The sequence below is a fragment of the Lepeophtheirus salmonis genome, chromosome 6 (genome assembly GCF_016086655.4).
Source record: "Lepeophtheirus salmonis chromosome 6, UVic_Lsal_1.4, whole genome shotgun sequence".
Taxonomy (NCBI): Eukaryota; Metazoa; Arthropoda; class Copepoda; order Siphonostomatoida; family Caligidae; genus Lepeophtheirus; species Lepeophtheirus salmonis.
In genome coordinates, this window is record NC_052136.2 from 46,251,696 (window position 1) to 46,323,784 (window position 72,089).

Sequence of the window (72,089 nt, forward strand, 5' to 3'; positions counted from 1 at the left end):
ATACCATATATACAAAGAAGTAAATTATGTTTAAATTCCTCTGAGAGTCAAAACCACACTTGAGGGAATGTTATAAAAAGATAGAACATAGATGAAGACAAAGATCCCCATAGGTGAAAATAATATTATCCACCGGCATGTTAAAAAACCAGAAAATTAACGTGATTACCATGACAATTTGAAGAATACTTTCGAGGAGAACAGCTATACTGTCATGATATTTGATATTTCATGGAATTAGCTACAAGTATTTAGTATAAAATGGATATAAACACAAATCCCGCTCCGTATCTAGTACTGATTAAGGAGGGGATGGGTGTAAAGAAAAAAACAAAGGATAGGGATTAGAAAAGGAAGAACCGTTGCGCTCTGTTTTCTTTTTTTATAAACCATGTCTGTGATAATATCTCCCTCTAAAAAAAAGAATTCTCGCCCATCTTTGGTGTAAATTGATTTGGTGAATGCATTATTCAAATTATATGTATGAAATTAAATATAATCATAATATTTTCCATCTACTAATGCTATTTAAATGTAGAAGGTTCTCCTTTTTATCGCAGATATTGACATAGGTCTAAATTCAGGTGCACCATATGTCTCGCTCCCTCCTTCTCCTCACACTCTTACAAAAAAGCAACATATATCTAACAAAGATATAGGGTGGAAATTCTCCCTGGCCTTTACATTACCGTTCGGGAAGTGAAAATGTACAAATTTTTAAGCGTGTGAGTATACAAATGTACAATTTGGTTACAATTTACACATGTACAAGTACATTGTAAAGTTGTATTTTCAGACGCTTAAAAATGCGTTCATGTTTACTGATCTACTTTAAATATAGATCAAATGCTATAAACATTGTGCATTATTTCATTAAAACAATCTTTTGAATTTTTTTTTTTAGGATTCTCTTTCAAATTTTCCCGGGATTAAAAACCATTTTAAATGAAAATCCATAATATGTACATAGATAGAACAGTTTTGGTCTTCATTAGTTAATGAATGACATATACTATACATATATATAATATATTACTAAAAATACAATAGGAAAGGTCTTAAATCAATTAAAATTCCATCATGTCCCTTAGGAAGGTGAATTTTTGATGGTAAAGAGACTACTTGTGCGCTTAGCTATTTACATTAGTTCAATTTATTTTACTGGGTGTTATGTATACGGGAGATACGAACATGTATTGCATCTGACGCTCTCAGAGACGCTCAAAATTCTGTCCTTACGGGTATTGTATGTGTGCATTTACTTAAAATCCAAAGCCGTATATAATTCGGACCATTGAAGAAATTTGGTCTGGATCGGTCACAACAAAAAATTCAATCTTAATCAATCCCACAAACAAAAAATCGGCAACGAAAATGTAACATTTAGTTCTGGTCGGTATACCGGTGCTATAGTGCCACCAGAGTAATGGCGTATTTAAAACCCTAATTTACTAAATTGATATTGTTTTATGTTTTTCTAGCTACACTACGACACATAAAACTTGGCATGCCGATGAGAGAAAGAATAAAAATTATCTTTTATATACAAATCATCAAATCTCTTAGATCGCCGTCACTCCAAAAGAAAATTAAAAAAATGAATAAAAAAATACTGAAATAACAACACCTATTCATGTACAGGAACCGGTAAGAAAAGATTGATATTGTATCCAATGTGTATCCTTTTTTTAGAAAATTAGTACAAAGTGATTATTTATAAGGCTGCTACCTCGCTAAGACAAAAATAACAAATGTATTTCGTCGTCAGTTGTCGATGCCCTCGTCTCACTTGATATGTCATGTCTATTACATAATTAAATATTTTTGATAAATAAACAAAGTTATAAATTACAATATAATAATGCTCCTTTTCCAAAAGGACAAGAATAAAATTTAGTATTTGTGCCTCGTTGTATAGGTATATATATATATACAACATATAAGTAGAGCATGGATTAGGAAAAGTGGTTTTAGGCATCACACAGTGTAAGTATAAGAGGGAAGGGTTAGGGTAGATTATAGATCCAGGTCCGCTACATATATGTGTTTGGTATTTTATTATTTATATGAAGACGTTTTGGCTATCCTTTACAAATTCAAATGTATAGCTAGATTAATAACCAATATTGTTATAATAAGTATCGAATCAAATACTAGTAGAATTTTAATATGATGAAATATATACGTTGTCTACAATTTGTGATGTATGTTCAAGTTGTAACTTGTATAATCAATTGAGATTTCTTTGTCTTAAAATAACATTTTTAATTCTAACATTGATCTGCTTAATTCTGACCAAGGGTGAGCCCTTAGCGGTCTTGCAGTTCTAGCAGTTACCAGAACCAACAAAGTGAACCGAGACCACTGCATTCTTTGCTTATCCGTCTCGGTTCTTGTGTTTTTGTTCCTAAATAGAATATATAAAGAAAGGAAAATATATATTATAAAAAATAAATTAGCTTTAATCAATAAGTGAATTTTTGTACTTTTTTTTTATTGCCAGGGTAATAGAGTTGTATCTGAGTTCCAAATAGCTAAGGGCTTCTTATAGATCAGGAAAAGTGGTTTTAGGCACTACACAGTGAAAATATAAGGGGGAAGGGGTAGGGTAGATTATAGATCCAGGTCCGCTACTAAGCTTGTGGGGCCCTATAATATTATAATTTAATATTTCTTAAGCCAACTTCACTATGCCCAGCTCCACCCTACACTTATACATTTTAAACTAAGGCCCCCTTTATACTAGTTTTCGGGAACCCTGCTGGAACTTGGAGCACTACGCACTCTGTGGATAAGGTAGCTAAGGCCCTTTTTTTGTCTAATATCATTTCCTATGCCATAATTTTCCAGTCACGTCCCTTGTTTTATGTGCCTATTAACAAACGGAGCCTGTATAAAAAAGAACCGAGACCGATAAAGCTGAACCTAGACCGAACCCGTTGAAATGAAAAAACTGAGACCGGGACCGATCGAATCTTGTTTTGACTATTCATTGATGTATAAATACATTTGAGTAATATTCCCCTGAGCATTTGGACTTTATAATATGCAACAGAATACTTATATTTTTGTATTTTTATATGAAAGTAATCAAAAATTACACTATTAATAAATATATCCCTGGAATATTCACTTATTACATTATCGTCTCATCCCAAGTACTCTAAATCCTTCATTTAAAAATATTCATCTCAATTTTTGATTGCAATTTGTACAATTGTTTTGTAGAAGTAGTAACTTGTACAAAACCACAACTTGTACACAGAACATAAATACGAGAGTGGTCTGAAAAGTTTCCTACCTTAGAAAGATACAAGACATTTTTTCAGATTTTTTTAATTTTATTTTTCAACTCTACACACTTCTCTCAGTAATGATTCCATCTCTCTAGCCCGTCCAAATATTACTCAACGTTTTCCTCTGTAAAATAATTGTTCACAACACACATGGATAACTAAGACACCTTTAAAAAGGTTTGCTATTTTTTATATCTATTTAAAGGTTACACTTTAAAAAACAATACTTAATGACAGCACAAACCTCGATTTGGTCAATTTTCCCAACAACACTCACATCAATTCCCTCAAGCGACTGTTACATAATAACTATAAGTCCAAAATGGGTCAAATTTTGTGAGTAAATGACAAGAGATGCCAGACAGACGTGACGAGCTTTTATTTACAGGTGCTGCCATCTTCACGTATAACAAATTGGTTTTCTAAAAAAAAGGTCAAACTGAATTATTTCGGTACTAGAAAAATTATAGGATTTCCAGATCGAACACTAATACAACTTCTACTCGGTTCTAAAAAACCAAAATTGTATGAATAAAAGAGACCTCAAACTTATAAATATATATGTACACATATAATGTTTAATCAACTCGTTTTTTTTAGTCAAATGATTAATTATTTTTTATAAAGTTAGAGACAGAGCAAAAGAGTAATGAATAATAATTAAACATGTAAGGATTTCATATATGTGTGATATGTACAATACATGTTATAAAGTTGTGTGATGTAATTTAGGTACTAGTGTTGGGGAGCGTTCTCAAAGATTAATTTGGTCTAAATCGGTTCTAACGAAAAAATTCGACCTGGATTATTTCTGCAAAAATGAAATAAATATATTTCAAATTCCGTCTAGACCAATCCTATTAATAAATGACTGATGACGTCACGTGTATTTTAAAATTATGAGCATTGACCTACGATAACGCCATATGAAGCTAAATGTGTACTATAAATTGTATTTGTATAACACATATATCAGGCAGATTGTGACTCGCAAGATTTGAAGGCCATTAAAGTTTTGGTCTACGGTTTGGACCAAGAAATCACTTACATCCAAAAATTTTAAAAAATCAATGTTGGACCAAGTCTCCAGAATAGTAGGTACGTAAATTTGAAAGGAATGGAAAAAATTGAATCCATAGTCACCATTTGTAAAATTCACTTTATGGGTCAAGCTAATTTTTTATAGTTTATTATTATCTTGATGGTGAAAAAAACAAAAAAAAAACAGGGCTGGTCCTAGAATTATTTTTTTAGAGATGGTGGGGAGGCGATATTTTTTTTCAAACTGTTCAAATGATAACCCTTTTTTCCGCCTGTAATATGAGATGGTTTTTTGGGAGGAGGGAAATAGCATATGGACTTCTTTTATTTTTTCCAAATAGAATGAAAGGATTTTCTTGAAAAATAATTCGGTTCATATTTTATTGAATTACTTATATTATTATTATTAAGGAGTATTTTTTTTAGGTCAAGACTTTGTGTGGGCCTTTTCCTACACTGTGTCAACATTTGTCATCACTACATATCCCATTTTCAGATTGATGTTTTTCCCTTGAACAACAATAAAACTGACTTTACAAAAGTTTGAGGCCTCTCAAGTATTTTTACTCTTATTTAAGCCAACTTTCCAGGAAGAAAAAATCAGTAATCTATATAAAAATTGGTTGCTTAATTTTATGTTGTATGATTTAATTTCCAATAAAAAAAAAATTATTTCATTCCATAATTATATCTTTTGTTTGAAATTGATTCAAAATTTTGTTTCTATAAAGTAATATTTTGATTTTTTTCACATATTTTCTAGTCTCCCACATTTTTTTATCAAGTTTATCGTAAATTAATCATCCTACCAAATTCTTTGAACAAAACATTTATATATTATGCAATATAATTAAGATTTTTTCAGAATATATATCTTTTCATCAAAGTCTTTTTTACTATAACCAATATTATTGAGTATAGCTTTAAATAATAACAATTAAAGCCGCAAAAAGCGACGATCCAAAAATATTGACGCCTTAGTAAATTAAATATAACATTCTTCTTCATGGTTAAGTCAATAAAGTAATAATTAAAAAGGTTTGTTTATTTTTTTGCTGTTAAAAGCTGTTTAAAAAATGTCACAAAAGAAAGCAAAGTTTTAAAAGTATAATAGGACAATAAAGTTTTAACTGTATCAAGTTGACTACTTTTGATATGAAAATAGTTTCATGAAATTGAGCTTATATTAGCATTTAAAAAATAGAAATCATATCAAGGGTGTCAGTAGGGGGGAGGCTTTAGCCCTTACCCCAATCCAAGATTTTTTGTTTTTTTCTAGCATTTTTTGGTCAAGCCTCAAAACTATAATGGAACTATCTTGCCGGCCGAACACATTTGATGATTTATTTTGAGGAATCATTTACAACTAATTTAAATGGGATACGATTTAGGGATATCACAGGAACCAAAAAATGAGCTATCACTGGTTTTAACTATCTCAAAAGTTACCACAAGTAATATAAATCCTTGCATTAAAATGAATATTCCTGGGATCCCTGCTCAACCTCGCCTCTGTTTTTGTCTGGAAATGTATTTATATGAATTTTAAAATCAAAATTCTTTTGAAGTACATTTTTCTTTTTATCATAAATATAAAAGCTTAAAAAAGAAAATCAGCTGAGCGGAATATTCTCCTTTTCATAAGTGAATTTTATCTTTTTATTTACTATTTTCATACTAAATACAGGGCTAAGCATCGTTTATGGGGCTCTGGAAGTGACGGATTTAACTTTAGGAATGTATTACATAAAACACAAAGTCATTTTTTAAAAATAGATTAAGCTTTTTTTTATTACAAAAAAGTCTACATCATAAGAACTTTTTTTTACTTCATACAGAAACCTTAGCGGGCAAATTCATTTTAATTTACAATTGGCAATTTTTGAGATACCTAAAACCAAGATAGCTACTTTTTGGTTCCTGTAATACCCCTTAATACGTATATTGAAATAAAGCCAAAAAGGCGTCGTACTCCTTAATAGGAATTGAGAGAATAATGAAATTCATTCAAGATGTTGCTGAGCCGAGTGGGAAAGAAAAAAAAGATATTCTTTATAAATCATAAATTCATTCATGGATATCTTTAAAAAGGTGCATTTGGTTGACAGATAAAAACCAATTAAGGGAGATATTTAAATTAATTATGAAATGCGTTATACCTAAGATTAAGAGAGTGGATGATGGGAGCTACCTTCCGTGTAAGCTCTTATCTTTCAAGCTCTCAGCTGGAGTCACTCTCAAGATAATTGTCATTAAAAAACATCATAATAAGACATTATTTATACTTCTTTGTCTTGTTTATAACGATCTGCAGTAAAGATAACGCCTCAGAATATAGACTGTTTTCAAGGGATGTCAGCATAGTTGATGTTGGCTAGTATTGTCCCGGTCCTTATTTCTTCGGTCCATTCCAGTTCAGTCTAAGGAAGGGTCCAGAGGATCTGTCCTTGAAACTTTTCCTATAAATGTGAATGGTTTAATCAGCCAAATAAGATATATGAGATATTCAATATAAAGAGCATTGCCCATATGTTGCAAAAAAGTATTTATTCAAGATTATAATGCAATTGAATACAAACACTTAGTTATATTGTTTATTTTATTATATAGCAGAATAATAAATATGAAGAAAAATACCCTTCATGACGTCACGAGGGATCAATTTTATACCTTCTTGAAAGACCGACCAGTGGGACTGGACTGGATAGGATCAAACTGTACCATGGTAATAAATATACTAAGAACCGACAAACATTCATGTTGGCCATCTGGGTCATAAATAATTAAATTTTAAAGGTATAACATCGTGTTACAACAACAACGATTAAAAAATGAAAACTTTATTTTATTGTCATCTGTCAAAATGTATGTCTGCTTCTTTTCCTCTAATCAGTATTCTTAACGTTGATTGGTTGAATTATAATCAGCTCTTATTAAGCTATGAACCATCCATTCCTAACTAAAGTTGAAGAATAATTCTAAATTTGGAAGAATTAGCCAACTACCAACTGATGTTATGCCTTTTTTTACTTTTATTTTCGGAAAAAAGTAAAAGTAAAAAAAGGCTAATAATTATGAAGTTATAGTAATAACATTGGGTTATTTCATTGTAATAAGTAAAAATGTATCCTTAATCTGGATCCTATTTTATTTAGGTCTAAACTTCGGGTAAAATACTCATAAACTGCAAAACAAGTATCCGTCTAGTTTTGGTTTTGGACCTGGATCCGTCCTATCTTTCCCCACGGTATAATCTTATTTATAGAGAAAATAAATAATTATATTTACTTTTTTATTAAATCTATCTAGTGCAGGGCTCCCAGTCAAGAGCGGGGATTAGTCCACGTACCCCCCCCCCAAAAAAAAAAAAAAAAAAAAAAAAACTGGTCTGTAAATATTGCCTTAACATGGCTCGAAGACAAACTCAATGCCACCAGCCCATACTGAACTTTGTAGTTTGGGGCGTCTTAGAGAAGAATGTCTGTTGCATTTCCCATCCAAATTTAGATTCGCTCCAAGCTGTCATCATGACAGCGAGGTACGCCATGGACACGGCTTTTGCTGTCAAGAGTAATCAACCTGTTTCCCGACGTGTCAAGGCTGTTATTTATTGAGAAGGTGGATATATTGAATAAAAAACATAGTATTTAAGATATCCTCAATTGGATTTGAGTTGTATATTCTTGATTCCATAAAAATTATGCTTTTCATGATTTAGTCACTCTACCAGAATATTAAGATACAATAGACATTTCACATAATATTTAAAGATGCAAATTGAATTTGCACATTCAGCACGGCGTTACCTTGCTTACATAAAAATGTACACTGTAATTTGTGGTCAGTCGTCGATTTGCCTGCTTTCCCCCCCATAGTCAGTGCTCTAAATGTTGAGGGCTTGAGTTCGAATTAGCTTTTGTTAAACATTGAACAAGAATTTTCCTCTTTCACTCATTTACTTTCTTATTTATACATCCAAAATCGATTCTAATCCGTCTTAAAAAAGCTCGATCAAAAATTGACAAAACAATGAATACTTGTTCATAACTCATAGAACGTTCGCGAAAAAGCTAGGAACACTCTTGAATATATCTTCTTTGGTTACCCACTTTATATGTATACCATACACATAAAAACCTTAGAAGTTAGGAGTAGATTGTGTCTCTTAGCAAATAATGCCCCTCCCCCCATATGTATAGAATAAAAACAGCGGGGATTTTGAATAAATAATTTATTTTAGAAAAAAAAACGCAGTTACTCAATTCAGAATTTTCTATATATGTATAATAATATAGATGTATGTATATTAATATAACTATTAACATACAAGATGCTTTGATACAACTTTGTAGCTTGTACAGTTTATGTAAATGAAGCAAAGTCAATAGTAGTAGAAACGAAAATAATAAGATATTGATTATATATTATAATATATTTATATTTCATAGAGGAGTTTCAGTCTTATTCGTTTTATAATATTTATTATTATATTGTATTGTAAACATATTAATTAATTAAATTTTTTGTTTTAACTTATTTGCCAACATCCGATATACAAAAAGAACAAAAGTAAAATAGTTAAAAAAAAAGAGACAAGCAACAAATAAGCAGTGCATAAATCATTATCTATATGCAATAAATTCGCAAATATTGCGGCAAGGTAGTAGTTACCAGTGGCAGAGGGGTTCATGGGCTCCCAAGTGATGGATATTGTATAGGACAGTCAAGGAATAAGTAATGGCAAATTATGAAATTGCTTTTATATATTAAAAAAAATTGAAATGGTTTTTTTTTTTAAAGGTACTCTATATTTTATAGAGGGATCAAAGTTTAAGGGCTCTAAATTAAAATAATGTAAATTATTTTTATATACCTATATGGTATGTAAGAGTTGAAACTTGTACACGCTAATTGTACAAATTGCAACCAAAAAAATGAGATGCATAATTTTCAAATGAAAGATTTACAATACTAAGCGGAGGATAATGCAAATATTGACTATTCCGTGGATATATTAATGGTATATATTTTTGACTATTTGGATACTAATTACTCAAATATAAGTATTCTGTGGCACATTATAAAGATCAACTTCCCAAATTTATAGTACTTAAAAATATATAATAATCGTTTAATTCGAATAGATTAAAATGAAATGATTGTGTCAATTAATAGTTGGATATTAGGTTGATCAATGTTGTAATTAAAAATTGATTTTATAGACGAAAAAATTGCAAGTTGTACTTTTTGCTGATACAAGTTACAACTTGTACACAAGATGAATATAGAAAAAGACGTTTTTAATAAAAAAAGTGTCATTCAAGAACCAATAGAAATTTCTCTGTTTTCAAAAAAGGCTACAAAAAATATTAAGAAAAGATTGACGTTTTCTTAAAAAAAACCGTTTAGAAAGTTATAAAAAAAGGTCAGTGGTAATACAAGAAAGGCCCCCTATTTATATAAATAAGTGAAATTGTTTATTTAAATTTTTTTTTTTTTTCAAAATATGAAAATATACTTTTGTAAATCTGTAGCGTAGGGTCACTAAGATTGACGCATGCCCTCCCTTATGAAAATTGTGCCACTGGTATTTACTACTATCATTACATAAATATAAATAATTAATCATTGCCCATGAGAGAGACTTAGAAAAATATAATTTATATCATATTATAATAATTGTAAAATCACCAAAAAATTAATGAAAGGTTAAAGTGTAAGTATCAAATTCACCCAACTTTTCACACCGACAGGGCTCAAACATATTACTATTAGGTATATATCTATCTATATCTATAAAATGTCCACAAATAAGTCAATAATAATTAAAGGAGAAAAAAAAACAACAACTGATAAAACGAACCACTGATGGGCACAACTACTGCATTGATAACACGTCATATATGTAGATAATTCATAATAACATCTACTATTAAAAAATATAGATATAAATGAACATAGATAGCCCATTATGATGATGATGATTTTACACAGCTCAGAAAACGTTTTATAATATATGAACCAAATATGAAACTGGCAAAAAAAATAAGGGGAAAAAAATGGAATTCATATATTGGAAAAAAAGAGAATATAAATGGACATGCTTGTTGATAAAATGATTTATTCTTTGTCTAAAGAAAAGTGGGGAGTGGGGGATGGGCATATTAAGAAAAGCTCAATTGACCAAATGAGTATGATAATTACCCTGTACGTAAACGTAACTGAGAGAGGAGATAATATAATTAATTATACATATATATGTTGTGTACAAGTTACAACTCAAAAGATGTGATAATGAGTGACTTTAAATGACGAATCTACAGTATTTGATGGCTGATAAGTTAATGGTGTCATTATTGAAAATACATAATTAACTATAAGTATTCTGTGGCATATTTAGTGTACATATACTCACAATGAACATAATTAAGATGGTTCATCAATGGTGTAAATTGTGTACTTTTAGATTGCTAATAATTAGTATTCTATGGCATATTATAAAGTTCCAATGCCCAGAGTTATATTACTTGTAATAAATATGCAATTTCAATGGAGCAAAATTAAATGATAATATAAATGTATATGTAGTTGTTAATTACAATTATTGTATTTTGGATGTTAATGGCGTAATTTATTACGCATTAACTCATTAATAAAAGGTATTCCGTGACAGTTTATCAAGTTCAAATAGCCACATTTATCTATATTAATTATAAATACATAATAAATACGTACGTAATTTTAACTGAGAGCATCAATGCATAGCTGGTAATTAAAATGACTGATGCTCTAATAAATAAATAATACGTATAAATTGTAACTTTTACAATCTTCTTAAACAAGTAAGAACCTGTACAGACTATTTTGATAAATATTACTCATTGATTAGAAGTACGGAATTTGAACTTGACATTAATATCAATTTCAAATACCCACAGCTACATTACTTGTAACTATGTAATAAATAAGTAACTTTATGAGATCAAAATACACTAACAGCATTCATCCATATCATTATTAAAATGATGGATATTATAATAATTAAATAAGACGTAGAAAATTGTAACTTGTACACAACATATATATACATATAATACGACGAGTGATGGAAGGACACAGATCCAAGGGATCAGAAATTGTGAATTTAACTGTCATTCAGCTGAAGAATCACTTTCTCTCCACCATAAACACATCCTCTCCCTTATTATACTCTCTGCAACCTTTTGTTTTAATGGACTTTTGTTTTCATATATATAAATATATAGTGTTATTCTATAATAATAGTAATGATAATGACAAGCGAAAAAATATATAACATCATATTTATATAGTAATAATATATAAGAAATAGAGAAGAATAATAATATGATTATAAAAAGAAACCATCACGCGCTAACAATTATTAAAAAGAATTAAACAAAGTAAGTAATCAAATGAATTATGACGAAGAATGATAATAGATGATATAGATTAAAAGATGTGTAAGAAAAAACGAGTCTTACTTAAGTATATGTATGTGTATATGATACCCGCTTACATGTTGATACTACTTTAATTGACAATAGAAATATATACATATATATATGTAATATAATTATAAAAAAATATTATAGGTACAAAGACGTTTCTATGGCATGCTCTGATATATGTATACCATGACTATAACTTATTCTTGACAACCTTTTTGGTTATCAATATAACATATTTAGTTAGTACATATACTAACAATATGTCTTTTTAGGATTTTGCTGATGAATGAGGTAAGAAATGTGATGCGTCAACACCAAGCCAATCTTGAACAAAAATAAAGAAATGTCCAATATGTGATTTTTTTCATCATAACTATTATAGAACTATCAGCCAAATAATTTATTCAGTCAATTAGAGGCAAAGTATTCAAATTTATGGGATGAATTATCATATTCAAAGATATTAACTATAGTATACAGCCATTATTTGATTTGCCCCCATATGTCCCTTTTCAAATACATATAATGTATGTATAATATTGTTTTATTTTCACCATGTCATTTTTGCGAACTTTAAAATGTAATTTACTGTCCCTTTAAAGGTTGATAGAAATGAACAATAATTCATCGCAAATACTAATGTCAATTTTGAGACCAATTAATTATTGTTTGCTCTAGTGTTGACGGGCCACAAATACACATACACATACACATTACATTTTCTTATAAAGAGTAAAAATTATCATAATAATATGATATAAAGAGGGGGAGATTGGGGTGGAGGCTAGGGGGATGCACTTTTGTTTGTTTCTTTCTTTCTTTGAGTCACTTAAAAAGGATATTATAATAATATTAATAATAAAATAAGTATATATTTCTTATCAACAGACATATATAAGTTTTGATTGGCTGATTTTTTTACATCTTTTTTTTTTCGAAGCGGGAAGGAATTAGTTGTCTCTTAAGTCTTATAATAATATTATGTGTAGGTATAATATAATATAATAATATGTGTGTGTGTTTATATGTATGTATTTATGTATGTAACTTAAGCAACATTCTCATCAGTGCAAAACTGAGAGAAATCATTATCAAAATCTTTGAGCACCCTTACGGTCATTTCTAGATCATCTGGCATATTATTTTGACCAGAGGAGGACACTGGAAGTTCTTTTTTACCCAAGGGATCGTTCATCATTTTCTCTCCCTTCCCTCCTAAGAGATTAGGGGTTCGAGAATCTAATATGATATTTTCTCCAGTCACTGGAAGGATTTGTTGTGAGGGCTGCTGGCTATGAACTAGAGCACTAAGTCCTCCTAGTTCTCCTCCATAGGTGGGAACAGTGCCAGCAGATGCATGTCTTTGTCGTACACGAGGCTCTAGTCCTCCTAGTGGCCCCCCTCCTCCTTGAAGCATGAGATTACTCGTTGGAGAAATTGGAGCAGACTGTATGCTCTGTTCACTACCACCGGAGCTATGACGAGAGCGCATGACATCATTAGAATCAAAGTATTGTACTGAAGAGGATGAGGTGTAAGAGTCATCCATCAAATTCATAGGAGTTCCTGGCTGAGGAGAAAATGGATTGTTCAAATTATTGAGAGCAACAGGGGAAAAGTTGTTGACGTATTTGTAGTGCCCAACTCCGGATGAGTGTCTGGATCGACATAAACGTCCCTGGGCGGAGTTATGCCTTGATCTAGAAAAGTGTACGGGTGTAGCTTGTGGAGATATGAAAGGTGTACTGCATTCTGAAGTAGAACCAAAGGTAGCAGCTCGAGAGATATCTGACCCGTTTGACCCGTAAACAAAACGATTATTAGGTGTGGTGGGTAATAGGCTCAGAGACATATTATTCCCTGAACTATGACGGGATCGGACAGATGGCACAGGCGTCGATCTAGGGGAGATAAAAGGACTGGCGGCAGATGGCGGACTGGGTGGCTGTGAGGAACCCGTTTGTCGGGGGGAAATAGGCTGAAACCCATAATTCCTTTTACGACTATTATTAGAATTAACAGCAGCTATAGCTGGACTTTGTACAGGGTCATCAATCACCATTGGATTGAAACTCACTTTTCTTCTAGAGTTGAGAGAATTATTATTTGATGTCTCTTGAGGCAGTGGGTTGGACCAATCATGATGCTGTAAAACAGAGTTCCTTCCCTCCATCTCATTTTCATCTTCCTTTATAGATCGCGTGGGTTTAAAAGCAGAGGAATTGCCAACGGTTGGAGACTTTAAATTCTTCTCTAGAAGTTGTCTCAACTGAGATAGCTTGTCATCATTTTCAATTGAATTATCTGGGAAATAGGTACCTATTTCTTCATCTGGATCATTTTTTGATGAATCCCATAGGGGTTTTACCGTTTCGTGGGGTACTGAATTCACTATTGAAGTTGAAGAGCTCACAGGCAACCAAACCTCTTCGTTATTATTATTCAAAATGGGGACCAGTGTCGTCTGTGCGTTGTTGGAAGACGTTGTTGTACCAGGGGCAGTCCACATGCTTTCGTCTTTTTTCATGATAGTCATATCCACATCTGCTACTGTAACTTCTTCATAGACAGAGAGTATTGGAGCCTTTCCCCCTTCTTCAAGTTCTAAATAAAGACAAGAAAGAAAAAAAATAAGATTAATAAACGTGAATTAATCATAAAAAGAAGAAGAATAGTTAAACAATCTTATTTTTATATTCTAAAAAGAACAAATCTACATAACATATAGTACATGCTATCTAATCATGACATAATCTTCTGGTTCCCAAGTGTATCATCATTATTTTTATTTTTTCCTTAATTGGAGCAAAATAGGACTAGATATTATTAAGTATGTTTTTCTCCTTTCTTTTATTGTTGGGTATGTGTCTTTTACATTAATAGGATTTGTTCCTTGGAGACCCCACAACCTTTGAAATCAATGATCCCTCCCACTCCTCTTTAATCACTTTAAATCGTCTAGGTAGTGATAACAACTGTCCTCCTTTTTACAACCTTTACCGGGTAATTTTTTATAGTTGGGTTTCGGTCTGGAAATAGTTCGGTCTAACAAAAAAGCTCGGTATAGTTCGGTCCAAAGGAAAAGTGTATTTCAGTCCCAAAAAAGTCGGTCTTATTTAAAATTCGTTATAGATCGATTTATATATAAATTGTTCATGACGTGTTTTCAAATTGTGAGCACGGTACAATGACGTCATAAAAATTTTTAAACAGAGATAACTGAGAGGAATTTTCATCCTTTTGTCCCTCCTGGAATACGGGACTTCGAATTCTTAGGATGGATGATCAAGTTAAAAGTATATTCTTTTTATTCCTTTTATCTTTCTTGGTTCCAACTTTTGGAGAACAAAGAAGTCCACTTAATTCGGTCTTAATTAATTAAGAATTACCATAGCTCTAAGCTGAATTGACAAATTAAAAGCATATCTAAATTTCAAATTGTATTACATTTTACTTTTACAGTTATAATTTCATATTGTAATTTACATATGGATGGAGAAATTCTGAACTAATCTGAATATTATATCAGTATTTGTTTTTTAGAATTTATTTTGATCTTTTTAGATTTTCAAGGTTATTCAGATTTTGTAATTTATTTAAGAAATTTGTTTAATATAACATGGATGACTATTGATCTAGAAAAAAAAATCGGTCAATTAAGTGAGACCGAAAAATATTGGCCCACGTTCTGAGACCGTGGTTTGGACCCAAAAATCGGTTTAGAAAAAATAACTTAAGACCGAACCAAAAAAAAAAAAAAAAAAAAAAAAAAAACAGTGCTGGACCGAGTATCAACAATAGCAAATACTAGACACGGACAAGAGGGTGTTTTTTCTTTTGTTTTTGTTGTTGAATATAAGTCTAAATAATGAGTCTTTAAAAAACTGTAAATTTGATTACATTTGGCTTAATCAACCTCTATGAGAGAGAGGATTGTACATATATTCGGGAAGTCCCGCAAAATTATCATGATCCCATTTGTAATCACTGATCAATAATCAGGGTTAAATTTATTAATTTCAAAATCCCCCTAAAATTGACACTGATTGGACCAAGTGTTCTCTTTTTTGGATATTCAAATATGTTCTTTCATCCTACCACATTAATGTTTTTTTCTTTTTTCTAAATTTGACGCCTAGGAAGGTCAATAGACATACAAGGTTATACCATCATGTAATTGGGCTGGCTAGAACTTTCAATTTGATGTATCGTACCGACTGCTAAGCAAGACAGATATATTTTGACGTCAAAGATAATAACAGTGGACTCTAATAGTAACAGTCAAGGAGGGCGATATATAGCTGCTACTCTTAGATACAGTTATTCTCAATGACAGAACTATTGAAAAGCATGGTGGAAGTCAAACATCAGTCGGAAAAGCGTTATGGTTTAGCCTTGTATTTCTGTTAATCTTGGTACTACTGCCTCTAGGACACACTGGTTGAGAACTCATACCCTAGACCGGTCTGACACTATTGTAAATTTAACTTATTTGGTCCAATTTCGGTCTCGAAAATCTATAAACGTCATTTTATTAATTAGCAAAGTGAACAGGTAAAACCTAGAGGAGGTAAGATGGCAGCTGCTGCAAACCCAAAACCTATTGAAGGTGGTTGATATAAGGTCGGACACGGGTCACGTATTGAGTATAAACATAGATGAAAAAAATATAATAATATAAGAGGAGCGACTTTTTGAAGTTGTAACTTGAAAAGGTGCAATCCCAAGTGTCTGAACAGGTTATGTGTTTTTGACATTACAGCTGACAGTGGTATAACACATATGTACAACCCAGTTTATTATTTGCTATGTAAACATGTTAGGTTTATAAGCTTTACATCGGAAATTTATTGAGAATCACAAGTGTCTCTCAAGTTGCACAAGTTAGAGAATCCTTGGTCTATTATTTCCAGACCAAAACCAAACACAACTAAATACCATGTTTAATATTTATCTTAATATGTTAAAAAGTTGAAAATATATGCGGAAAAGGAAACAAATTTGTATTTGGTTATACCACTCGTCGTTTCGATTGATTTTTTTCCGGACCGAATTTCTTTTTTTTCTTGATCCACCGTCATTGATGTTTTCATTTTACTAAACAATGATCCTACTTAGATTATAAATATCTGGATAACTTTGGAAAATTAATAAGTACAAATTCAGTTATAAAACAAATACTGTATTAATATAACATTCAGAATAATTCAGAAACTATCCATTCATATGTAAATCATAATATGAAATTATAACCATAAAACTAAAATATATAACCATTTTAAATATAGATATGCTTTTAATATGACAATTGCTTAGGTCTACGATCATTCTAAATTCACCGGATTATATGGGCTTTTATATTTTTCAAGAGTTGGAATCAAAGGAAAATACTTTTAATTTGATCATCCATCTCAAAAGATGCTCGAATTCATAGTTTCGGAAGTTTTCGGAAGGATAAGAAGATGAAAGTTCCTACGAGCCATCCCTGTTAAAACTTCTTATGACGTTATTTGAAAACACTGATGAGTCTAGACAAAAAAATGGATATCCTGTAAAAGTTTGGCCGCACGTCATACTTTCTCTTTCTATCTCGAAATTAAGGTCTGCAATCGAGGATAGTTGAAATTCAATCCTCACAACCTTTTAATAATAAAGAAATGACTTCGTTACGTCAAGCGTAGGGACGCAAAGTGAAAGCGAAGAATATATATTGAATGAGGAAGAGGGGAAGGATACCGACTTTTTCAAATTATTCGGCTAATTAGCACTTCGAAGGGTCACGAAATTAGATTGAAGGTCTCATTGTGAGGAATAAGTTGTGAATTTGGCTCTTATGAAGTATTCGAATTGGCGAGTTCTCTCTGAGTCCATCCGTTTACTGAGGGAGATCATATCTAATCATGTAAGGCATTACGACTTTTTCTTATATCTACCATAAATCATGACAGTAGACAGGAATCTTTGTACGGTAGTCGTACGGTGCAAATTCGTACTGGCGTTTTTCTTCCTGTACATCGATGAAATCGCATAAGAGTGAATTCAAAGGCAAATTGAAGTATTTTTACCCTTAGTTTACAGTCTATAATCATGCTCCTTATTCAAACTTAATTATTTTTTATCAAATAGTAAGTCTTAATATTACATTAATTATCATTATCACTAATTAGCTTAGGATCAAAACATTTTTTTTTTTTTTGGAAGGTTAGTGAATTAAACGAATTGGAAATTGGGACTGCTTTAATTTAATGTTTTTAAGAATGCTTCTTTATTTTGTTTAATTATGCCTTCCACACAATGAGACCTTCCATCTATTTTCGTTACCTTTCGAAGTGCTAATTTTCCGAATAATTCGAAAAAGTTGACTTCCTTCACCTCTTCCTCAGTTAATATATTCTTCTCTTCACTTCGCGTTCATACGCTTGACGTACCGAAGTTATTTCCTTATTATGAACAGGTTGCGATAATTGAATTTCAACTATCCTCCATCACTGTCTCCAATTTCGAGATGGAAAGATATGGAGTATGGTGTGTGGCCAAACTTGTAAAGAATACCCAGAAAAATTGGGACCAAACTAAACAGAATTATTCGTTTGGACCGATCTAGACCGTATTTTACTATGAGACCTGTCTAGAGCAAACTTTTTTGTAGGATTGAATTAGTTTGGTCCAACAAAAATCATAACGGTCTGGGATTTCCAAACTGAAACTCAACACTATTTAAGACTACAACTTTTAACAAGATAGTCTTCGTAATAATGATGACAATAGTGAATACATACATAATGATACATGGGGAATTCAATCTCTCTCTGTCATTCAGCGCGTGTATTTATTATTCCCCTTGAATGTAAAAAGCCCTCTTCTTGCTGCTCCTCGTATCCCCCCCCCCTTTTGTTGACATCTTTCTTTGGTTTAAGGGGGAAATAAATATGTATATCGACAATCGACAGCACTAAGTACATAATAATACCTTTTTTTATTCGTTAATGGCATCTTAAAAAAGTATGATAATAAAATAAACCTCTGAAAAATATTGACCCAATCATTACGAGATCATAGCTTTTATAACCCCATGATATATACAGATTACTGCATGATAATTTACAAATGTAAATTCATATCAAGCAAGTTATTGCTCCAAAGAAATTCATAAAATTGAACACAATGCGTACTACTACTCGTCGACGAATTATTATTTATTCAAGTTCCATACAATAAAAAGAAAAAAAAACGCAACGTCCAAAAATAACCACGGAAAGAATGTTAGATGAGGTTGCGTGGCATAAAAAATCATTAAGTTCCGAAATTATAGATATGAGTTGCTTCAGTTGCAAGTGACAGAACATTGTATAACTATGAAGTACTTGAGGGGGAAAAAATAGTCAGATAAATACGTCCTTATGAAATAATCGATCAAAAATACATTACGCATACTATCATATCTTGGATTATATGAATTGAAATATTTTTTATTTGTTAATCAAAATAAGGTTGGCAACATTGAAAAATAATAATGGCTGCAATAACAATAGAGCCAATCAGAGGAGAGGGATCTATTTTAGTACAGCCATAACTCTTAATGGGCAGCAAATGTATTCTTCAATCCCAAGTGGAAAAGGGAAAATATTTCAATAATAATAAATGCGTCAAAATTACATAATTCTCTCCTTAGAAGTATACTTGATATAAAGTGCAATTGCTCGTTTAAATGATGAGTCTTATCTGCCATATCAAACGATAATCATATATATGACATGGTTTGAGATTCGACCCCGGTTTCACTGCAAAATTGGATAAATATCAAGTATCGAATTCTTTTAAGTAATACATGTTTTCAAAATCAAAATTTTATCTAGACTTCAAATCAGAAATATGAAATATGCAATGGTGTTTTAGATATACTCATTTATGTTAGGTATGTATAATCTGACGGGAATAAAAATATCTCTTCAGCATTTTCAAGTCCTACAAATGAATCAATTATTCAAATATCTGTAATTTTGAGAGCCGGTTGTTGTTCCGTGACAAATTGGACCTTGATTTAGTCAATATACAATAGGTAAAGGTCCTATGATTGCACAATATCACGAGTTCCGAAATATGGATAATTTGCTCAAAAATCTAATCTATATTGCTTCGTAAAAAAAAAAAATCCTGAAGTATTAAGTAGTTTGACTCAAATTGGGTATCATTTTGATAAAAAAGTATATGCGGGGCATAATAGATAAGTTTCCACGAATATTGTTCATTCCCTATTTTGGTTGAGGCCAAATGTAATACGAAATTTTCCATAAAATTTCAAATGCGTAAGTCGTAAAAAAAGAAAAATCGAAAATATTATAGTTGGTAGGAAAAAATAAACCCATCAGCCTAAAATATATTATTTCAGGTACAACCGATCAAATTTGCAAGTATCTAGCTCCAAACGTTTTTTATACCATCCATTACAATGACCGACGATATTTTTTCACACGTCAAGGAATTAGAATTTCCGATAAAATGATATGTATATCAAGCCTGCAGTCCTATCTTCTAAGTAGATATATAGCTACTTAAAGCCAGGAATTTATCTCAAGTGTGAGTTTTTGAATCCGTTTGTCACTCGAGGTATATTTCTTAAACGGTCATTACAGAGAAGTTATGGAAGAAACAACTAAAAAAAAGTTTTATTTTAAAGTTCTGGCTATTATCTATCATTTGAACATAAATAATGTTTTTAATGTACATTGTAGATTCTATAGGTCTACAAAATTGGGATTTCCAAAAAATGTCATTTTTTGGGAAAATTGATCACAAATACAAATTTCTTGGCTAAACTCAAAATACAGGATTAAAACTCAAAAACATCTTAATATACTGAGATTTTTACCCTAGAAAATACTTCTTAAACAGTTCTCAATGTTTATTTTCCACCCTAAATATTTTTTTCACACTTTTGGCAGTGAACCCGGGGTCAAATCTTCAACCATGTCATATACAAAATATGAGTTCACGAATAGTATTCTTGATTTCTATGGAGCGTTTTCATGTGATGCCAACATTGTTGATGACAGCACTCTTAAGGGGCTAAACAATCATACTTCATAAAAAAAACACCCTATTTTTCATTAAGATTAAGAAAAAGGGTAAACTACAGCCTTATATTTCGATGTCAAAATGGAAAAGACAAATAACATGACTTAAATCTTTCCTCTTTTTTTAAATATATATCTTCCTCACATCTAGGTTTATTGATATATATGTAATAACATCATTAGATACTCATGTTTACATTTGTACCATTACTTATTACATTTACAAGGATATTATACGTTTTCTCGTCCCTAATTTATAATAAACAGAATTAATAGCAAAAAATTCGCAATTTCATAGAAACTTTTCGTGCCCAGTACTTTCTCCTTAATATAAAAATAAATGAAGTTCTTACGTCGTTATTCTTTATTTTTGGTTAAAATGGATGTTCCCTTTGAATTTTTAAGCTAATTATGTAAGCTTTAATACTAATAAATTCATTAAATGGTTGTTTTCTGTTGTAATAATGATGGATTTATGATTTTGCCTCATATGATGCTTATTCTTCAATCCATGAGTATTTTCTAACATGAATAATCCATCATGTCTAATGATAATTAATAAAGAAAAAGTTAATAGCACTTCTCCGGTTCCAATCGTCTTTGTTAATTTTTGTTTTTCTTATTATACCAATTTTATTATCTATTTTGTCTCTGGTTCGAACTCATCACATAGTGAGATTTTGATAGTATGTAAACTTTGAAATTATAGGGCATAATTCTATCATTTTTCCGAAAGAAAACAACATTCTAATGTGTTTTATAGTAATATACATTACATATTTTGATTTAATAATTCAAAGAGAACATCAATTTTAACCAAAGATAAACAATAGCGACATAAAAACCCCATATATCAAGGTTAAATATCCTTGAGGATAAATTGCTTTAAGGCGAAATGGTCTGAAGAAAAATGTCCTGGGTTAAAATATTTTAAGGCGAAAGTACGTAGCTCCAGTAATTTTTAGCACCTAGATATTTGATAATATTTAAATATCACTATTGTTCTTTGGCATTCAAATGCATTATTTTTCATTTTGAAAACATTTGATAAAGTTTCTTCAACATCTTTATGGAAATTTCTCTATTTTATTGAATAAAGATATCAACAATTATAAGCCCCAAAGACAACTTCAATTATGATGCAATATAGAACGCTAGTAAATACGCTCTATTAATTAAATACTAAAATATATTTTTAGTAATAGAGAAAATAATTATATGTTTTAAAAATATTTCATTTCTTCGTTATACAATCTCATTTTCATATTGTAGACAATAAATCGTGGAGTAAGACTCTAACTGTCGTAACTTAAATATTGACTTTAAAGAATTAAGCATGGAAACTCAATTCTTTTATTATGAGTAATGGTTTTATCCAAATTTTTTAATAAAATGGATCTGATAAATTTATTTTAACAGTCTTAATTTCTCTATTTTTCAGTATTAAATATTATATTTCTAGGACGACATAATGGCATTATCACTAATATTTGTAATTTTAGAGTTACGAAAATTAAACCTTCAACCCTCAAAATTAACTATTTCAATCATCCTACTTTTTAGTCCCTAAAAGATAAAAAAAATAACAATCTAGCCATTTTATGGGAATTTTCAGCAGATATTACTTTGATTTAATTGAAATATCACTGTTTATCATTGAAATCAAGTAGTATTCAGTCTTTCTTTATTTCATTAATACAATTATATACCTAGGTTTATTTATGAAATATTACTTAACTACCTAAAATAGGTAAAGTATTATATTATCCTTAAAGCCATTTGATTAAGTTGCATACAAATTTATGGAAAATTTGTCCATTTCATGTAGTAAAAAATATCAGCCTCCAAGATGGCGCCAGCATCAATTATGATGCAATGTATGACGTCAATGAAAATGTTATTTACATAAATAATGTAAAATAATTACTTACTTATTTCCCCAGGTTGTGGAGGTGGTTGCGTTGATTTGTGAAGAATATCAGACTCATTTTCATCATTTTGATGATTCTCTTCTTTCCGAAGCTTAAGAACTTTTCGACTCTCTGGTTCTTCATAAAGCATACTACTATTTACTTCATACCTTTCTAAATCCTGTAATAATAATTCGAATATAGGTAAGTTTCTTCAATATAGTGCAATATTAGGGTGACTATATTTTGAAAAAAGAGGACATTTGTCTTAGGAAGATATATATTTTTAATATTTTGGAAGTAATAAATAACAATCTACTTTACTCGTAAAATAGGAAATTAATACAGGTAACCTTAACCTTTGGGGTTGAGCTATTTATTCTATATAATAAGAATAATAATTAATAAATAAAGTTATTTTAATTCCTTCACAAGTTAATTGTAGGATTTTTTAAATTCAATTCCATCTTTCATTGCACAACTATTGCACTACTAATAGAAAAAAAGAATAAAACACTTGTAGTTGGTCTAAAAAAAGGATTGCATGTTCTATGTGTTTAGCATATGTCTTGGTTAAGATATTTTTGTCTTTCCTTAATTTTATAATTGTATACCAACGTTTACTTATAAACTGTTACTACTTTCAAAGGTAAAGTTTTTTATTTTCTACTTAAGTCGACATTTAACACGCGCCATTTTTCTTTCATAAAACTGGACATTTCATAAATTAATAAATAAACAAAGAATCCCCGGACAGGATGTAAAAAGGTCGGTCACTTTAGCATATATTATTATTTAACGCACGTTAATTACCTGACTTTTACGCTTGATTTCCCTCTCTTTTACATGATTGAGTATGTGAAGAGTTTGTGAATTTCCGTGATCTACAATATCGTTTTGACTAGTACCTAGAAGAAAAAAAAAAGAGTTGATATAACATATATGTAATAATAATAGGAAAATTTCGGCTTATTCCAGATAATTAATTAAAGCATATAAATATAATGACGATTATCTTACATTTCAGGTTTTTCTTTCCAGACAAAAGAGCATACGCAGCGTATGATTTATTATCCACATACATTTTATCTAGCAAATAATAGGCTAATTCTTTTAAGCCTTCGAATTTTACGCCCAATAGTTTTTCGACCCATTCGCGAATTAGATAAGATGCCGAAACAAGGACACTATCCTCAGTATCGGATACAGTCTGAAAAAAGAAGGAAAACTCTATTGTAACAGTATTCATTCAAATAATATAACTATTAATGTATTTTGTGAACAATTTACAACCAAAAATGTAATGAATAATTTTAGTACATTTATAGCACTTAACAAAAATAGATACATGTTTATAAAACATTTAAGCTTATAATTAATCATGAGTGAATGTAACCAAAAAAAGGTGCTTACATTTAAATTGAACCCCTTAATTAATAACCAAAAAATGAGGGGAAAAAAATAATATCAAAACACTTTTAAATGATTCATATAAGACAATTTAAAAAAAAATCTCTAAACCTGTTCTTGCTTTCTAAAATTGAAATCCGGAGTAGCTGGTTCTTCCAATTTAGTTTTCTTTTTAAGACCTGCATAGCAATAACGAGAGTTTCCACGAGTTCCCAATCTTCTTGGACGGACTTGAGGATAGACTTGCTTCATAACCTTTCCAAAATCAGCAGTAGATAAAGGCTTTAATAAGTTGGTCGTACAATATTCTCTGAAAAAGACACGATATGTAAATAGAGTAAACCTTTCGTTTTTACATCAAAGTATATTTTATTAATGTATTAATTTTTTACAAATCAAAAATGTCAGAATAAATTCATAATGAACAATAATCGATAATGAAATGTGATAAATTTCTGTCTGTTTTCCTACAAATAATACTTTGCTCTAGTAAAGAGCTTTATTACAGTTAATTTAAGTAATGAACATCATACAACTTAATTAACAAGTTATTTTGTATAACTGATTTCCACTGACACACGATAAGGAAAACTTAATACAATATAAATTTTATAGAAAGTCTTAATATAAAATATTTGAAAACAAAATTGTCCTCAATTCAAATTGTATTATGTCAACATTGAAAAGAAAAATTCATAAAATGTAATAGAGATAAAATGCTTACATATACTCGTCATAAACTTCATGCTTTGGTAAAGACACTTGTTGATCTTCTTCTAAATGAGTTTTAATCCATGTGATTGTCAGCTGGATTTCAGATCGACTTCCCAAAGGATTCAAAGGCCTAAAATAAATAAATTTATTTATAAAAAAATATCACAAATAACATTAAATGGATTACCCTCTTAATGGATCAGTAGGTGCGTTGGACTGATTAGAAGGGAGCTCTAAATAAAACAATAGACGGTCAAATTTTGATAACTTTTCAACCTCCTGGATAATGGTTTCAACTTTTCTTTTGGAATCCGAACTGCAATAAAACAATCATACATTAATAATTTGCTAGAATAAATTAAATTTCATACAAAAATCTTAATGTATGAAAAAAATTTTATCATTATATCGTCATATCAATGAAGTTTTGAATTGATGATAATGTATTAAAAAAATTAAGAAACCGGTTATATGAACAAATAAAATACACTTCTATAAAAAAAAATGTCTTATTCAAAATGTCGATGATAAAAATAACATTAAATGTAGTTAAAAAAATTGAAAGCTGACTGCATTGAATAATAATCTTATGTAGAAAAAGAGAAGATCCGACTATAATCTTAGTTAGGTTATTAAAATAGAAGCATTATCATAATTGAGAGTCAATTTGTAATGTTAATTGACTTTTTCATTATAACACAGTTATTATGTGTAATATGACGTATCTTTGGTTAGTAAGGTCAACCAACAAACATTTTGAACTTATAATCTGTGATAGATAATTTTTGGAATAACATCAAGTAATAAAACCAATTTCATGACGAAGCATAAGAAAAAGGGGGTATTTTTTTTTCTTTTTAATTTCTAGCTGTTAATATAAAATATAACAAAAATCATTAGTTAGTACTTCTTTATGTTATAAAAAAACTTATCCACAATGTAGAAATAAAAACAAATAGATCATTTTTTAAAAATAAAAAAACAACAACATTCATACAGATTAGAAAAAAGGAATATGAAGAGTTAAACATGTTTTTAACTTTGAAGATAAAGAATATCAAATTTTAGCCGAATGAAAGAAATATATTTAAAGTGGAGTAGTACTAGCGCTTGAAAAGTATATTATCATATACTCCTTAAACAATCGTTTTAACATTCACTAATTGTGTGTGCAACTCATTTTGTGATGAGTATAAATTATCATATTCCATATGCATCAAAAAATTGAAAAACCATTTTATAAATTATATCAAAGTTAAGAGATACACCAATGAAACCCTCAACATACATATTAGGTGAAATTTGCCTCATTTTCAGCTCTCAACCAACAAAAATTCAATTTGTATAGAGCCGATGATCAAAATCAACATATTAAATGAGGGTATAACATTTGGGTTTCGTAATTTGGAACTTATTGAATGATAATGTAATGAGAAGTCGATACATTCGGCATGTTTTTGCAGTACAAAAATAATAGCAACACTGTTGAGAGTGAATTTAATGTATTAAAGACAACGGTGTATCTCTAATCTAAATGAGCACTTGACTGCAAAATAATTAATAGAGCGTTTTCACGTTACGGCCGCATTGTTGATGTCAGCCATTTTGGGGGCTTAAACAACCCAATTTTATAACAATGAAGCCCCCTTTTTTGTATGGCAAAATGGAACCAATATATAAAAGGGATTGAACCCTTACTGTCTATCAAAATTCTATTCCTCTATTGGATAGTTTTATTATATATCTGACCTTAAAATGTATTAAAAATATGTTAGTACATTGTTATATAATCTTATTTCCATAGTGTAGATAAAAAATTAACTAATACAATGGAAAGAATAAGATATTTGTCTCTAATTATCCGATTAATTAATGGATTTAAAAAAATTGACCTAAGATTTTACAAATCTTAGATTTTTAGTACATATTATTTTGATTATATTCAAATATCACTGTTTATCATTGGCATCAAGTAGAATTTAATGAAGGTCTTAAGTCTCTTTTTTATTTATTCATAAAACCATTGGATGGAGTTTTATTATGACTTAAAGGAATGTGTCCACTATTCCAACTTTGAGCCCCCAAAAATGTCGCCTCTTTCAATTCTGATGCAATTATTGAGGTGAGTAAAAACGCTCTATTGCATGGTTTTCCCAACTCTAAAGAGAGAAGAACAACATAACTTAAATTAGAGTACGCAATATGCGAATCACAGTGTTGTATTGGAGACACAGTGATTCAACAAACACTGGGGCAACAACAGCAGCTACACGAACAACAAGGAGGTGTAAGAATGAACTTGTGCCACACCTGAGCATTGCTTTAATGTCTCTTTTAGCTTCAATGATCATGCTGTCCATTCCTTCGTTGTTCTCCATGGACATCATCATCATGATCCTGCTACGGAGTGGAGAGAGATGGAATTGTGTGCCACAGAGAGCGCGCGCTAGAAATGAGTGCTCCAATCTAAGTTGGATTCAAGGATTCCCTCATGATGCTGATGAGGGACGAGGAATCCCCTGGAGTTGTTGCGAGAGGCCGCCTCTCAACGCAGATCAACGAGATTCGCGTACGCTGTGACGTAACCAAACAGCAGCAAAGGACAAGGATCCTTCCTCAAATTCAGAACCAGGGGGATTTCGCAGGTCAATATTCGCCTCTTCAGAGAATTCGAATCGATGTCTCACGGATATTTAATATTTTGGATATATTTTGGAGTCAGAAGAAAAAAAAAGAAGCAAATAACAACAATAACAACAAACACAAGTAGAAGAAGAAAATATGTTTTTTACTTCTGTAGTTTTGTTTTTTTTTAATATTTTTGCGAGAGAAGAAGAAAAAGAAGGAGTGCGGCTACACACACACTACACGAGTGGTTCTCAAACTCTGTGCCCACATCTTTTTCAATAACATTCCTCAAATAGTCCAGAAATGAACAGCAATTACTCTAAGATGTGTAGCGGGCTCTGACTCACACATAAATACAGCGTTTTTACTCACGTCAGTAATTGCATCTTATCAAAAGGAGACGCCATTTTGGGGGGCTCAAAATTGTTGATATTTTTACTACATACAATATTTCGTTACCTTTATTCTATCATGCAAACTTTCCTCGAAAAATTATCAAAATAAAGGCCGAAATCAAGTGAAAGTGAGTCAAATAAGTAAAATATACCAATTGCTACTTATTTCTTAAGTAATCACAGACTTGTCACAGTATTGTCGTAATTTTTAAAATTTTAAATGAATTATATATATTTCAAAATATTAAAATCCTACATAGTATTTTTTTTTTTAATATTGCTAAGTAATATTTTATTAAAAGCGTAGCTATATATTTGTATTTATGATAGCCAACTTTAATTTCTTCATTGAAATAATAATATAGATAATAATAATATCAGAATCTACCGTTAATAACAAAATACATAGAGTATTTTTGGGTTAGCGAATTAACCCCGTAAAAAGGAATAAATATCCAAGTAAACTCCCAACAAATGGTTTCATATATAAAAAAAGACTGAACACTTATATTAAATAATACTGGATGCTGATGATAAACAGTGATATATCCATTAAATTGAAGTAATATGTACTAAAAATCTCAATAAATTGCTTGATTGTTACATTTGTGTATGGATGTAATTACCTATTTAATATTTTAATACATTTTTGGGTCATATTTATATAATAAAATTAGGCTATAGATAGGTGGATTTCTGATAGACAGTAATGTTTAAGTTTTTTATTTGTTGGCTTCATTTTGGCATTAATTGTCCATTTCCTTCAAATGAATGAAAAAGGGTTAACATTGTTCATTGTTTGGTTCCCCAAAATAGTCGATATCAACAATGCGGACGGCACGTGAAAAATCTCTACATAAAACGGAAGGGAAGACCAAATACTTAATTTAATCCTCTCAGACATTGAAGATGTCGCAAAGTCTCATCAACGTTTCTCATTAACACAGGAATGAATAAAATTCGTTAACGTATGTTTATTATGCTTTTATAAAAATACGTAATTTTTCTTAAAAAATTTAACTTAATTAAAAGATATTAGACCTATTTTGTAAATAGTGCGCCACTATGTTTTTGTAGTATTGTAAATGCACTTTGACTAATAAAGTTTGAGAACCACTGCACTACACTCACAGCGTAGTAGTAGTAGTAGCAGCAGCTTCAGCCTACTCCTCCTCCTATTTGCTTGCTTGCTTACTTACTTGTTTCTTCTCTCTCTGTCTCTCTCTCTATTCATTCCTTCCTTCTTCTTCTCTATTTTCTCTCTCTTTCTCTCTCCTTTTATCTGTGTATTTTTGCAAGGGATAAGAGAAGTAAAGAGTGTAGTAAAGTAGTTGTAGAACTCTCTTATTACGATCTCTACATGCAAGCTTAAATTCTATGTAAAAGGACTTAAGTTATAATTATTATTACTTCTCAGCAATATAACATAGAACACCTTTTACACGAAACCACAATTGAATTTATGCCACATTGTAATAGTTATATCCTACTATAAATAATGATTGAGTCGTCTTTGATCCATTTAAGGAGTTAATACATCGTATAACTAATATTCACGCAACTTCGTTATGCCTCCTTTTCTTTTCTCCTCCATTTTGCGTGCGTATATACTTACTATTTGCTAACAGCCTGGCAAATTTTTATATCTATACATACTTCTTTTTAAGATCCTCTTAGGTGCTACACACGCTATGTATGCTAAAGGCGCATTGTTGAAAGTTTGTTCTAAGTTGGGATACGAAGTATTCAGTAACTCCATTCTTAAAGGGTATCATGATATATGTTTAATTACTATCATAATTAATAATAATTATCCATTGAGGAAAAGGTGTGAGTTAAATATTTATGGATTGTTAGAAGATCATTTTTAATTATATATTTAGTCATCATATATCCGAAGCAAGCATGAATATCATGTGTATTTTAGGCAGTTGTGCCCTTAGAAAAATAATTAATAATTATAGTTCCCCTCAAACACTCAGTTGTAAAATATGGTGTCCTCTAGGAAGAACGATGTTGTACTATGTGCCCTGCACAATATCTATGATTCCAATTTAAAAAATTCTAAAATCCTTCTAAATTAAAAAACAAAAAAACTTCAGTTTGTGTCCGAATTCTAAAGATTTATTATTGCTTATGAGTATAAAAAAAGTCCCACTCCACATGGATATGGATAACCAGAATAATTAATGACAAGCCAACTAAAAACTATTTCCTTACAGAAACATTCTCTAACTCAAGGGTTGCTTATATCCTATTATTTTTTATTTATAAAAAACGTCATGTACAGCTGTTGTGTATCTAAAAAAAAACAAAAAAAACTACGATATAATTAATTAGGAGCTCTATCCCATCTCACGTGTAGTAAGAGATGTGGTTCGTCAAATCAAAAGCAAGCTAGAATGATTTTTCTTAAAACGGAATGTGGATTAGATTTATTTTCTTATTGGAATCACTGTCTATTTCGATCAACAATTTATTCTTATAAACCCTTTGACTGTGCTGCAAATTGCACTTAAGGTAATCATTATTGATCTTCACCGTAAAAGAATGAAAAATTGATAATTTGTTTTGAAAGGGGCCATATCGAGGGCAATTATTCCCTTAAACCAAATAAAAATTGTTAATTATAGCTAAAATTATTGGGTATTTCAACTCAATTGACTCGTATATGTCTATGAAATATTGGGCTGTATGTGCTCGTATATATGAAGTTTGGAATTTTCTCTTTTTCTTGATTTTTATTCAAGATTGATTTTATGTTGACGTACCATATATGAAATCGTCAAATAACATGACTGTTATCAAAGTATATAATCTATATAGTATTTTCTATGAGTTACATAATAAACAGCTGATTATGTTTTTATGATAAAGTGTGTTTTATTTTAGGGAGGACTCTGTGTATGCAGTGCTTTAGGCTTATTTCTTTCTTTTTCAGGCAAATGTTACATAATATACTCACTATATAAAACAATTTATATTATTTTACAACGCGCCAGCAATGAGTTTATTTTCTTCGTATTGTTTAAACCTGTCTTAAAAGAATACTTACTTTTTCTTAATAATAATATATGTATGTATGTATTGTCTGTGATATGCTGAAAGCTGAGAGGATGTATCTCTTTTCGCAATGACAAAGAAAAAAAATAATAGAAATTTTGAAAACTGTGCCCAAAATATGTTTTATTAGTACTTCTTTAGTCCTAAATTTGTGTAATCTATCCTATAAAAGCACAAAAAGGGAGAGAGACTTTGTGATTTGTTGTTCTGAATTTTTTTAACCATTTTTTTTATAACTTATAACTTGAGCTGCTATTTATTATTAGATAAGGATATTATTGTTGAGAGGAGTATATCGATATTGTTTTGATTGTGTTTAAAAATGTTTTCTTTTTCCTAAAATTATTCATGTAAAGTAAATTCTCAATTTCAAATGCAATTATAATACGTAGGATATATAGCTCTATTAAGTACTCTTAATCGTTAGCTCTATAGGATAAGCAGAAAAATATGTTACATATGTTCTTATCACAGTCTGTCCTTACATCATGAAAATAAGAGTTTTTTATATTTTTTAAAGTGTTTATTCGGTTCAATTTAAATTACTTTAATACTGTCTCTGTTATAATTCCTATAAAGATATGCTGTATAAATAATTTGTTAAAAGGTTGAGTGGTCAACATCTTAAAAGTTCCGATATATATATTTTTTTAAATTAATTAAGTGTTGTTTTTATCGTAAATGAAGTGTCACTTATGATCACTCGTTAATTAACCGATATCTAATTTTTTAAATGAATCAATATAACTATTTAATTATATTAACTACTATAAATGAGTGAACGTGATACCTTTAAGTCATAAATGGGCTGATATCAAAATATTTTCCGATCTGATTCTTAAAAAAATTATTATCCTATCTGATATTTTACAAATGATTAAATGTACCCGTATCCCGATAATATTTTTTTTTGTTTTTGTCACAAGAGTCTTATTCCGTTTGCATCTTTTTTTTGCCTTGTTGGTTATTGCTTTACTTGATCAAAAAAAGCTGTCTCGTGATTCATCCATTTGATCCCGGTTTAGTAATGATAAGTGTTTTAAAATAAAGAGATATTTTTATAGAAGACAAACTTGAGAAGCCTTGGTAATGAATAAATCTTATCTTAGATATTTTACCTTATGTGAAATGTAATGACCAGGGACGCAAACTTTGTCTTGCACTCTTTTTAGAAGAGTTGAAGTACATAAACAAAAATATAAGTCATAACTCATAACGTATGATTTTATTCCTTTAAGTGCAAATACTCTATTTATTACGAATAAACAATGTTAGAACTGTCAATAAGCGTTTGTTTATCCCCCTGATAGTGAAAAATAGCAATACACGATCAAATGTTGATTATTGTGAACTGAATATTCCATTAGTAATTAGTAAAAAGAAGCCATATTGTTACTGTTCCGTTGTGGGATGCAGTAATGCTTATGGAAAAGGGCTTTCATAGTAAAAATGTTTTATTTCCACTTCGTAATATGGAAGAAAGAGAACTCTGTATCAAGGCTAATAAAAGGGTGAATGAGGATGGGAATATGTGGAAGCCTTTTTATAGGAGTGGAATATATTTGAAACATTTAAAATTATTTTCTTATTTATCAAGTATAAATAATGGTGTGATGCAAATATGTATTTATTTATGTGATTCATTGATATAAATCAATTTAATTTTAATTATTCTAAAGTTTTATATTTTTATGTTATCTTAATTGTTTAACCATATAATATATTTGAGCTATACTTCTAAATATCTAGGTATGCAGTAAAAACTTAAAATTTTGTTGACTACTCTCTTTAATATTAGGTTTATTCATAAGTGCCTTTGCTTCGTAATAAAATGTTACATTGTGTTTCGATCCGATATATCAGCCTACGTATAATTGCAATGTTGTTGATTTTTTCCCCAAAATATTATTGCAAGATGTTATTTGTATAATTATAAATTAATTGATAAACACGTAATGATTAGATGGTTGAAATATATAGATAAAATGATGCTTATGCATAACTAATAGATAATTATAATAGGAAAAACAGAATCCCAAATATATGTATTTTTTAATTAGACATATAGTATATTTACTTCAAGTTGAGTTTCAGGTCCTTTAGTCCTCAGATATATTTTGAGCTTATTTTAAAGTACATAATTATAATCAATGATAAAAATCCAGTGTAGAATGGACGAGCCACCTATCACCTGAAAAAAATTCATGAAGATGTCACCTACCATATTTGAGAAATTTAAGACTATGTGTTATTATTTTTACAATCATAGCAATATTAATTTTTATAATTCCAATTAATTATAATTTTTGGAATATAACTATTTTTTTCTTCAAATATATTATGTAGTTCAATGTTTTAAGTTATGTTAATTAATTATTATTATTTTTTTTTTTTTTGCAAGATATTATTTGATTTCTAAGAATAAATAATTCTAGTGACGGATAATCGTTTATATTTACGAAGTGGTAATTTCAATCAATTTCTCCACTTGATACTAATCAATTGAAACTCTCATCCATCATCTGACAAAATTTCACAAAGCTGTTATTTACCCTACTTGAGAAATATAAGACTATGGGTTATTATTTTACAATCATAGCAATAGTAAGAACTATACAACTTTAAAACAGAAAGCGCATTTTCATCAATTAGATGCTAACTTATTACTTCAAGAATTAATGTTTATAAGTTAATAAAATCAAGTTTGATATGTTTAATTTACATTCCAAATGATTTATTAACGGAGTTAAAAAATTATTTCATCCATGGACCTAAAAACAGTTTTCAAATTAACCCTAGTTAACGTGTAGTTGGTTACTTACCACAGAATTATTTAAGTCCCTTTTTTTTCATAACATTTAGAACTTCTTTAGTAATTGTCAACTGATTCTAATGGGTGGAGATGGCAATTAAATTAATGTCTACTTAGATTTGGGAATTATGGTTTCAAACAAATCCTTTTAATAGTTCGGGTACATTGCCAGGGAGAACTGAATATAAATACATTTATTATAGGCATTTAAAAATTTCACCTTGAAGTTCTCCAATCACTTGTTGATAGCTTAAGTCTTAACATTTCTATATTTTTATTGACAATTTAAAACTATTATTTTAATTAAAATGAAATATATTTTATTAATTTATAAAATGTTTATACTTTTAATATGAACAATGTAACTAATGTAAAATGTAAATACATAATAATATAAAAAACATTTTTTTATTAATTAATAATTATAATATGTATAAAATATTATATATTAATTCAAATAAATTAATAATTATAATATCAAATCTGTATGAAATATTTAATAATTATATTATTTAACAACAAATTGTCCTCTTTGCATCATATAAATAAAAAATATAAACTTTGATTCTTCTTCTTTTTTTCTCTTCTCAATTGAAACGTGAAAACATAAAATGAACCATGGGTGTCTGGAGCACCCGGAAAACGCGCGCTCCAAGGGATGGCTTGGAAGAGGTTCACGAATATGTTATTTTTTTAATATAAATATAATCATAAAGTTTTTCAATACAAATTGTATGAGTTAAAATCTATAAAAATTTATTCATAATGGGGCAATTAATAAGAATTTCAGACTAAATAAGCTGCAATATATCACTAATATAATTTACATTAATAATTTCAAAAATAGATGCTAACACCAGAAAAATTAATGTTCATAACTTAAAAATTATCAGATTAAAGTTTGGCAGCCATTCTAGATTTGAGCTTGTTTTCATATGATCTTTTTCTGCCTTCCTTTCAGATGTTGTCATTAATTTGAGAAACCAAATTGTTGCCCATCACGATGAAGAGGATTTGTGAAATCTTGTCAAGAATGCTTGTCCATTTGTGATTTTGATCACACACAGTATGAACTATTGACTTGATTGTAGTGTCTGTGCTGTTTAACATTTTTTCTTGGAATGTTGTAGCTATGAAAGAGTTTGTTGAGTAGGCAGTTCCTTTCTTCTGGCTAGCAGGTGATGAACGTGAACAGAGAGTGAGCATAGAGGCAGCTGAAAAATAGTATATCTGTTGACCTCCTCCTCTGCTTAAGATGTCAATGAACTTTCTGAGGCTAATTTGATCTTCATTAGATTCTACCACAAGCCTAATGCCAGTGCCAAGTGGAGAATCATCAAAAGCTAAAAATGATCTGCATGACGCATATTTGACTTTTTCCTTGAAAAAGAATGCACAGAGTTCTAAGATACTTGGGACAAGGGACTGTAAGGCAATTCGACTTGAAGATTTGATCATAGAGGGCAGTACTAACATTTTCCCACCGAAGACAAGCAGAGAGAAGACAAGGTGAAAATCTGCGTCTTTTGGGTTTCTTGAGGAGTAATTTCCTCTATTCTATGATAAAAGACAATTTTGAAGAATGAATTGGCTCCAAGTCTGGGGATGCAATTAGTTTGTTCAATAAGCCCATGATGATTTCATAAGTCTCTTCATTATTCAAGAACTCTTTTGATCTTAAATACGTAGTAATATTGATTACTTCAGTTACTGATTTGATTATATTACCCTTTGTCGTAAGACAGTGGGAGACTGAACTATTGCTTAGCGTATGATGTCCATGAAGAATTTCAAAAGTAAGGTCTTCTTGGATTTCGAGGCTAGCCTTAATATCAAGGCACCTAGCTTTAGTCACTTCCAGCTTAACAAGGGCCAATTTGGAGGATTTAATGATTATAAATCCCAACAGTAATGTTTTAAGGAACAACTTATCACAAAGCTCGTTAACGGATAGCGCCTCTTCTTCTCCAAACATTTTGAGCACCAAGGCTTCCTGACACTCGCTTTCCAGCTGGAGTTGTAGGTCACTAGTGGATGCTCGGGTGGGTATAGGAAGAGGTAGATGAGAAGAGAGGTAGAGCGGAAGGTTTGGCCACACTAAAAGCACATCATCCTATTTGAGTCTCCTCAAAAGTGAAGTAATTCAATAAAGTACACATTATGTCAATCATTGAATTAGTTCTATATTTTCATTTTAAAGTAACTTGACCTTTTACCCGAAGCTAGAACCTGTTTTTGAGCTTGTGCCCATGAGAGCCCTACTCTAGTTCCGGTTGCCGATTAAGTTGACGACAATTGCCCTGTCTTTGGTCTGCGGAATGGGTAATATAATCCCATTTCGTGAAATCTATAATTAAGTCTTGAATTCTATAAAAAAAGTTGTCTATATTTTTTAATTCACTTTGAAATCCACTTTCTGTCTTTTCCGATTTGGATTCAAGTTCCAGATTAGGAGGCACATTGAAACTACGAAAACTATAGTATAGGATTTTAGATTCTTGGGGTTGACGACATCCGGGGGGACAACACTTCCATCTCATTACCTTAAACTTAACAGTCGAGATCGGAATCCTGAAGCTATAAGTATAGTATTATAGTATCTAGGAATATTACAAAAGAGGGAGTGCTCAAATCTTTTTTCTCCAACATGTATTATGTTGCTCAAACAGCTGATCGATAAGAAATTTCGCGACACATAAAAGGCCATATATATGTACATCGTTTGAATCATAAATTTGATGACTTTTTCTTTAAGATATTACAAAAAAATTCAATAATTCAAGAAAAAGTTGCAATATACGGCTTCATTTAATAAGTTAAAATGACCTCCGAATTGACTTTGATGTTTTGGGCCAATAATGACCCTTCTAATTGATAATAAAAAAAAATTTTAAACGTAAGGGAGCTTGAGCATTTTTCTATTCATTAGTGAAAAAAATTTAAAAATTGAGTGAAAGCGTCAGTTTTTATGAGATGAAATAGTTTGTAGTCGCTAATGAATAGAGGATGTAATGAACTGGAGATTTTCATGGCAGTTTGAGGCAAAAAATAACCCCTTCCATAGGCAGAAATTTTTTAAAAATATCTAACGAAGCTAGAATAGTTATCTATTCATTAGTGAAAAAAATATAAAAATTGATTGACGGAATACGTTTTTATCAGATTAAGAATTTGTTGTCGCTAGTACTTTTTCTTTATCTTTAAATTGGCTTCGACATTTTGGGCCAAAAATGACCCTTCTTAATAAAAAAAAAAAATTTAAACGTAAGGAAGCTTGAACATTTTTCTATTCATTAGTGAAAAAAGTATAATAATTGATTGAGAGCATAAGTTTTTATGAGAATTTGAAATTTGCAGGCGCTTATAAATTATGAGAGGAGTGTCATGTTTGTGTTATGCCCATTATTTTCCGGTAACTAAACCTTGTACAATTCACATCTAGGAAAATGTACGGTTCGTGATTCAAACTACGACAGTTCCAAATGTAGAAGAACATAATTTGAATGAGATTATAATAACAAACTCCGTGCGTCATATTTAATACGTAATTCTTAAGAAACCAGTTCTAAGTACGTGCAATTCAAAGAGAAGACGAATTAAATTTCCGACCTCGAATCTCCGGATTTCTCAGTGAATAGCCAATGGATTTTAATAATTGAGGTCTTATGGAAAGAAACACTCCATACACAACGAAGAGCTCCTTTTTAAATTCATATTTTGACTTTTTTTAGACTTTGTAACATATCTATTGTATCTTTCAAAAAAATGACTAATCAATTTTAAAAAATAAGCCGTGCCTTGGAGCTGGCGCACTTTTTTATTCATCTGCATGTAGTCTAGGTAGCTCTAGATGTCCATGAATGAACATAAGACATACATCATAGCCAAATGAACAAACAATAACATTAAATAAAAACGCAGGGAAGGGAGGTCGGAATTCTTAATCGAAAACGATAAAATTACTCCGTTCCTATCGAATAAATATTTAAAATAATGGCATCACTGAATTCAGGAAAAAAACTACATTAAATATAGTTAATTTGTACTTCAAATCTAAATTTTTTGAAATCCTTTAACATACCTACGCCATTCTACTCTGAGTCCAACAAGGACTTACAATTATAATTCCGCAACAAATCATCAGGGCTACGCGCTCCGTCTATTATGAGTACACACGAATGTTAAATCAGGTTTTGAATATAATTGAATATATAAAGGATGTTCACTACTCAGAAATTAAATAATAATGCCAACTCCTAAGGAAAAGAATATCCATTCTTTATATATCAATTACAAATTAACGGGATCGCTAAAAAACTCAGCAGATTTACATAATTAATTTTAATAAATAATTCATAGTATTAAGGATTTTCTTGAATTCAGTATAAAACAGCTTTCAAGTACTAGTCGAGTCGCTAGTCTTACCTATGAAGCCTGTTATGTATTGTCTTTTATGTGCTTTTATCTAATGACTTAGGGATTTGTTTTAAATAGATAGTACCTTTTTATTAAGTAGATTTTACATGTAACATGTTTATACATTTTAGTCGTTTTGGCTATGTACGTCCTTTTTAGTTTTAATCCCTTAAATAATAAATATATTAGTATATGATTGTACCCCCAATCTAAAGGTCTTCTTATTGCCTTTGCTCCGGTCCGTTACTTCCCTCTGTGGGTAGTGTTTACAATGCACTACAAAGCCAAAGACAAGTCTTCGAGCGTGAGATCAAATCAAGTAGCAATTATTCAAAATATAAACTCATGTTCGAATCGAGTCATAAGTATCGATTACCCACCTCTGGAGTTCGGATTTCACAATATATTTGAATCCATTTATGTACTAACATTCTCCTTCCGAAAGATTGTTCGAAATCATCATGATAGTTTTATTGTTTCATAATTTATAAGAAAACTCCGATTGACCGATTACATCCAAAATGACTTTGATTGCAAACTCTTTATCTCCTTTGAATATAAATGGATTAGCATGCGCATAATATAATGTACTTATGTAATCATGAACCATACAAGAGTCGCTTACTTTAATTGAGAAGCCATTGGATCAATGATGACAATGGTCAGGAGAGTCTAATAGGTTTACCTTAATCAATTAAAGCTAAAATTCCTAGAACCTTGACTTTGATTAGAGCTCCCTGAGGATTCACCTTCACATGTAACATCAATTACATTCAAAATTAAGAATATGTATAATTATACAGGTGTGCGTGTCTAAAACTGAACGCTCCTTTAAATTTTACGCCATGCACTTATTCGTGATTTTATTGAGTTGAAACCGGATTAAACTTCGAGGCAAGGGTCTTGGCTAGTTATAAACAAAACTGTAGCAATGTCTAAATTCTAATATGGAGAGACGTCGAGTCCCAATTTTGGAACTTTCCACGCGGGGAAAAACTCGCACTGAAATTGCCAAGGTTCTGAACTACAGCCACACCACTGTTAACAGCATGGTAGCCAAAGGGACTCCTGAGGCGACCACAAGATCTAAGTCAAGGCCTCGAAAGTAGGACGAAATAGTTGCAGCCGAGAAAAAGTCCCAAATGTGATCTCATCTTCTTGGAGGACCACGAGAGGCTTAACTCCGAGAAGTATTGCTAATACTTGAAGGACAAAGTGTTCCCTTGGGCCAGGGCTACTTACAGGGACAGTTAGCAACTTTACTCAAGAGTTCCTTCAGATCGAGACTCCAGCCTTCTTCAATCAGAATTCTTGGCCACCTCACTCGCTTGATTTTTCGCCGCTTGACTTCGCAGTGTTTGGGTGTTTAAAGAGGATGCTGTCGGGAGTCCAATACAAGTCCACGGACCATCTGAAGTCTGCCCTCAAGAATGCCTGAGCCAATCTCCACCAGAGCTTCATCGCCAAGTCATGCATTAAGTTCCGGTCCAGGCTAGAGTTGGTAGTGGAGAACATAGGCGGCCATATTGAATAAACATGTGTCTAAGACTCTCATCTTTCATGTTAAATAAATTAATTCGTCGACCACTTTAAAAATTACAAAATTGTTTAGCTATTTTTTAAAATTTCAGAGTGTTCAGTTTTAGACGCGCACAAAAATATTCACTTAATTCAAAATATTATTTTAATATGAATGAAAGAGTATTTTTACTTTATATGCGTCAACACCAAATGGAAATTTAAAAAAAAAACAAGAGGTGAATGACATGATAACTAAAAAGTGGCATATGAATTATCTAATAAATACTTTTATATATGAATCCTCTCAGTTCTAATCATCTGCAATATGAAAGGAAAAAAATATATTTATTCTGCATCAGTGATTTTCAACGTGGAATATATATTAATAAAGCAAAGTTTATCTGTAGGAATGTATAAGTATGAGCCTGCTCGTTCCAGGGACGCACAGGGGAAGAAAATCAAAAGCGTGATGTGGCGTTTATAACATAACTAAGGGTGATAATTTTGGTAAGAATAAAAAAGCGTGCGAGGAGAAAAGAAGAATTACTTATGGCATCATTGATTAAATAATATACATCTTCTTCTATCAATCAAGAACGTCATCATTCCCGCCTTTATTATTCAATATTAATATAATATGAGATGGTGATAGTCGATAGAGAAATGAATAAAATCCCCAAAATGACGTCGCCTTCTGTCTGGATTTATGAAAATGGAGGCCCAGGAATTTGGAAAATACTTACCGGATGAGAAACAGATGGTTTGTCGGATTTGTCGATATAAATGTGCCTTTAGTCCCCTGTCTAGAATTACACGCCACTCATTATCTCATCTCATCTCATAACAGAGCATGGATATTCATTATAAAAAATCAATTTAATGATGAATACATCAAGTCAAACTTTAACTCTGATCTCACAAAGATGCTTATTGCATGTAATACCTTATCCATTGCTAATCATCTACGTTCAAAAAATTTATGGAGAAATACAAGGGTAAACCTATCCCTTCCCGAGGAACCATCATTAAATTAATGGAGGATGTTGGTACTGATATCATTTATAGAAATACATATTTAAATGTTTTGAGTCATCCACACCAAATGACGATCAAGTTATCAGTAAAAAGTATAAAATATTTACTAATTTCGAAATGGAACTCTGAATTTTGTACTATCTAACAGTAATTATTCAATTTTTTATAAATCGAATCATAAAATATGATTCTATTTTAGCTAAAATTATCAAGAATTATGATACACAACTCATTAAATGGCAAAAAAAAATGCTTAAATGTTCACAACAACGGGGGTAGTAGCTTTGGATGGTTCGCAACTAGTTTGTCTGAGACTAGTTTCTTCATTTAAAGACTTGGGTATGATAATGAGGTTTTCCAATATTACATAGTCAATAAATATTACTTTTTTCATCAATTAAGGCTTAGTTATAGTTGATAGGCTCCAAGAAATGGTGTTCAGAAAACTCATAAAAGACAAAAACAACTGCTTAAATGGTCACAACAACGGGGGTAGTTACATTGAGTGTAGCATTATAATTAGCAATTGTGTATATCCTTCATGATAATAGTATGTTGTTATATAAGCATAAATAACGGGAAAAATATCTTTTTTGATGCTCTTAATAAGGGGTAATATCGCCGGACATTACTACATAATTAGCTTTTGCTCCAAATCTTTCAGATTTATTTATTTGTAACATTTTTTTTATTATTATATTTATTGTCTAATTTTATGATTTTGACATTTACTTTATTATTAATAATTAGTTAGATTTCATCGGTAGATATATATCTATCCTGTGCACAATTGTATATAGCAACTTCCACATGAAGAAGAGGGGTGATCATCTTTTTGATTAAACTCCACGTCTCGCTTGTGTTTTGTTACCTAAAGTTATGCCATATTTAACTGGATTCTGGTGTCAGAACAAGATCAATCTATTATTTCAATATTATGTATGTATAATTTATTGTTATTAGTTATATGATTCCAGTTGTTTAATTTTGTATATTTAACATAAATGTATGATGGTATATTTTTTATTATATGGATTATATTTATTTAAAGCCTTTTTTTAAAAAATTGGAACTTCAAATATATTTCGAAATACCCTACTTTGTCGTTTCATTAGCTATTATTCTGAGAATAAAGCTCATAATGAATTACAATTTCATGGAGTGTGACGTTATAAAATCTACTGTAACGGATAAAAAACGTCTAAGTCAATTATACGTAGTATATCTTCATTAAACATTTTGCTAATAAATACTTTCGTTATACCCTCAAAAATCATAATAAACCAGGCAGATGATAATCACATCAGTATTTTAAACAATGATACCATTTGTATTCCCCCCCCCCTTCTCCTTGCACGCGTTTTTCTCTACAATATTATCAACTATGATTATAACATAACTATCAGAGGGAAGAGTTTGAATAAAGTTGCTCGGTAGTTTTGGTTTATCTGTTTTTTATTATTATATTTATTGTCTAATTTTATGATTTCATGTTTAGCAACGATCTAAAGTACTCCCTGGCCCATCAAATTATATTTTTTTTAAATTCTCACGTGTAGTATGGGATCGGTTCGAGGACTGATCTTCTAATCAGTCCCCCCTTTACATTCATAAGAGACAATAAATTGGTCTGTCAGTCCTACAGTACACGCTATTTCTTTATTTTCTCACTCATTTCTTCACTCCTAGCTTGTATTGAAGAATATAAGAACCAAGGAAATAATGAATGATAGCTAGAACCTAGAATAATAGGTTCTAGTCACATCCCTCTTACTTTGAACTTCAGATATCTTGATACTTTGAACTTCAGATATCTTGATACTTTAATTAGTTTATGAATTGTGATGAAGCTTATTTACTCATATGACGTATTTAGTAATAACTATGTAATTTCAGCTGTAGTAGTTTCCATAAAAGACTGATAATCTCCGTCTTGGACTTCAAATTAATATTAGAATATGACTGTGCTACCACTAGTATTTTATAAAATGTCAAAAGGGAGGTCAAAGCTTGAAAAATTAAGTAAGTCAAGAAACTTCAAAATTAATATTCCTTTAAAAAAAAAAGACCTTAAAAAAGGATGGACCTTAGCTAATTTTAAAACAGTAAAATAATAAAAAAAGTAAAAGATCGAAAATTCCTACAACAAAGAACTATTTAAAAAATAACTTCTGTAAATCTGTCTCGTAAATTTAAACACAGCCTCCCTTGTGTAAATTGCGCGACTCCGGTCCATCTGTATTAAATTTTGAAAAAAATTGTAATTTTGATATCTTCAGATGGTAGTTGCAGGTTATATATTTATTAATCAAAGTTTATTGTGGTACAAAATAAAAAAAATCCTTTTCTTTATTATTATTTGTCTACCATTTCTATTATTGGAGGGAATTTTTTCCAAGGGAAAAATGAGAACAAGGAAAAGGCGGGAGCAAGAGATATGGTATCACTACTAGCGTAGTTTTTGTTACAAATATGGTAACTCTATAAGTCTATGGATGTCCTTTCCCCTGTAAAGTCAGCATTCTCACCTATCCTTGGTATAAATTGTTTTAAATATTCATAATAAATTAAATTTTTATGAATTTAAATATTTGTCATTATAATATTTTCACTGCACTAATCCATTTTTAAAAGTAAAAAGTTCCCTCTTTATTGAAGTAATTCATTTTCTCTCCATAAAATAATATAACAGACAGCTGATGTTATTGAAGATCTTCATTTAGTAATACTATAAGTCTCGCTCCCGCATTCTCCTCACGCTCTTACAAAAATTGCATCCCTGCTCACCGTGTTACCTTAGTAACACAAAAATATAAAATGTATTTTGTTTGGCAGCTGACAATGTTTCTACTTCGTTTTTTCTAATAAGGGTTCTGAACGTAGATTGGTTGAATCAAGGTTAATAGAAATACAAGGTTAACCCTCGTGTAATCGGGCATGCTAGAATTTTCAATCTGATGTATTGTACCGACTGCTGGGCAAGACAGGCGGATTTTTACAAAACACGCAACTACTCATCTACTATGACGCCAATATTAAAAGCGTGATGGAAGTCCTACACACGTTATGGTATTAGCTTGTATTTCTATTAACCTTGGATTGAATTAAAATTAGTACTTGTTAGCCTGTGAAGAGTTGTCAACACTAATTTAATAATTCTTCCATAGTTAGGAACTACAAACAGGTTATACATCTTTTTAAGATTGTTTTTTTTTGTAACAAAATGATTGATACAAGAAAGATAGTAACCAACTACTTAACCATGAATGCATATGGTAAAAAATGTTGTAGTGACATCATAAAATGATTTTGTAGAAACCTCAATGTACATCTCGCAAGAAAAAAGTTTTTTCGAAGCAAACTAAATTTGGACACAAATCTATAACGAGGTCGTTGTTTCGTTTAAAAAAATATGAACGAAAAAAATGAACAGGTGAACAAAAAAAGTGTGAAAGGGTCCAAGCATGACTATTAATAAGTATGCCCTCCCTTGAGAAAATCGCTTACAAGTAAATTAAATTGTTTATAAAATGATCGCTATATTGGAGCTAACAAAGTTATAATAATAGGCGATAAGAATAATATTTTTGGTTTCTGTTGAAATAGGAACAAACACCCTTCAATTAAAAAAAAAAAAAATAATAATACTTTACTTTTAAAGTTATTGGAAAAATTTGGAATAGATTTATTATAGAAACGGGTATTGAATTTCGAACATGGATAAAACGGGTACTTAAATATTCACGAGTAATTTGGAAGTTGATTACAAAGAACCTTCAGAAGTACAGAAAATGTACTTACATAGGTTACTTATGACTAGAGTTGACATATTTGTAAGGAAAAAAAAAGTGAGGAGAAGGAAGGAGTAAGACATTTGGTTCTACGAAATTAAGACCCTTGTTAGTATCAGCTTCCTGTTATATTATATGAATATACTGTAATAAAGAGGAGAACCTTCTTCATTTAAAATAGTGTAGAGAAAATAATGTAATTATAACAAAGATAAGCGAGAAATATTCAAAAACAATTTAAATTTTGGGAAAAAAATTTCATAAATCCATACCTATTATTAAGAAGTTATATTTTTTGGGACAAATTTCAAAAATCTACAACTGTTTACCAACAAATTAATTTTGAGGAAAAATTCTAATAATTTTTTTGGAAAAAAATTTAAAATACTAAACTGTCTCGTCAAAAACAAAATTCCTTATTATTATCACTTTTTTATGGGAGGGGAGAGCTACATCCCCTCTACCCCACCCCCTGCGAACGCCCCTAGTAACACAAATTCTTTGTTGCTTACTTTCATTGTTGAGTCAATTTGAAAAATGTCACTTTTTTCTTATATTTCTGTATAAATATGCCGAAGTTTCAATTTAAACATTTATTCGAAAATTGAAAGTATTTTAAGAAAATTAAAGTGATATTTAATAAAAAACTATACATAGATATTCCAAATTTCAAACATAAATACTAAAGTCAATAATCATACAGAACTGTTACTTAGACTTGTATATGAAGGGTGTTTGCCTTACTTTTTGAATAATCTTTGACAATTTTGACAACATACCTTCATTTTCTTACTAAAACAATGGAAATATAATCATGGATCGTTTTCTATAAACAAAAACTTTACAGGAACTGGACATGATTCACTGCGAAATGGAGCCTCTTCCTACTTTATACACTTCATTTGAGTTCTTGTTGTGGGTTCTTGTGTTGTTGTACCGTTTTGGCGGTCAAGCAAATTGTAAAGCAATTTGCAAACCTGTGTTTTTAAAAGATAAAGTTATTATTATTCACATTTTGTATTACGCTCTGTTCATTAATGTTTCATTTAAATATAGATGATATTGCATTTAGGCTATGCAACGTCATTTTAATTATATTTTACACTGATGTGCCTATAGATTTTATATACTTGCGAAAGGTGCTTTGACTTAAAATGGTTTGAGAAAAGCTGGTATAGACTAATCAATAATAAATTACATATTGAAATCAATATGAAACTTTATACTAAATTCAGTTTATTTCATTTTCAAATCTATGTAATATCCTATAAATCTTCAAATGTGTTGACGACCAAATAATATTGCAAAACCATATGGATTTAAATTTATTTACCTACCACCTGAATTATTCACTCTTCTCGTACATTTACATAGAAAATAAAAAGATAAAAATAAATAAATTAATTTGTGTCAAATATAATGTTATATATGATTCTTTTTTTAAATATTAGAAAACGGAACAATTGTATAAATTAATACAAACGCAACCTCATAGTGTCAAGTATAATTTGTGTTGGATCGGTCTAAAAAACTAAAAAGACTACAGTACGGTCCTAAAGAAATGTATCAGCAATAGAACGGGTACTAATGATCTTTTAAGGTAACTAAAATAGCTGAAATGATGTACTTACTAACAACGTCATTTCAGCTTTTGAAGTTTAATCTTAATGTTTTTCAAAGTGACTAGACACCTGAAGTTTAAAGTGGAATGAGTGTGTCTATCATTTATAATATTCAAGTATTGTACATTCTTGCTATCATTTAATACTTTGATAGATACGAATAGCTTATTTATCCACCAAAGGTTTACCTCACACAAAAATACCATTTATATTTCGCTGTCAGCTGTCGATTCCCTCGTCTCACTTGACACATCATGGCTTGTTCGTAATTTCATTATCTTTTTTGATAGATAAACGAAATGATAAGCTATAATACTTTTAACTCCGTTTCCAAAAGAATAAAGTATTTGTGTCTCCTTCCCTCTGATTCTCTTTTATTGTATTTTCTTGTATGTATTTATATTTGTAAAGTACTACTTTTACCTTTTGATTAGTATAAATAGTTTTATATTGTATGTATAAACCGGAGTTGGTTTTTGTGTTAATAAGAATATAGATGTTCCTATAAATAAGACTTGTCTTATTCCTCCACGTCTTTCCTTCTCCTCATTTCTCTCGGTCGTCTTGGATCCCTCCTCCTTATAAATAATTGGAACCTCGCCACCTTTGTCAAGACACAACATAAAGATTCTTGTTAATCATTCGTATTAGTATTGATACATTAGATAGGAGAAAAAGTAATTACGTATTTCCCGCCCCTTTTTTAAACTAAGTTTGTCTTGTTCATTAATTGATCATACTTTAACGCGTTGTAAAGTTGTGGGTATTTACTTCAAACAACTTATAAACAGTATTGCGGTTACCCAGTTTAGTCGTGAATTATCGTGCGTGGAGTATGGAGGTCTCAAAGGAAGAAATTTGCCATATTTTATATTTTTACTACCAATGAAAAAACGCGTCGAAAGCGACTACGAAAATTTGAGATGTGTATGGGGCCCATATTCTTTCGGTTCGTGTTGCATAGGAAAAATTACAAAAAACAACAACACATATGGTAGCTATTTTTATTTTTCGTGTAACCAACTATTAATTATTATTGATAGAATAGTTATTAATTACTATATACAATCGTATCAATGACACGAATTCTAAACTAAGGCTCTTGATTAATATAAAATCCACATCTTATGTAATACATTTTTTGAGTTCATAATAAGTAGAATCAGTTGCTTTAAATCATACGAGAGTCAACTTATGAAAATAAAGAAGAGCTGTAAAGAAAATACACTACATCTCTGTTCATTTCCATAAGCAAGCCATTTAGTTTTTTTCAAGGTTATTATATATAAAGGTGAGGCAACAAGGACCTTCTAAGGCTGAATCAGCTAACGTAGTGATGTCACTATTGAGGCAATTCAGATAATTTCATTAAAGTGAAGTGGATTCCTTAGGATCTGTTTAGCAAAAATGGTATCATCTTGAGGTTCAAATAGTCTGCTGTCCCAATTCACAGGACGCCCAGTATTTTGCATTTGCACAGAAAAATTTGATGCTCCAGCGTCTTTGAATCTTGAAGTCTTTGAGAAAGGACCCAATTAATATTAGAAATACCCAGATTTATGATAGATATTTTACATCCAATGATTTTGAGCGGAATCTCCGACCTGTGCTTCTTGACTTAAAGGCCCGGAAGAAATTAAAAAGTGATGCAGTCCTTTCGCTCCGTATTCCTTATGCTTATCTCAGTTCAAATAAATCCAAATCCTCCAGAGATATTAGTAAGGAAACTCGTGAGAGGAAAGAGCTTCTTAAACAACTATTCAACTATTCTACCGTTGGAGAGGAGTTAAATTATGTGGATGAGGGTGAAATAGTTACGAAATCAATAAAGAGTTACTTCTTTTCGTCAAATATACAAGAAAATGAGCATGATGAAGATGCAATTGAATAATTGGAAACTTCAGAAGATTTTGGACTTCTTGAAGCTTTTGAACCCGAAAAAGTAATTATATCAGATACAGAAGAATCATCTCAAGTTTCCAATGATTGTTCAGATCAGGGTCTGGCTTATATTGCAAGATTTTTGGCAAACACAAATTGAGGACCTTTATCCAAATCTAGGGAAAAGGACATGTGACTTCGGATTTTATGAAGAAACGTCTAGCCCTTGAATTGAATTTGTCTCTAAGGGAGGCCTTACCATCCCCTCGTGTGAGTTTTTGAAATTTGTTCATTGACTGGAAAATCATTTCAAAGCTTTTTATTGTAACCAAGAAGATGCAATTGACAAAAACCCAAAATTATTTGAAAGGCTGCATAATTATGTAATTGAATTATATGCTAACTGGCCAAAAAAAGTCATCATATCCTTTGTGAAAACAAGGACAAGAATTAGATTAAATAACCTTAATAAAAAGCTAGCACAAACTGAAGAACGCAAGTACAAATCTGATAAAACTTACACAGATTGGTCAATTTACAAAAAAAAAAATTCATGCTATAATTTTTATTTATTGCCATTCTTTTATTTACAACTCTTATATTAAGTAATAAAATTGTAAATTAGATAATATACATAAAACATATTAATATATGGTTACATACAGACAGTTCATTATTATTAATATATACTCTATACAAATTAATGTTAATATTTTTAAATAATTACTTTTGAAATTAATTTTATTATTTTATAAAGTATCAAGCAAGGATATCGTCAAGTTTCATAACAATCGAAATAAGTCCTGGAAAGGACTTAATTTTATAGATATTAATATCAATATAAGTTAAATATTTATTGCTTTTTATACTTTTTTACATGGTCCTAAATTTACCATTGTATGCTATAAATAAATTTTAATTATATTTATTTAATTTATTCACTAAATTTGTGTTGCCTTATTATGAATTAAGTCTGGATTTCAAAATTATTGCTGAACAATTATATAGGACAGAGTGCTATGTCTATCAACAGTGACGTCATTAAATTTTTCTTCTTCTCTGGATAATGAAAAAAACACAAACGTAGAATTTCCTTGGTGCCTCACTTTTATATATCGTCCCCTTGGTATTTTTATCCTTCAATTCTAGCTAGAAGTGAAGTACATAAAAAAATGGCTAGGACAGTATGACCGACTAAGCGGTTCCTAGGGCCGTTGAATAGTAAATAAGATCGGACTAATAAAAGAAGAAGACTGAAATGAGCCGAGAGGTGCATGACTGATTAGGAAATCAGTCCTAGGACCAATCCAACACTAAAAATGAGGAGTAGATCTCCTCCTTATCTGAAAAATATGGCATTAGTGCAATAATTGTTATTATATAGAAAATATTTTTAGACATTTATATTTAAAAAAAAAAAAAAAAAAAAAAAAAAAAAAAAATCATTTTTGAACAGATAAAAATTTACCCTGTATTTTTTTTGTCTATTGTAGCAGTTCACCTACACAACCCGTGGACAGGGTGTATTATAGCATGTTAGAAGAGTTCTATTATGGCATATTACTTCATCACTCAATAGTTTTATCGTCCGAATATAATAAAAATTGCAACGACATTGCAGACAATCATATTGTCTTACAATAAAATTACTCACAATCATATTGCTTACAATGGTATTGCTTCACGATGATATTACCCATGACATTTTTTTCTAACAAAGATAATGTACACAGCCATATTAATACGCAACAGTGTTACCACAAAGTGTTTTTTTCTGCAACCTTTTTACCACAATCATTTTACCGTACACCGATTTTGGGCATTTTTTCTTGTAAGGATGCGATATGAAATAAAGAAATATGGTTGTGTAGAGCCATGTAATACACCCAGGACTACTAGAGAGAAGGGTTAAAGACAGAATTGAGTCAGCTATTAACTGTAGTCCTTTACTTCATTGTTCATGATTATTCGTGACGTTATAATAGTGAAACAATGTCATGAAAAAACTAGAGTATGAACTCGGTAAAGCGCAACCTCGTCCAAAAACAATTTTCCCTAAAAATTAACCACAAACTACCCTAACTTATATAGTTATAAATAGTGATGGGACGATTAATTGTAATCGGAGAATCCGGTGTTTTTTCTGGAATCGGCATCAGGAAAGTAATGTTTAATAATTAAGATCCTTATTTATTACTTTGCTAGGTTATGAAAAAAAATAATACAAAAATAGTTCCCCAAAATTAAGGAATTTTTGCTTTTTACAAGAAAATTTAATGTTTAAAAAACTATGTTATTTGTGAACAGTTGTGGATTTTGGATATTTTTTTCCAAAAAATTAAATTTTTTGAGAATAACCACGGTTTTTTTGAAATTTTTCCCGAAAAATTTAATTTTTTGTTAGTAGTTGTAGATTTTTGAAATAATTTTACACATCAAATTGTATATTTTATATTTAATTTTTCAATTTGTGTTACAAAATTTTTTCAAAATCGTATTTTTAACTATTACCTAAAATATTAAAGAATTGGAATTGGCATCGAAATCGGCATCGGAAATTTTTAAATAGAATTGCATCTGAATTGGTATCGGGTTTTTTTTTTTTTTTTTTGAATCGTCCTATCACTAGTTATAAATCACCATATTCTATACCTTGACCTCTTACAATTTAATTTCAGTTTGTTCAAAAGTTATTGTCGATATTGTTTTTTTAACATTTTGTGTGATATTGACCTCTCAAAATTTAATACCCTCTTACAGTTAATATATATAAGTTACAATGTTTCAACAAAATTCATTTGTAACTTCTTCTGTAATACTTTCAACATAAAAGGATAACGTTTTTGTGTGACCTGGACCTCTAAAAAATTACTGGAGCTGTACTGTTAACCAATATAATCTTCGTACAAAGTTTCACAAAAATAATTGTGTAACTTTTATGAAATACTGGTTACAAACAAACAAATCAATGAAGACATTTTTTTTTAAGTAAGTGAATTTGAGGATAGTAGTCAATAACCATATAAATTCTGTCTCCAGTCCTTCTCTGTACTAGTCTTTGAATACACAAACAAGTGATGGAACAATATGAAATCAAAGAAAATAATAATAATATGATGGGATGACTGATGACCGGTACTTTCGTCTAAAGAAGGACTAATTAAAAAAACAAAATTCCTTTCAGCATACCAGCAGCATTTATATTTCATTCAAATCTTAACATATACGCACATGAATTATGAATGATATACATAAGAGACCAATAACAAACAGAAACAGTGTTCCTGTTAGACGTGCACACATTATTTCTTAAATCAAAATGTAGTGATATGATTTATATTTAAGGATAACTATATACAGTGTACCCTGTATACACGATGGATGCCATATCATATATGATATGGCATAATAATTTATAATATAACAGGGCGTGGGCAGGGTTATATTTTTAGGCAAGCTTGATTTTTGGAATTTTTTGAAAAAAAAAATAAATCTAATGTTAAGTTTTTTTCAAAAAAAATCAAAAAATAATTTCAATTTTTTTTAGGTATTGACGAAAAATTTCAAATATTTAATTTTTGGGAGAAAAAAGTTCCAATATTTAAATTTTTAAATATTAACCTTTTTTCAGAAAAATTCAAAGCTTTTCACAAAAATTAAAAAATTAATTTTTTATGAAAAAAAATTGAAAAATTTATTTTCGAAAATGACATTTTTGAATTTTTTTTTTGCAAAATCCTTAGTTATAAAGAAAAAATTCAAAAATTAAATTTTTTGAAATAAAAAAACATTCTAAATGTTAAATTTTTTCAACAAAAAATTCAAAAATCCTCAGCAGTTCACAAAAAATTAAATTATTTGGAAAAAAATATGAGGAATTAAACTTTTTATAATTTTACTACCCCTCCAAACCACTCCCTGGCTACGGCCCTTTATAAATATTGCATTCGTGTGTATGTAGCCATGAATTTCTTAACAGTTGAGAAGTCCATAATGTAAACTATATGCACACGCCTGCAATATTTCATTAACACGATTACATGATTATTTCTTAGGTTAAAATATGTTTATTACTTGTATATACAGCACGGATCAGAATATTCAGTGCATCTGGTGACTCGTTCTCCTATATTCATCCTATATGTAAGAAAGTTAATTAATAAATAAATTTACAATGCAACATTCAATTTCAATATTTTTCTTTGATCTACCTTTTCTGGGACAAAATTTTTCTTGAATCTAGAAGAATACATTTTCCCAGCAATTATGTTTGCTTTATTACAGAAGTTATTACAAAAGTTGTATTTATCTTGGAGTTTGACAGTTATATTTAGCAGCAAGTAATGATTTATTGTTTTTCCTGAGTTTATAATTAATTATTCCCATCCTTCTCTTGTGTAATCCATGTGTGGAACCGTACTTCAATGGTTCTCAATACCCAATCTGATACCCAATTTTCCTCTAGTGGTAAATGGATGAACGTCATAAATGTATTAAGTTTCAACTATTGTATATTCCGTTAGCCATAATTAGAGTTGTACAAAATATGACCTGTTTGGTTGTAAAAAAGAAGTATGACATGATAATTCTGACAATTTGGAGAATGTTTGAGGGATGAGCAGCTGAGCTGTAATGTCATTTTATTAGGTTAGCTGCAAGTAGCTATAAGACGAAAGAGAATAGAGACGAGGGAATGAGGGAGACCACTTATTCGAACGAAAAGATTTTCCGGCGGAACTCAATCATTTTTCTTACCGCAGATGCCGTTATAAGGTGTCGGGGGGGGATTTTAAGTATGCTCTTTATGCCAAAAGTCTTCCTGGTGGTCCCCTGACTGACTGTCATTTCTCTGGCGAGGCAGTGCGCTGAGATGATTGGGTAAGATATTATTTTACTCTTCAAACTTGTACTAAAGTCAGCACCTCTCTTTCTGTTTTGCTCACCAACTCCAAATGGTCTTAAAAAAAACAGTTCAAAGTGTTGATGGCCTTATTTCGATTTTAAAGAGTCTTTAGATGGACGTTTACCATCCTGGAAATGTCTGGCGCTTGCTTAACCAAGACTTAGTTTATTTTCCTTTCAGCTGTTTTAATTAATTTTCATAAGTTGACTCTTGCATGATTTAACAACAGATGACTCTACGTATTATGAAATTAAAAAAAGGTACTACTTAGGATTTGTATTTTATATTTTTTAATAAAAGTCAAGGGTCCTTGTTCAGAATTTGTGGCATTTCATGCTCAGTTATTGATAAGATTATCAATTGAATGTTTGTAATAATTAATCTCTAAATAATAAATAATAAAATACAGCCACGTATTCATTAAAAGTTGTCTTTGTCACTTTTGACGCGTTTTTCCTGACAGTAAGTAAAAATGTAAGATATAGTGAATTTCTTCTTTTGACACCTCCATACTAAACGCAAGATAATTCACGACTGAATCCACCAAGCACAATATTGTCGAAAAAGCATTTGTAGTAAAAAGGTACACCTTTATAACACCTTATCGTATGATCCAATCTGGCCAATAATGAACAATATATACTTATTTAAAAAAAGGGTGGGAAATATGAAATTACCATTTCCCCAACTTAAATAAAGAAGACACTTTTATCTTTCAATAGTTTTTTAAGTTTGATCTGTTACGACGTATAGAAGTAGAAACGATATTACTCTTTAATATTTTGTAACGAGCGCTTAGAAAACCCTTTATATTTTTTATATGAGGACAATTTGCAGATTAAAATGCAATTGCATATGTTCGCTACATTACTAATATGTGCTTGATACTTTGGAAGAGTGATTTGTTAGATACGTAAAACTATCAGTGCTCATATTGTAAGATACGTAGTTTGGACTGAGTCGTCCATTTTGTTTACCATTAACAATGAAACAGCAATTATTTATATATGTATGTATATGATTGAAGCTAATGACTGCCTTCATCAGTAAGTTGGATACTATAATTAAATCAAATTATTCGAGACTAAATATGAAGCAAGGGTAGTAATTATAGATATGAATATTAACATTTCTTATCCCCCCCCCCCTTTTGTGCATGATTATTGATAGGAAGGAGCTTTGTATCTTGTAAACACAGTCAGTATAATAAAAGAAGCCTTTTGTTACTTCGCTGGGGTATTTATTCACCTCAAAGATTGAAATAACCTCGTGATATCATATTTTTGATTCACTTTCATGCTTTGTAAATTCTTAATTTATTATTTACTTCCTGTATCAATTTTTTTTTTTTGGGTGGTACTGCATTAGTTTCTGAGTTATTCTCAAATCAAAAGATCGCAAAATAATAAATGCCCATTTTCATTGATCAATTAAATCTAAAAAATAAAACATTATAGAGCAGGAATCTAGGAATAGATAAAAAGTATTTGCTTCATTATTACCCAAGGCAATAACGTCATTAAGCGTAAATGTCACAAGGTGGAAGGTTTCAAAATGCATACCTACAAGACTGGTACGTTCAAGACAAAAATGTTGAAGACAATCCTCCAGACACGGTATATTGTATACTATAATACGACTTAAGTTAACTCCACTATTGAAGGGAGCCCTATGACCTTCCAATTTGCCCATTTTCTATAGAATTACTTCCCTGAGCATAAAAACTATCGGTATGATTTGTTTTTGAGAGGAGAGGGGGTTAAAACCTTTATTTATCAATATTTTTTTTTTGCATGACATTTTTTTAGAAACGATGAAATAAACTTTTTTATATAGAAAGTACAAGTTTATTTAAATAAACTTATATTGAAAAAAAAAAACAAAAGCATTTTATATTTCCCGGATTTATTAAGTATTCAAAATTTACAAATTTTCTTTATCTTTATCCTCTATTTTTCCGACGACTACAAAGGTTTTTCTAAGCAATGACTTAACTTTTTTTAATTTAAATCCTACAAATTAATAGTAAAGAGAGCAATATTAATCGATCATAGGCAACTTTTTAGACTAAGCAGGGCTCTCTTTAAATATTATTGATGCCTCATTATTACATTAATTATATTCTGATTCTTCATATTGTTTTGGTGTTGATTAAGTATACATTTTTTCTTTAAACTGAATTATTTTTGAGCTTGGTGTTGTCTCTATTATATTAGATAAATACCCCAGACCAGGGAATACTAAATACATGGTATAATCAATTAGTTTCTCTCAATAGAATCTTTAGGAATAAGAAATTCCTTTTTTCTTTTGTCACTATTTACTGTTCGGGGATTACTTCTCTCTTTTCTTGCATATTGTAAATTGACTCATTGAAATAATAGTGAACACAACCTTGATATACACAATAGTCCCATGTTATGCGTTAGGAGGTTGCGCAAAAAAAGTCATCGAGTTGGAAATTATCAATCACCAAAATAAACATTAGATTGAATTCAAAATTTCCTTATTGCGAAAGTGATATAAATTATAATTATGATTTTTAAACTGAAGAATGAAGCGATAAATTGAGCTGTGTTCGATAGCTTCCAACATGTTAACTTGTTGTATTCCGGAGTTTAGGACTGGGTATCCAAAGCCTCAAAAATAAGAGTAAAGCTTTATCTACAAGCACAAAATGCTCTCTCCATTGATTTCCCAAAGACGAGGATTTGAAGGAAAAGTGGTTGAGAGCAATACCTTGAAATTATTTTGTCCCCTCCAAGCATTCTAGAGTTTGCAGTCGCCATTTCCATGAATCTTCCTTCCAACTGAATAAAAAAATAAAAAACTCAACTACTTCAATGAAAATATCTATCCTTAAACCTGAGGCAGTGGCTACTATTTTCCCTGAAGCACCCAGTTATCTATCCCTACCTCCCACTAGACTTCCTTAGCTCTGTCTATCAACAGGTACTTTATCAAATTCAGAACTCCCATATTGTTTAACCAAGAGTTCTGATCCTATTTATTTTGAATTTCTACTTTCAGATGTGAGAAGGAAGGAAAAAGTGTTGAAACCTATACTGGATTTATTGATTTTGATATAATTGCTCGTTTTGAAGAAATCCAGGAAAAAATTGATAAATCATCATTGGTTCATGGAATTCACGAGAACTTTATTCAAGATTCTGCAACCTTTTTTGCTATTTGATACCTAAAATTATTTATGGGCTCAAAATCACAAAGGATTTATCTTATTCTATATTTTCTGATAGTGCTCCAGTTCTGTTAAAAGAAGTCAATCATATTTGCTCAACTGCCTTCATTCAACGATTCTCCGATATCAACAACATTCTGGCCTATTTGAAGAATAGATATGTCCCATCCTCCATATCAAACATATCCATTGCACTAGCTCTTTTAGAAGAATCTAGTCATAATGACCATATTAACTTCATCATTGAACAACTCCACCTACATTTGAGTTGTATTAAAGGTAAAGGATATTCTTTTGGATTCTTGGAATATTTACATTATGGCAAAATACAAGCCCTTCTTTATATACAATAAAGTAGAATTAAATAGCGTGTATACAAATTCAAGCCTAAAGGGATGAAATAAAAAAAGCATAGTAATTTACTAAAGATAAACTAAATTAATATATAAATAATTCTAATTTACTTTTAAATGATTACAATTTCTTGTACACATATCGCTAACTGGCTGGCTCACGTAACTTCATATGCAATTATAAAGTAAATAAAAAGGGAAATTTCCACTGAATAAATATTTGTATTACAACTTGGAGCTAACACCCTGTATTTAATGAATTTATGTAGCCACAAATTAATTTTGGAATATCAAATAACGTGTCTCCCAGCAACGTTGACTAATATCACTGTTATAAATTAACAAATGAAGCCAAGTTTGTCCGTCGTCTGTCTGTCAATATGAAAAACATTCAAAAGGTCCACTGTAACAATTAATTTTTTTAGAATTTTTTTTCAAAAATACGCAGCTATTTACAAAAATTAGATTTTCTGGAAAAAGATTTCAAAAATTCAAAGCTGTTCAAGGAAAATAAAATTTTTGGAGAAAAATTTCTAAAACTAAATTTGAAATATAAATTTAATTTGAAAGAAATTTTAAAAATCTGTAACTATTCTCCAAAAATTAATATTTTGAAAAAAAGTCGAAAATCCAGAGCTGATCAGGAAATACTGAAATTTTTTGGAAAAAAAATTTATAACATTAAATTTAAAAAAAAAAATTCAAATCTTAAATTTTTTGAAGAAAAATATCAAAAGTCCAGAGGTGTTCACAAAAAATAAAATGATTGGAAAACAATTTCTATATTTGAATTTGAAATATTAATTTATTTTGAAAAAAAATTCAAATATTACATTTTTCAGAGAAAAATTTCCAAAATCCATAGCTATTCTCAAAAAATATTATTTTGGAAAAAAAGTCAAAAATCCAGAGCATTTAGAAAAACTAAAATTTTAGGGAAAAAAATTTAAAATTATATTTAAAAAAAAGTATGGAATTTTAAATTGAAAAAAAAAAATGTATCAAATGTAAAATTTTTCGGAGAAAAATTTCAAATTGTTTTATGAAAAGAAAGTCGAAAATCCAGAGGTGTTGTTAAAAAAACTGAAATTTTTTGGAAAAAATTTCATAAAATCAAATTTCAAATATTTAATTTTTTGAAAAAAAAAATCAAATATTACATAATCTAGCCAGAAAAAAAGATCCTTAATTTTGTAGGGGAGTGGGCTACAGCCCCTCCAATCCTCCCCCCTGTGGACTCCTCTGGTATGACATAAACATATTTTGATAATTATCTCTATTACTCTATCAAATATTATAATAAATAAAAACATCAATGGACAATTATGGATTTTAAGCCTGAGTTCGTCGAAATAAAAATAAAACAATAAGAACTGAACTGTCCTCCTTTTGGATATCCGTGCACTATAGTTCTGATATACCCAACACCAGCACTATAAAGAAATATGCTGGATGTAATATATTTGTGTAGGTTGAGTGAGATAAGGACATATTCTAACCCTGTCAAATTTGGTGTTGTTAGCAGTGAGGGTCACGTTATGTACCCTTCATTTTGAAACAAGCCTGAAGATCAACGCCAAGGTGTACATCAGTGTTTTGAGCACCAAAGTCTTCTCAAGGTCTGCAGCATCATGAAAGACCGACTTTGGATTCGGCAGAAATACGGGGCACCCTATCACACCTACAAAATAACACTCGAATCAAGAAAACTTGGCAAGACGTACATTACTGAAAATGTAATGTTCATTCTGCCAAGTTCTTGGGCTACTCACTCGCTGGAATGGACCCTTTAGACTATTTTTTCTGGAACATTATTGAAGGGGTTTCCAATGAAGGTCTCTGCAGCACCATTAGATCCCTGAGAACAGGAATCAGCAAGACATTGCGGAATTTAAACGAAGGGACTTTTCCGGGGACGTTTGTCGCGATTTTATTGCTTGAATGTCAAATTTATGTTATACTGTTAATTCCTGTAAAATTTTTAATAAAATCGGTTAAGAAATAAAGTCAGAGATATTTTTATTTTATTTCTCAGTTTGCAACCGTTTAGATGAACCACACTCACTATATTTTCAATTAGAGAGTTCACATTGAAAATTACCTTCCTACGTTTCATGGTTTTTCTTTTCAAGTATTATCTATTTATTTAAATAAAACATATATATATATATATATAATTATTAAAAAAACTGTCAATAATTATGATAAAATTCATTTTTTTCCCTGTATATTTGAATTATGGTGACACTTATACAATAATTATAATAATAATATTAAACTTTAATATAATAAGAGTATGTATGTAAAATTTTCTTGGGGGATAAGGTATGGGGGAGGGACAAGTAAGTAAGATGGGATGGGGCAATTTTTTCCGTTTAAAAAAACCGTCTTGATAATAATGATTATGTAGTTTTAAAACTTTATTTGCTTTGTATTTTTTTTTGCATGTGGTTTTGTGGGAGTGAAAAAATGAGAAGATGAATAAGAAGAAATATCACTAAGTTACACACACAGTTTATTAAATTTACTCAAATCCTTTACTTTGACGTTGTTGATGTTATTTGGATCATTGATACGCTAAGAATTGATGAGGATTTGAGGAGAGTGAATAATGTTCGTGTTGTTTGATGATGCTGAACTCACAAACATCATCATCCATAAAAGATAGAAAACAGTTGTAAGATATAACAAAATAATTAAAAGAATATGCAGAAAGATATCAGAAGAGGAAGGTTGGGTGATTGAGTGAGTGGGGTTCTCTGCCTGTGTGTATAGATTGACGAAATAATAAATTTAAAAATCGGGTAGAACAAAATATATAAGAAGGGGAGACAAAAATTACGAAACAATATTCATATTCAACACAACCTCCTCCTCCTACCCACTTAATATTATAAAAACATTAATTAGGAGATGATTCACTTTTGGTAATTCCGTCAAGGGATAGAGGAGATGAGGATGGACCTGTTCCTCCACATTCTCCCGTCAAGGATGGATCATGTGGAATGAGACCCTCCTTCATTCGCTTTTTCTGCTTCATTCTCCGATTTTGGAACCAGATCTTGACTTGAGTTTCATTTAGCTGAAGAGCCCCTGCAATCTCGATTCTTCGCGCACGAGTCAGGTACTTGTTGAAATGAAACTCTTTTTCCAACTCAGTCAATTGCTTCGTTGTGAAATTCGTTCGACCAGTGTTATTGATTCCATTCTGACCACCATAGAAGCCCTCGGATTTTGGAACTGAAATAGAAAGATAATTTTCCTGTTGTTAAAATCATCTTTTCTCAAAAATAATTAATTATATTGCATAGACATATGTTGGGAGTCAATACAAAAACAATCTCTAGAAAATAATTTATTTACTTCATAGACATATTTCAGTCCGTTATAGGCATTGTATTCAAATTTCTGGAAGGAACAGAGATACTCAATAATGTTAGCTATAGTTGAGAGTCTTTGTTTTATTTTTGTAAACTTAATTTGGTCCCGAATTCACTTTTCAAATAAAATTTATCAATCTTGTGAGGATACATTTTTGCTATTTTAAGGTCATTTTGCAGTACCTCCAAAGGATTGATACCATTTGACGATAATTTTACCAAAAGCCATACATTCTAGCCTGCTTTTATGTTAACATGCATCGTAATAGGTATGTTAACACATCATTCTGTCTTTTTGTGAATATTTTTCATAGTATCATACATATTTGTTGTGGAGAAGAAGATTAATGATTCTCCACAGATCCGATGACAAAACGTTATTTATTATTTATTTGGTGGTTTTTAGGTGTGTGTGTGTATGTATTCGTAATTGAGTCAATCAAGAAATCATTAATTTACAACAAAAGTCTCTAAATATTTCACCGCGCCATGTTTCTTTATCTATAAATATACATTATATTGAAAAACCTGTGTTGGTAGAAAAAGAAAAACACAAAAAAGAACAGCAATTTTTTCCTTCTCTGTACGCCTTGAGTGCTTATGCTCCATAGAAAGAGAGAGAAACAGGGCAGACAAGGTGGTTCTCGAAGTACCACCATTATGGTGATATTACACAAGGAACGGAGGAGCGCTTGGCGGAAAATAATAAACTTTTAAACTTCAACAAAAAAGAGGTCGGAGGGGGAAATGAATATAAAACATATTCTAATTTATAAAAAAAATTAAAAAAATTATGAGCTCTCGAGGGGACTGAGCATTGTAGATATATTATATTGAAAATGTGGTTCGTTGGAACTACAACTACAAACCGGTGGGGCAATCCATTCAAGAGGAGGTAAAAATAGTAGTATTGTAGATTTTTATTTTTCGTTCTTGTTTTCTCTATTTTCCTTTTCTTCCCCCCTCCAGTGATCATAGATATGATGGATGACTTCCTTTTGAAGTAAGAGTCAGAGAAACCCGGTCTCAGGGTCTCTATTCTTATGTATATAGTCATCTGTTAAGGTTTTTTTTTAAATAATACGAGTAGATATTCATTGTATATGAACATGGTAAAATTATCTTTGATTAAAGCTAAACCATAATAATCATAACAATAAGAGACAATTTATATATAAGTGACGTATCAACATTGAAGCAGGCAAGAATTGTTTTCGTGAAAATCAATCAGTAAGCTACAATAATCGATTAAGTTATATTAACCCTCATGTAGTCTCAGGGGTCAAATATACCCGTTTTTAACTTTAAACTACGAAAAATGCATCTTTCTTTACTTTTCGTAAATAGATCGATCTCAAAATGAGATTAGATACAAAATTATCATATTTTATCATTCAATTTTTCCTAAAAATGACTTTTGTACAAAAGTTGTACAATGGGTGAATTTGAAAAAAAAAAAAAAAAAAAAAAAAAAAAAACCTTATGAAATATTGATCATTTTAATATTATGTAGGTCTCCAGAATAATAGCATTGTAATTGAAGAAAGAGGCGATAAAAGTAAAAATTACACGAGGGTTAACATATATTTTTGATTCCTTGAGGTGAAGCCGGATTCTTTCACGTCTTCATTACGGTTGACCAAAATTCAATTTATAATATACAAATTTCTCTTATATCAGGGTTCATAATGGCCCATAAAAAATCATAGGAGGAGGGATGAAAAATCAAATTTTATCCATAGTAAATCTGCTTTCTGATGTTTTTATTAAGAAAAATTGCTAAGTTGGCCATCTTGAGGGTTTGAACGTCCAAGTTTTATAAGAATAGCGACTGTTTTTTAACTATAATTATAAGAGAAATGGTGAATCACTACTGTTGTATATTTGAATGTCAAAATGGGACAACCAAATGATAAATTAACCTTTATTGTCTTATCAAAAATCTATCTCTGTACCATCTTGAGTTATTTATTCCTAGTAGGTCATTACATCCTTATATATCCTTATTTAGAGAGTGTAGACAATTTAAATAGCTATTAGATTTGCAAAGCTAAGATATTTATCTTTGATTATCCTATTATCTCGCCCATAATAAATTCAATACAAAAATTTAGTCTCTTTATACGAATTTGTTGTGCCTATCAATAAAATTGGATTAAAATACCACTGTTTTTCTTTGGTATAAAGTTCTATTCAATGGAATTGTTCAGTCTTTTTTTTTAAAATCCATTTGATGAAGTTTAATATTTGTGGCAATTTTGGGTAATGAAAATATGATTGTGTAGTGGTGAAATTAGTTTTTATTTATACAAAGGGAACATATTTACATCCGTTAATTATTATTCTACTTTTGTGGTTCATATTCAAATTGGAGCATAAATATGAGTACAAGTCTAACTTTATCATAAGGATCACAGCTATTACTGTGATTTAATTTAAATATCCCTGTTTTCTGTGACATCCAGACAAATTATATATCATCTATGTATGTACATACTTCCAACATGGAGTCTCCTTTGACGCATTATTTAATACATATGTGATGATAATGAACACACCTTAGTTCCTTTATTTTATAACAACTTTTTAATAGATATTCATATTATATAAACATTTAATTCACCAATAAATTATATGCTTCTAAAATTCCTCAATTGTATAAATACTTTTTCCATATTTTTAATAGATTTTCTTATAAAATATCAAACCCATACCTATATATCAAAATAAAAAGTCATAATCCTATAAAATATTAGCCCCATGAGGATGTAGTTCTTCCCCTCTTAAAATAAATTTTCTTTTATAAAATGTGCAAGTAACTTGCCGTAAAATACCATTTTATTTTATTTTTTAAACCATAAATGTTGCGAAGAGTATCGAAATATCGTTATCAGTTTTTAGTACCAACACCCGTACGAAAGTATCGGTATCGTGACAAGACCATTTACTGTATGTAGCTCTATATATCAATACCATGTCACTCATATTTAATGTAAGTGAAAACGTGTGATTCCTTATAACTTTAATTACTATTTTCGACAGTTTATGATGGATTTTCATATACAACCAAACCTGTATTAAGCGTTCAGACAAGGAAAAATGATAAAGTGAGGACATGCAATAGTTCAAGTTATCTCTTAACTAATTTTGAAATATTTATAAATTTGAAAATTGGATATGAGCGCTAAGTGTGACGACACACTTGGTGGGCATTAGACACGAGTTGGCGGTACATATTTATTAAAAATGTGCATCAAAGATCGGTCAAGTATTACAGTCATTGTTTTCTCTATAACTTTATAAAATTAGATTTAAGCCATTAGATCAGATCTGACAGTATGTATACCTTTAACATGGCAGTTTTGCTGGTGTAATGTAATACGTATTTGATGCAAGGCAAAACACTTGTATTTTAGGACAATTTTCGCACATTTTTAATGGATTTTTACATATTATGAATAAATAAATATATAAAAACAATGCTTATATATATAAGCGCCAATGCCTAATTAGATATGCAGAGATTGTAAGTACTTTATTTGCCCAAGAGTTGAAGAAGTGGACCACCCAATTTATTTATGAATCATCTTCAATGTTTGAACCTTTGTATGGTTTGTTCATATGTTTTTGCACAGAATACGATATACTTGGAATACAGATCCATCATCGGGAGAAGACAAAAAATGAGAGAGAGAGAGAGAAAAATAAAAAAAAAGAAGGGAAAAATCCCTTATTCTTTTAATAAAAAGAACAATAAAAATTAGAAAGTCGTAATGCAATTCTCCTCTTCAGACAGGAGGGGGAAGGAAAAGAGAGCCTTGCTCACAGTATTAGAGCATATTGATTAAAATGTAAAATATATGTATTTGCAGATACGGAGAGAGGGCGCTTTTTTAACTCATACCTATCTTTGTAAGTACATATTTTAATATATACTTAAATAAAATAATTAAACATTTATTTGATAATGTCAAAAACTCGTTGTAGACAAATTCATTGATACTAAAAGAATCATTTAAGAGTGATTAAACATTTTTAATAATTGATGATTAGTTATTGTGTATTTTTATTAATAAAATATTTCTGATTTTTCTATTGGAGGCGTTGTAAATTGTACGTTATAAAAATTAAATAATTATAAATTGATAGGTTGAATATAAAAGGGACAATATCCGAGCCGAATGGAGTTGCATAAGTCAAATTAAAGTTTTAAACTATATTAAAGATTCTTGGGTATCTTAACACGTCCCGGAAACTTGAATATAAAGCCTATAATGGATCAAAATTTGCCTATAAAATATTGAGCGCACAACATATTATGTCTAATTAGATTTTCTAATATTTCAACCAATCAGATACTGAGTTTCAAAACTTAAACACCTCTGACCTCTTTCCTCCCCCCCGTTCTTTCTTTCTTTCCAGAAGAAAAAGAAGAAAACAATAATAATAACACAACAAAGTAATTTTCTTTTCTCTTGAGGTTTTTATTTTTCTGCTTCTTTTATGAGCATGGTTCTCACTGGTCCAATAGAATAACTATATACATGAAATAGTAATTTTCCTAGAGGCTATACGCTCTATAATATTTTCTTTATAAATATTAAGGAAGATATACAGGGTGTTTATATAGGGGTTTTTCCTTCATTTTTTCATATCGATTCTCTAAAGCAGTGGTTCTCAAATGGGGGTATGCCTGATCCTTGGAGTACTTTGAAGCACTCTAGGGGATATTTCAAATTTTGAAAGAAATATTTTACAAGTGATACGTTGCAGAAAAAAGGTTGTGAATCCCTCGACTAAAACACTGATTTCTTAATAAAGTATATTTTGGTGACCTTCTTTTCGAAAATGTATCTTTTCAATGACATTTTCTCTAAAAAAGATATTTCTTTATGACTTTGAAAACCTCAAAGGGAGAGTTAATTGGTGCATTACAGAGGCCGCCCTAAGCCTGATTTTTCTAATGCAAAATTAATTTTGCTCGAATATTTGTTCTTAGAATTTAAAAAAAATAATTCTGGGATTACTTAAAAAAAAAAAAAGAAAATACATTTATTAATGACCTTCATAACCTTGCAAAGCCCAAAATGGGAATCACCGGTCTAAAACAAAAAAACCTCATTGATATAACACCGAACAATTTTTGTCCTTATCTAAATAATATTATTATTAATAATTTTGCACAAAAACTTGTTTTTTAAATAGGATTTTTATGATGACCTTCCTTAAGAAAATACATTTGATGATGATGATGATTTTTTTATGACCTTAAAAACCTTGCTAAGCTCCTAACAGTGCACCACGATGCTCATTTAGTAGTCACTGGTCTAAAAAAGCAATACATAGATATTGCAGTTCACCATATGTATCAATATAGACCTATAAAATATGTTATAACTGATTTTGTACAAAATATTTTGGTAGGGAATTTATTTTGAAGACCTTTTTTTTTGGAAAAGATTTTTCAAATGACCTTTATAATTTTACGTAGTCATGCATAGTGCACTTTGGAGCCCGGGTTGGGGTCACAAGTCTAACAAAACAATACAATATTATGAAGTTTAACCAATTTTGTCTATATCTTTTTTATTGTTACAATTTTGGCTTTGTAAAAAAGACCTCATTACGTACTTGTTTCTCCATATCAATTATTATTATCAATGCACTTCCATGTTTAGATAATAATAAGAATAATAACAGCTATTATCCATGATTATTATGTTTGTACTAGAGGCATAGATATAATGCCATAAACATGGTATCAAATTCGAATTTGTTATTTTGTATTTTTTTGTTACTCCGACACACATAAAATTATCATCAACGTGGAAAAAAACAAAACCAAAAAAATTTGCTATAATTATTGTTGCAAAAATATTTAGTCATATTTATTTTAATAATTTTGCAGTGAGAATTGGTCCGACATAAGAATTTTACTCCTAAGTTCCGTCTTAAGAGATTTTTTCTAAATATACCAATTTTGTCCAATATTTCAATAAAACCGAGATTGTGGTTTGAAATTCAATTGATTTCAAATCGTATACGAATTTAACACCGATCTGACTCTACGGATCAAATTGCTCCCCATCCCAGCTATAAGAGTCCTACACACATCAAGGACTTACCTTTCGAACTTTAAATTTTACACTGTATTTTCCTATCAACTGCCAATGTTTCTTCCCTTTCAGCGTAATCAGAAAGTTTATTAACAAAATTCGAATAAGCTCTCGTTATTTTGTTTACAATTTTCAATTGAATAATAATTCAATAGATGTGAAGATTTGGCTAACCAATCAATGATTTTGGGTCCTTTTTCTGCTTGGTTTTGAAGGAAAGTTCGGAGATACAATGATAGTAACGACGTGACAACAAGTACATACTTAACACTTCATATGAAGTCAAAGTTTACAAATTGACATCATTAATAACTCATTGATAAAATAGGTCTAGACTGAATTTCCTATACGACGGATATTTATTTGTGGGACAGATCTACATTGAATTATTCTATGTAACCGATTCCGACTGACCATCTTTTTTAGAGAACAAAGTAAGTTCGCTCCAACAAAGTTTATAACAATCTCAAACAGTTTAGTATAGTTGTACAGAATTTTTATAGAGACATATTCCGACCGAACTTCTTCAAAGAACCACATTAGTCCAGTCCGAACAAAAATTATAGCATAGCCATAAAAATTCCTTATTTGACAAATTTGTAAAAAAATATGGTGTTTTTTCTTTTCCAGAATTTCCTTTTTGGAAATCATTTCCTCGTATCAAATAAACATTTTATGGACATTTATTTTTTATGGAGTTTGGAGATTAAATCAAACATATATATGTACATATTTGGGGATGGGTAAAAATCCGGTTTGATAATGATCGGGACTTCTTCAAATTCCTTGAGTGTGTCTATGTATGTATGGATCTGACGTAACATGCTGATTTGAATCTTACAAACATAATAAGAATAAAAAAAGTGACGTAGAGCATGCAAAAAAAATAAAAAAAACTTTAATACGCTGACCCTCTCTCTCCCCCCTCTATTTTCTTCTTCTTCAACTCTCTAGTTCTTTGAGGTAATAGCTGTAGCAAAAGAAGAAATGAAAAAAAAAACAAAAAAAAAACTTTTAGTTTACAACAACAACAACAACAACATGAAAAGAGGGTATCGAAAGAATTTCATTTCATGAAAATACCCATCGATCAAAGCCACATATGTCTTCTTCTCTTCCTCTCCTCTCATAGAGGGTATTCAAACTTTTTATATAAGTATTATAATATGTTTTAGATACTCTAAGTAACGTAATGTTTTGAGGGTTCAGAAACCATCGGTTTCATATATAACATATATGACCCATCAACACAGGAGTAAGCTAGAAATATTTGTTTCTATGCAGACTTTGGATTATATTTGTGTTCCTTTATGTCAATTTATATTAACAAATAGTTCTGATTAATCCTGACAAAGCCCCGGATATTGGACTCCTTGTAGCATAAGTTCATAGTAACATCATTAAAAATTGATCAATTTTATTATAAAGGCCATATTGGGATCAAATTAAGTCTCATTAATTAAATGAAGGTTTTAAAGTAGAGTAAATTTTCTTGTGTATTTTAATATATCCCAGAAGTTTGAAATCAAGGCCTATAATTGACTTTGGATTGTTATGAAGTATTGTGTGTGTGTATATATGTACCTTGTATATATTATGTCAAAAAATAATTGGACTTTTCTTTTTTTCCTTGATTTTTTTTCTAGATTGTTTTTGTGTTAACGTACAACATATTGTAACATAACAGGCATTCAAAGTATAATAAAAAAAAGATGCTACCCAAAAATGGATGGGGAACAGAAAAAAAGTATTTTTCGACTGCTGGTTGATATTTTAGCTTTTAGTGATTCTACGATTCCTTAATATTACTAAAATAAACAAATCAACATAAAAACAGGACGACATAAAAAAAGAAATTGATGAAAAGGATGTTCCTTATTCCATATTTAAACTTATTAGATGGGATCATATGAGTTTTTAGATGGCATTATGCAACTCTACATATATCAGTAGAATATTAGTTGTGAGTAGGGGATTATTATAGGTATGGCTTTCAGTGTCTGAATAATGATTTTCATTTAAACTTTAAAGCATTAAAAGTTGCAGCTTTAAAAATATATTTCAATGTAAATTGAGTTTTGGTCAACCGTAATAACGCAGTTTAAACCAGGCTTCAACTCAACGAATAAGCTGGTTTTTTTAATAGAATTTAAAGAACATTACTTAATGGATTACTAGATAGATTTTCTCGTAATTCATCATTGCCTGATTTTATGTTGATATGTAACATATATAAAAACAATAGTATTTCAGTGTCTGCTAATGTTTTAACTTTTATAGATCCTACAACTTCCTAACATATTGCTAAGATTAATTAAATCCAAAACTTATTTGACGAGATATTTATTTAATAATAATAACAGTTTAAATATCAAATTATTCCCTCCGCATAATAGTATTTTTTTTTGGTATTAATTTTGACAAAATATTCCTTATAGTAATGGCAGTAAATGTTATCTATCTTGGCATGTAGAATTTGATATTTTGACAAATATTATTTAAGATAAATAAATAATAAATATTTGCTTTTTAATTAATTTGCCAGAATTTAATTTGATATTTGTCGTCTATGTAGAATTAAATTGAAATAAATTGATATCGAAGGCAGAACCTCCCATTATATATATATAATATGCGTAGATCAAAATCGGAATTTCACTAACTTTAACGCCATTATATTAAAAGTATTGTCTGCAGAGGCTTTGTTATCAAATTCAAAAATATTAGAACAATAATTTGTCAGAGAAAATATTCTTGCCCCAGCAATTGTTATTTAAGAATGTTGCAAGTACAATTTTGAGCACTTGTAACGTCCCTCTCTGCCTAATTTTATCCCCTTTGAAATGTAGGTTATAGTCGAGAGTTTTCAAGCTCAGCAAGGTCAGAAATGACAGCCGAGTGTTTAATAATTCTGGACAAAGTTGTGCGTACATGCTTCTAGTCTGTGAGATGACGTCTTCGCCAAGTTATTCAGAAAAAGGGCAAGCTAATTGAATGAGATATTGGTTAATTGTATAGCAATATTAAATTGGTTAAAAAGTATGAATATATGTGGTGCAAAAACATCAAAAAAGTATCAAACAAAAATCCAGAAAAGGAAAATTGTATTTTGTATATAAATACAGTCCAATATTTCATGGACATATTTGAGTAATTATGAATAGGCTTATTATTTAAAATTGAGGGATGAGTTAAGATACCCAAGAATTTCAATTATGTATAGTTTATAAATTTTATTTGATTTTAAAAATTTATAGTGTCCCTCATATGCCACTTTCAAATAAATAAAATTAATCAATTTCTCATTTTTTATTTATTGTGACGATCAATTTTGAATAATAACACCCCTTCCCCCTCAATGTCAAGGGATTAAGTTCAAATGAAGAGTGAGGGCAAAAGGTTGCTAAAAACTGCCTTTGCACAATTGTTTCACTCCATTTAGAGTGTGACCGAGGCTCCATTCTGCTGAGAGTTGCAATATTTATGACTTTTCTAATGACATAACGGCGTTAAAGTTAATTTGGCTCTAATCCAGGACCATCCTCTAAATTCTAACTGGAGCAAAGTGGTATTGAGGAGAGAACCACCCAGTATATACATATATAGAATATATCTAAATTGAAGTTGGGAGGGGAGGGGTGCTCCTCTTTCTTCCTAACCATATCTATGTATACACTCTCATATACATATATAAAACCACACGTAAGATTCAAATTAACCTTTGGTTCCTTCATTTTTTTGTTTTATTATTATTATTGATCATAATAATCATTCCAAATTCTTCACAAGGAAATACAGTTGTAAAGTTAAAATACACACACACACACACAAAATAAATCTGTTTTTTAAGAATTTCTAATTTTTGTTGAAAAATTTAAAGCGCGGCGTCAATGGAGTGTGATGAGGTTCTCCATAAAACATTTTAATAAATTAAATGAAGGAAAATCCCTTGCTATATTTCAGCTATTTCCCTAGAATTTGCCATATATTAGCTTTGGATGAATTGGATCCACTGAATTTAGGGATGAAAGGATGTTTTTCGAATTGAGTACATTTATTTAAAGAAGTATATAATTGAACCGTCAGTACAAAAACCTGTTTGAAGGATTTTTATCAAAATCAAGTATTATATATTCTAATTGGTCCATTGGAGACGTTGCACTTAGAGTTGTAAAAATATATTGTCACAAAATTGAAGGTATTAGAAAATGATATATTATATTTGAAGGGGGTCATATCGGGGCTAAATGACGTCTCATAAATAAAATAAAGGTCTTTAAGTATTGTTAACATTATTGGGCATCTCAACTTATCCACAAAATTTGAATGTAAGGCATATAATTGATCAAAATATGTCTATCAAATACTGGTACTATATGTATATCGTAAAAAAATATATTGAACATTTCTCCTATTATTGATATTTGTCAAAGATTTATTTTTGTGCTTACTCACCAGGTATTGTTGAGTTTGGCTTGGATATGGTTTGTCTCAGAAGCCGACAAATAATTATGATAATCAAATTCCCTTTATACTTTTTGAAGCATGAAGTATATATATCTGTTCAGTAGCCGCGGTTATGAGCAAACGAAATGGGCTAAGTTTAACCAAAAATGAAAAGTCATCATGTTTCAAGTATCAGAATAAAGTAGAGCTCAACTGCAAGCAAGCTCTGATTAAGATCATCTGTGTCTTTCTCTTCAGTCACTCAATACTAAAGTGTCAATAGAAAATAATGGGACAGCAGCAATAATAAGAATAACAAAACAAAGCTATCAGATTCAATATTATTTTTTGTTGTTTTTGGAGACGTGATCTGTCTGCAAATGAGTATTGATTTAATATGTAGTAGCTAGGAATACTAACATATAATGCAGTGATTCCAAGCCTTTCCATCACTGTTGTGGAACCCCTTACCCAAATATATATACATATATATATTGGTGGTGGGGGAGGGGAACAACTGATTTTGTATTAGGATTTTTACTTCTACAACTTTTTCAGGGAAAATACATTTTTAATGTCTCCTCACGCAGTCTTAGACGGTGCATCCTGGAGCACAAGATCTCTGCAGTGTCCAGGATGGGATTTACTGGCTTTTTTTTTTGAAACAATATATAAGTTAGTATAGCCCTGATTAGGGATCATTGGTCTAAAAAAACAACAATATATAGCTATTTTTGTCTTCATAAAGAAATATTACAAGTAATTTGGATCGAATATTTTGGTCTAGGATTTTGTATAACATTAATCTGAGGACCTTTTCTTTTTAGAAATAACAAAAGTCCTAGAAGGTTCAACACTAGGTTGGGAATAACTTATATCATAAATTATATATTGTGTAGAGAAAACTAAAAAAATAACGAACCTGGTTTGGGAACATTCCGTTTGACATGCATCCATTTGTATGTGGGTACTGTTGGTAGTACTGGTGGGGTGGGAGAAGGGTGTCCGAGTTTGTTGGCTGATGAATTGAATGAATCTACATTCAGACCCGGCACGATACCGTTTCCTCCTCCGGGTACACCGCTGACATGACTGTAGCTTGGAGGAGGACTTAGTCCCGGATTGCTAATGTTATTATTGTTGTTGTTACTCGAAGGACTTGATCCCGGGTGTTGTTGCTGTTGTGCCGTGCTCCCACTGCTCACTGAGAAATCTCTTCCTTGTTTAAGAGGTGGAGGTGGGATTGAGGGCGTTGTGGAATTTGTGATCGGTGGACTTGGAGTGGATGACGCAGGATGATGATTTTGTGAATGGTGATGATGTGACGGAACAACAACGCCGTGATGCCCGGTTCCGGCAGAGGAGTGAGAAAGTTGGGAATGCGGATGTGAATAGAGTCCTGGATATCCACCAGGGCCCCCTCCTGCTCCAGCATATTGAGAGGCAATGTCTATGTAATTTCCGAACCCTGGACTTGTAGAAGCGGATCCAGAATCCTCATAAGGGTATGCTGCCGCCTGATATGTAGCTCCTCCTGGAGAATAACCTCCTTCACCTCCACCCCCGTCTAAATTGGCATATTGGAGGCCATTGTCGGATATGATTGCACTAGGG

At 30.4% G+C, this 72,089-nt stretch overlaps 2 protein-coding genes and 1 long non-coding RNA gene across 9 annotated transcripts in view; 1 reads left to right on the forward strand and 2 right to left on the reverse strand.

Annotated features, from left to right (window-relative positions):
- Positions 1-8,754: 8,754 nt before the first annotated feature.
- Positions 8,755-30,252, reverse strand: LOC121119358 (uncharacterized). 7 transcript variants are annotated; one of them, XR_005864738.2, is made up of 9 exons: positions 27,225-30,252; positions 25,102-25,230; positions 24,925-25,044; positions 24,312-24,510; positions 23,811-24,000; positions 23,604-23,698; positions 22,812-22,971; positions 12,697-14,410; positions 8,755-11,886 (listed from the first exon to the last, which is right to left on the reverse strand). XR_005864738.2 is itself a non-coding variant. In XM_040714007.2 (8 exons), exons 1-8 carry the CDS (start codon positions 27,305-27,307, stop codon positions 12,855-12,857), a joined length of 2,532 nt encoding a protein of 843 aa, XP_040569941.1. In that variant the 5' UTR covers positions 27,308-30,252; the 3' UTR covers positions 8,755-12,854. The 7 variants fall into 7 exon arrangements, 1 of the variants encoding a protein (XP_040569941.1); XR_005864737.2 differs by having other exon boundaries at positions 8,755-12,634; XR_011780918.1 differs by having other exon boundaries at positions 8,755-11,729; positions 12,524-14,410.
- LOC139905839 (uncharacterized) lies at positions 30,140-32,989 on the forward strand. Its single transcript, XR_011780919.1, has 2 exons — positions 30,140-30,457; positions 30,879-32,989. It is a non-coding gene; the product is annotated as an uncharacterized lncRNA (long non-coding RNA).
- Positions 32,990-58,732: 25,743 nt separating this feature from the next.
- The window catches only part of LOC121120635 (uncharacterized), a 14,059-nt gene continuing 702 nt past the window's right edge, over positions 58,733-72,089 (reverse strand). Inside the window, exons 1-2 of the mRNA XM_040715506.2 lie at positions 71,398-72,089; positions 58,733-59,773 (exon numbers count right to left, since the gene is read on the reverse strand). The exon at positions 71,398-72,089 is cut by the window's right edge and continues 702 nt beyond it. Of these exons, the coding sequence (XP_040571440.1) occupies positions 59,436-59,773; positions 71,398-72,089 (1,030 nt within the window). The 3' untranslated portion in view covers positions 58,733-59,435. The remainder of the gene's footprint in view (positions 59,774-71,397) is intronic.

Excerpts from the sequence above, each read along its gene's own strand:
- LOC121119358 (XM_040714007.2), bottom strand. The coding sequence starts at position 27,307 with ATGATGATGATGTCCATGGAGAACAACGAAGGAATGGACAGCATGATC. Across the intron at positions 25,231-27,224 it reads GACATTAAAGCAATGCTCAG|TTCGGATTCCAAAAGAAAAG; the intron begins GTGTGGCACAAG and ends GTTTTATTGCAG. Across the intron at positions 24,511-24,924 it reads GAAGTTTATGACGAGTATAT|AGAATATTGTACGACCAACT; the intron begins GTAAGCATTTTA and ends TGTCTTTTTCAG.